We start from the raw sequence: 72,089 nt of genomic DNA on the forward strand, positions 1-72,089 counted from the left end.
CCAGTTCATTCTGGCTTTCATTGCCCAAATCTCCTCCTCCAACTGAAGGATTTGATTATATTCCTCAGACAGATAGTTCTGAAGGTCAATTAGGAAGGGGTTGGGTCTGTTGGTTATGGCTTTTTATGCACCCAAAAGTCTAGCCATAATCTTTCTTTTCTTTGCAAAAACATTGCCAACGACCTCTTTATTCCATTTCTTAGCTTTTAAGGTGAACCCTGATATGGCTCCAGCCAGGTTGTCATGTTGACCTGTCCAGGCTTCCCTCACCACAATTGTGAACTCCGTATGACTTAGCCACACTAATTGGAATCTAAAAGGCCTATTAGATGAGGCACCAATGTTAGGACATAAGTTCAGGAGCAGGGGGTAGTGGTCCAAGTTAATTCTTGCAAGATGGGTGACGTTAGCCTCACTGAAGAATTATTTCTAATCTAGGTTGGCCCAACACCTGGATTAAGCTCCCAAATTCTCTTTTGTTGGACCAAGTAAACTTTGATCCAAAGAATCCAAGATCTAGCGCATGTGGCAGACATTCATACAATCATGAATTGCCCTTACTCTTCTCTGACTAACAAAGTTTCCCCCAGATTTCTCTTGCTCAATCAAAACTCCATTAAAGTCTCCCATGAGAGCCCAAGGTAGATTATGTAGAGAAGCTAACATTTTCAAATTTTCCCAAAGGGTACATCTTTTAAGGAACTCAAGACTAGCATATATAGCACTAAATAACCAGCTAAAAGATTGAGATCTTACCCAAATAAGAGCATGGATTTCTTGCTCTGTTGATGCTAGGACATCCACCTGCACCAAGTCTGATTACCATAGCAACCAAATGCCTCCAGCGAAACCAATTGTGTTCGCCACAGCAGCACCATCAAAAGGAAGTCGTTCTATGATTTCCTCTGCCCTGGCCCCACTTAGTCTCGTTTCAGTGATTACCATCAAGAGTGGAGAATGCCACTCCACCAAGTCCATGACTGTTTTCCTGAACAGGAGTTTCATGGCTCCCCTACAATTCCAAACTAGAATATTTATGATCCTATAGGGGATGGTTGAGGAATCAAAGTGGTTCAGGGAGGAGCAGTCTTCAGTTTCCCTCCACTTTCATGCTTCCATCAGCTCTGTCTTCAACTCCATCCTCCCTTGGAACAGAGTTGTCGAGTGATTGATTATCCCTATCAACTCCTAGGATGCTCTGATGAGAATAGTCTCGTTGATCTCCGGTTCTGCAAATTGAAGGAGCTTCACCCGATGAAGGTTTCCCATCATCATACACTCCATAGGTGCGTCTTGGAGTATCTTCCTCATTGTGATCACTGTTTGGGTCCATTCTTGTTCTGCATCTGTTAGGTAATTTTTCGAAGGTTGCACCCTTGATTCTGGTGCTAACAATTCGGAGTTATTCGTCAAAAGGGCTGGCATTGCTGGTCTATCTGTTTAGAATCTCCACCATGGATTTGGGGTCATCCTTCAAGCTTTGTCCTCCATTGATAGGAACCCCACCTACTTACTTATCTCCATCAAAGGGAACATATTCTTCCAAGCTAACATTAGTTCTATGTCGAACCACCCCCATATTTATGTCAGGTCTTTGCCTTATCCACCTTTTTGTGTCATCTCCTATCGGAATGGTTTTCCCTTTGTAGAATATCGCCCAGTTATTCGCTCTCTCCATTATCGCTACCCAATTGCTTGGTGATATTTGAAGCCTTATTTACAACAGCGTGTTTAAGGCTTGGGTTAGCTAGGCTAGAGAAACAAAATGGGGCTTGATCAGGCCCCTCTTTGTTTAACAGTCCCGACCCATTTCCAAAGGTAAACAGTCCTCCTGTCTTGTTAAGGCCCGCTCTTTCTAGTTGGTTTTTAACTAGACTCTTGTCTTTCTGGTTCGGTTTCCCATTGTGTCCAGAGCCTCTAGAGTCCCTACCAACTCTTATCAACCCGTGATAGGACATAGCGGTCTTCTTAGCCTCTTTGGGATGCACTCTAGATTGTAGGTGACTAGCTTTTTGTTTCCCTTCTTTCTTTTCTTGGTTCACTGCTCTAGGCTGGTGGGTTGCATCAGCCTTTTGTACTAACTCAGGCAAGTCACTTCCCTCCTAGACCGTAGGCCTAGCTATAGCCTTATTGAAAGGTCTGCATCTGGTAACCACCATCCACTCCCTATACTCCTCCTGCAACTCCTCCGTCTTGCTCCACCCGGTTTAGTGATCGACAGGGGCATTTGTGTTAGCGCATGCATTCTGATCCTTATTAACTTCCTTGGTAGGTTCATTCATGAGATAAGGGCATGACTCTTTCTTATGCCAAATTCTCCCACACGAAAAATAGAGGGAGCTAATGCCTTTGTATTGTATACTTTGCGCTATTTTCCCTATGTAAATAGTTCTTATTAAAGGCTTGTCCAGGTTGACCTGAATGCAGAGGCGAGCAAATCTACCTCGAGCCCCATTAATTATATGTGAGTTAATGCGTAGAACTGGTCCGATGGATTTACCAATCTTAAGGAGTGATGCTGGTTTGTAGATTTCAATACGTAGCTCTGGTAGTCTCACCCATACTGCAACTGAAGAGAAAGTTTCCATGGAAGCCTTAAATCCTGGCTTTGTCCAGGTTGACCTGAATGCAGAGGCGAGCAAATCTACCTCGAGCCCCATTAATTATATGTGAGTTAATGCGTAGAACTGGTCCGATGGATTTATCAATCTTAAGGAGTGATGCTAGTTTGTAGAATTCAATAGGTAGCTCTGGTAGTCTCACCCATACTGCAACTGAAGAGAAAGTTGCCATGGAAGCCTTGAATCCTGGCTCCCATTGCCTGATAGCTAGGAAGTGATAACCAATGAATGACAGACCTCATTTGAGAATGTTATCCATGTCTTTTGCTAGTTCAAATTTAACTAGGAAGTAATCCTACCCCAAGTCAATGCAGTCCATTTGTCCTACAAGGTTCCACATGCTGTGAATCTTTGAGTCTAGGTAAAGGAATCTCACTTTCCTACCAAAGGGTTTGATGATGAGTGCATGTTGCCACGGGGCTCTTATGCGTGCCTTTTCCTCTTTTGAGAAGCAGACCTTAGTACATCCTTCGCGAATGTTTTCCTCTTCCGTCTCTGATTCCAGGTCCTCTTGCATTGCGCTTTCAAATCCAAAAGCTTGTTCAAAAGCTCCAGGGATCGTTCCTAACAATTTGTCCCTATAACTACTTTGTGTTGCTGTTCAAGTCTGACCATTACTCCCTACAACATGATGATATTCTTTGAATTTCTTGGTGCTTCTTCTCAGCATGTCCTCCTCCTCTTTAGAGCGTTTCAACCTCTCTCTCCATGACACCAATTTGTTTTACATATGGCCAAAGGAAGATATTGCTTAAACATATGAAAAAAAATAAAAAATAGAACAATAAGTTTATTCATGTTAGTAGAAAGGGGCATATTGTATCTCATTCACTAGCTAGAAGAACAAAATTAATTTTTGATTATTTAGCTTGGATGAAGGAAGTATCTTTGATGTAAAACAGATAGCAGATACTTTTCTTGAGCAAAGAGACCACCAGAAGTCAGCGCACGAGAAATTCAAGAAAGAGAAAAATACTAATAGAAATCCTTGTTGACAACGATAGAATTGCGTGAAATTTAGTGATATGAAGGGAAACAACTTTTGAGGTTGGCAAGTTCCATGACTTATAATTTTGATTAAATTTGTATTGAGTTATCGTTTGTGCAAGATCAATTGTGCAAGAAGCAACACAAATGAAGAAGAAATTTGTAATTTAGATAAAGTCTCAATTGAACTTCGATTGCACTTGACACACTTGATTTATTAAGACTTGGGGACCTTGTTTTATACAAATTTTTTTTTATCATATTTCAAAATTTTTTAATCATACACTTTTCAGAGGTGAAGAGTGGCAGAAACTCAAAGGAAATTGAGAGAAGAATATAGCCTCCATCTCAATGAATCCAAAAATACAAAAAGAGATATTCCTATCTAGTGCACATTAATTTGTGTAATCAAATCTTGAAGTGAATCAACCTAGTGTGACATTGTGGTATTTAAATGTGTCAAAATTTATTAATTCCTCTTAAAATCAATTGAGTCAAAATTGTGTGTATATATATACCATGGTATTTTTGAGGTGTATTTAAACAATAATGATATTTCGACTAATACAAGAAAAAAAAAAGAGAAAGAAAAATGTGATATTTTTCTTTTTGGGGGAAACAAGAAAAATGGGATATAAAACATTTTATTTAGTTAATAACTTAATATATTGAGCTTATAAATATACAGCTTTTAATAATGTTTATAAACATATACATAAAGGGAACGGCTTATGTCCAATGGCCAGTTCCATTGAACACGTTAAGATACGAACGCGTGTCTAAATTTGGACACATGTCTGCATTACAACGTGTCCAATGGAACTGGCCACTGGATACAAGTGCCACCCATACATAAATATAGATGTATTTATAAACATAAGGATAATGTGTATACTGATATTAATTAATTAGTACTAAAATATTTTATTTCTCTATCTCAATACAATTTTACAATTTTAGATTTCAAATATCATTTTGACAACTTTGAAATTTATACTTAGAATATGTGAACTTTAAAAATCAGAGTTCTCAAAACTCAAAAGTATAGGGGAAATTTATTATTATTATTATTATTATTATTATTATTATTATTCAACAAATTCAAAACAAAAGCACATGTCCTAGCTAAGATTATCTTACTTTATGTATTACTGTATGGGAATAAGATGCCCATAAATTTGCAAATTATGCATAGTCCAAAAGAAAAAGAAAAAGAAAAAGCACCAATGTATTATATGTTTTTTTTTTGTTGCTAATACTCGTAAGTTTTTAAATTAAGTAAGGTAGAATCTTCTGCATTAGGATTTGCATAGTTCCATGCACTAGGCCCAAACAGAAGAGCTAAGTCCGCTTTAGATACGATGATGATGAGTACATATTAAAGTTAGAGCCCACTTTATATCTGCAATTGTACATAAGCACTCTGTCCTCTGAAGAAAAATGATCAATAAAACCAAACTATATGCGTAGGCATTCACACTGTTGTGTTTCTAATATCAGAAATCAGATTGCAGAGCATTTAGGACACTATATGACATGGAATGTCGCAGCCCTTAATGAATGCAATCTACTATATCTATCAATATGAAAGAATAACAAAGAAAAATTGTTCCAATTAAGTCAACAAATGATTGACATGGAATAATATACTTGACGTAACATGAACCCCAATATGTTTGCTATTAAGATTTTGAAATTATAGCTATGTACCTGTCAGTTTGACAAATTATCCCTTAGTTAAATTATTGTGAACAAACGCAAAATGGTGTAAGCCATGGCATTCTAAATGAAATTGACGTATGTATAATGTATGGAGCCCACAACACGTTTTGATGGAACAAGATGAAGGAATCTCATAAAGGACGACTGATATTGTCATCCACACAAATAAATACAAAATCATAAAGTTTGATTGTATGACTAACGTTTCCTACACCCCATGTTTTTCTACACATGATTAGATACACTCCAAGGAGTTGCCTATTTGATGATAGATCTTTTTCCATTTCCAGATTTCCTAAGATCCACAACAGTGAATCATGTTTCAATGAAACTGTTGCTGTTGAGCTCGATGCAGCACAGGAAAGTCACTCAGTTTGCATTAGAGGAAGCTAAATATGAAACATATAATGTCAAAAAGAGTTAGTAGAACGGTTGGCATTTAATCGTAAGTGCATGGTTTGAATTTTGAGTCAAAATGTTTTCACCAAGAAAAAAAAATCTTACTCTCCATTAAGCATAAACAAGCTAGCCTTATTGATTGAGCAAAGATTTCTATGTTCAGAATATAGAATTCAATGATATAATAAAACCAATAATTGAAGATGCTGACTGCTGTCAAACTCTACTTGGATTTTGTTCCAGATATGTGGATGTGGGTTCATTCAGAATTTCAATCCTGTAAAGCCTGAACAAGGACAGAGCCAATAACATATCCTTGTATAAAATCCTCTACCTCATGTATAGTAGTACAAAAGAGAATTATAAACAAAACAAAATATAAGTTGAATACATCCAATATGTGTACTACAAAATTATATTTACCAAATTTGACAAATTGTGTAAATATTGACAAAAAAAACATGATATTTTTAACAACAATCATTCATTTAGGTACTATACAAGTGCAGAAATACCCCAAAAAAAAAAAAAAACTAAGCATCTTTTATTTAAGTACTAGTCATAAAGTGTAAAGACTAAAATTCTTATTTGCTTTCCTTTATTGTTAGAGAATATTTTAAAGATAACTATGTATTCACAATAATTTTATGAATATACAATCAATTTATAAATTGGTATATAATTATAAACCAAGAATACAACAGTTCAGTGACACTGCATTTTCTTCTTCATGAGAAGAAATGGGGTTCAAATCACTCCAATTGTTATAAATATCAAATTCTAGAAAAAAAAAAAATCTTAATTATCACTAATGAAATTGTGGCTCTATTTAAATGATTATAGATAGCTGTATACTTTTATATAAAAATTATAATTGAAAAATAATTTTATTTATAGATTTATAAAAATTTTAATTAGGATTTAAGGTGTAATAAGTCGAAGTGTCTAACTATCTTTATATTCTTCGTCTCAAAAAAAGAGTTTGAAATGTCTAACTACTTTACTTTTTCATTTATATAAGCGTGTATATGTGATTGATTAAGATACTTTTTTAATATGCACCTATATATTTTTGGATTTTTTTAAAGTGTCTTAAGATATTTTTTTAATATACCCTAGCTTTAATTACCTAACTCTCTTATTATTATTTTTTAATGAATTTAGTTACCTATCATTGGTTTACCTAACTCTTATTCTTAGCGAGAGACATGCTTAAGTCACTGGTTTTTCTATCCATCAATCTTAATCATGGCACCACTAATTTTATTATTTTATAAAAAAAAGTTTGGTTATTTAATCTCCTCATACTCTGCCGTGGAGGCTTGGTTGAGACATTTAATATAAATAATACAAGCAGCAACGGGGACATGGTTTTTACTTTTTAGTACTTATCCACTATATCTATAGTTTTAATAAGTCCATAAAGGCACTCTCATTGTTCTACACAAGCATCCAAAGTACCTATCGTTATCTTACTTACAAAAAGTCTTAAGCTGTAATTAAGGGGAAAGTTTGTGCATTGGAGTCGATAAAATGCTACACATAGCAATTTTTGAATATATGATAGCATTCTATCGGATTCAGTATACATGACACTGGACCTAAGTTGAACCCATAATTAAGTACCCTTACCAATATCATTTACTTTCCAAACAAAGAATATCGACACACTATGGCTCATTTTATGTGTGTAATATAAAGAACTAAGACGCAGTCAAGTAGTAATTAATACTGAGAGCATCAAAATTATCAAGAATTTGTTGAGAATCCCCTATCGATGCAAGAAGTCATATATGATAAATTATTGAACAAATACTTTATTTACTGCAAAACGAAGAGATACAATTCAAATTGGGCCTATGGCCATCTTGATCCAAAGCCTAAATAATCAAAGGCGACGGATTAGAGATAGTAAGGCAGCCCATCTGGTACTAGCATCTCTCTCTCTCTCTCTGAGAAAAAGCTTGTCTTGAATCTCTTGATACGAATAACTAATGAATTTCACCATTTAACTATTCTAACAATAAGAAATAGTTAAATTGAGATATTATCGTGAAAAAGTAAGAAAGTTATTGTAAGAATTGATATTGATCTAAACGTATATGTTTCCATTCTCAATGTAATGATGGCTTTTGTCTACTGATGTAAACATGTCATATTTTGTTCTTCTTGCACAGCAGTCAGCATAGTGTTAAAAAAAAATGATTTTTAAGTTGAGGTCACTTTCACTTCTTTTATCCCCCCAATATTAATATATTGTGTTTGTGTTGCTTTTTCATATTCTAATTTTGATTTTTAATGTCACTTTCGAAAATCCAGTGTCAATTGACAAAGATAGTTGGATTCATCTTTAACCTTCAACCAAGCCTCTAAACTTGTATTTCTGACACCCAAAAATCAACCGACCTCATAAAAATAATACACAACATCAAACGAGCTTCATCAAAAAAATATTTATCATTAAAGTTACACTGAAATAAGTTACTTTTACCATAACCTTAATCACCAATTAAAATTAAAATTAAAAAGTAAAATAAAATGGTAAAAACTAAAAAGATCACCCAAAAAAAAAAATAAAGGCCCGTTTGAAAATAATTTATTTAGTTGAAACTGAAAACATTTTACTGAAAGTGTAAAAAAATAAATAAATAAATAAATAAGCTAAATGGCACAATGAAACCCTTAAATAGTATTAAAAAGTGCGTGAAACTTATAAATAGTACTATAATAATAAAATAAGCTAAAATTAAATATAAGCTGAAAATTTCAGTCCATTCCAAAAAATTACGAAGTAGATGTATTAATCTAAGCAGGCTTTTTAAATGGGCCTTCTGTATTGAACAGTTCCAAACTTTAAGGCCTCTCAGGCCTAATAAAAAATTGCTATTACCCTAATATTTCATCTGGGCCCAACCCAAATAGTAAATATTACTTATTTATTTATTTATAATTTATGATTTTTTTATATGATATAATTTATGAATTGTTTTTAATAAAAATCCCCAAATAGCAAATATATATATATATTCAATCCAAACGGATTGGATTAGCTTACCCTTTAAGTTTGGAAAAACAGTCCTATCAGAACTCTTTCTCTCTTCGTCAAAACTTCACACACATATATTTATTAGGGTTTTTGGAAAATTTACAGTCTTTCAATTTTAGTCTGATCAGAGATTATTCCACAACCATGAACTGCGAAGTTTGCCAACTCAAAGAATTGGTAAGCTTTTTCCACATTCACACAAATTTTTTTTTTAAATATATATTTTAGCTTGATTTTAATCACTATGTTATTGAAAAAAAATATATAAAATTGCTTTGTAGGAAGTGGAGCACTTCGAGATACGAGAAGTTCTACGCTGTAAGATACTATTTTTTTGTTTGTGTTTTGGGTTTTTGACTATAATAAGGTTTTTCTCTTTTTTTTTTTTTTGGGTTATTGATTTGAATAGAGTTTTGAGGTTAAATTTTGTGTGCAGGCATACTACACACAATTGTGTTTCATCGGGCATTAGGTTTAGTGCGACCTAAAGACGTTGATTTGGAACTTTTTGATGTTACCTATGTAAGTCATTTTGAAATTTATTCTCTTTCTTTGATTAAATCAAGTCTTTGTAGTTGCGTATTATGATTATTTGAATTAGTTAAGGTTCAGTGAAGTGAAGAAATGTCCAAAATATAACATTTCATTGGTCATTAGGTGTTTGAGAATGGCTTACAAGGATTAGTTGTTGTGTTGGATGGATGCCTTCGGTTTTGCTTTTATTTTTTTTGGAGCTTATTTGCTTATTTATAGAGTTTTAAAGCCTCATAGATTTACCCACTTTCATGAATCAGCAAATAAGCCAAACCAGAAGTGCGTTTGAATGCGCTTTGCTGATTGTATATTAGCTGCAAGCATTGTAGAAAAAGAGGGGGAATTTTTATTTTTTGGGTGTGGAGCCTGCCAAAATGAGCTGAAAAGGCTGGCTTTTTCTGGGCTCACTAAACAAACTCTCAGAATAATGTTGTGTAGCAAGTTCCCACTGAAATATGCATTCACATTTACTTGCTTGCTTGAAGACTCGGGTTAGTGCCAATTGCAAATCATGTTGTAATCTAACACTAGTAGACATATGCCCACCTGTTTAACGCATAAACAAGTAACAATAAAATTTGTTCATTGTTATTTAACGTTGGCCTAAGATAGCAAAGGGGGCTACCTTTTATGTTGAAGGACCTTCACAAGGTTATCTTATTGCATATATATTTTTTAGATGTGTCTTCCAACTTGCTAGTGTTATTCTATATGGTTCTTTTCATTGGATTGGTTGAAGCGTAAGCCTCCAATTTCATTTCTTGTTAATGCAACCTTTCCTGTTGTATAGGTGCAATGTGGAGATGTGGAACTTGAAAAGAAAATAGATGAGAAGATTGAGCACTTCATTAGTTGGGTAGAAAAACACCCAAACAAGAAAAGTCAGGTCTGTAGTTTGCCCGTGGCTTTTAGTAAGCATATGATATGATTTGTGGGTGGTTTGTAAATATCCTAAAGACCTTTTTTTTCCTTCCCTTAAAGGTGAGTCTGTCAATCTTTAAAGTTGCATTCAGTATATAGCAAATATGTTCTTATTTTTTACTATTATCAGTTTTGAATATTGTGTATCACAGACAGTCATGGATGTGTGATGCTTATCTATTGTTCATTTTAGAGGGAATCCAAAATGTATTCACTTTTCATGATTGAAGTATTTGATTTTTTGTTTCAGAAAATGCCGTTATCACTTTATGTTCCTTCATCGTTATATTTTAATTCTTGCCTTGTGGAGTTGTGGTAGCATATTACAGTTAGCATCTTTGTGGCATGCACATAGATTCTAGAGAGAGAGAAAAAAATGATATAGTGGTTTATAGAGGATTTTGCATCAGACACTTATTTTGTTGCAGAGCTTCAGTTGCGTCATTCTTTCTGATGTAATTGTAGTTTGCACTTTTTTTTGGTCCAATCTCACTAATATACTGCTGTATTATCAAAGCAGATATGCTTATCTTTCTATGAAGTGAAAAACAAACAGCCATATTGGTTCACAAATAAAATTGAACGCCTATATTGGGAACAATGGTATATCAACCTGAATGTGGCCCAACACCTGAAGGCACATTCTAGCAAGTCTCATAATTCCAAAGTGGTAGTTGATCCAGGAGGTACTATTCCTATTGTGCATTGAATCGAAGATTTTCTAGTGCTTCATTCCTCCCAGGTTAGACTGATATCTTCTTTCCTTATGCGTGCAGAGGAGGAAAGAATTGCTCGAAGGGCAGCAGTGGAAGCATCTCTTCGTGAGGTATTGTTTCAAATAATAAAATTTGTGAATGAGAAGAAGGATCATGTTCCTCCTATACCAAATGGTGATGGTGTTGTCTATTTTCCCCATGAAATCACTATCCCTAGGTGAGTTGTCCTTTTATCTCACCTCATCTTACTGGTGTCTATATTAATTTCGTTATATTTAGTTAAGTGTTTAAAAGCCTTCGTTTTTTAACTTCTGTTTTGGAACATTGTCAAGTTTGTTGCTTATTTGATCTTTTACATTCTATGTGGTAGAGTGGCTTTTTATTGGACAAGTCATATGTTATTATGAGGGCAACATTGTGTTTTAGACATGTTCATGAATTTTACATAATGAATTGATTTTGTCAATTATCATTCTCATATTTCTTACAAATTACACCCATTAATTTTGACATGTTTTCATTTTCGTCCCTATTCTCTCTCTCTCTCTCTCTCTCTCTCTCTCTCTCTCTTTTCAGTTCTTTAACTTACATCTATGTCCAATGTGGTCGTTCCGTCTACTTTCGACAAATGGGTTACTGTTAAGCCCTATAAATTTAGTTTTGAATTTTTCAGTTTCTAAATCTTAAATAATTAGAAAAATCACTTCTTTAATATTATTGTTCATAAAACATATAAGAAATTGTTACAAAATTGTTTTTTGTGCTTGTTGATAAAGCGCCAAGCCTATAGCCACATTGACGCCACAAGCCACCACTGTGAACACTTTCCTTACTGGCACAACTAAAAAAAACTTCATGCTAGGGGCTGCACAACCCAACTCAGCAACAACACCAACCTGGTGATACCTTTCATCAATCACCTTCATCGTTCTTGCCCCTATCCCTACTTGCTAAGCCACAGCCAACTTGCTGCCAAACCCAATCACCCAACTGCTACACATTGGCCAAAAATCTCATCATGCCAAAGCACCACATCACCCAAATCCTTCCCCCTCAGTTTGTCACAAACACCACCCAATCAATCCAACCCATCTGCCATCCTTCCACACCATCCTCCGAACACCGTCATCTCCAAATATCGTGCTGTTTGAAGCCACCCAAGGGCAATCACAAACCATGTTGTCAATCCCAAGCTACCAGCTTGGGCTCTTCACCACCCACTCACCAAGAAATGGCACAGAGAGAGAATGAGAAAGAAATAGAGGATGTAAATTGGGAAAGGCTTTGGTTGAGGAGGAAGATAATTTTATTTTTTTTAAAAACATACATGTAGGAATTAGTTGAAATATTTTTATGGGGGGGTTTTTTATTATATATTTTATAGGGAAAATTTTTCAAAACTACATCATTTTGGAGACTTAGTGGCAACCCATTTTATGGAGGTGTATGAAATAGCTACATTGGAAACAGTTGTAAGTTAAAGGGTGGGAATGAAGAAAAATAATGAAACTATATGGATGAAAATGAAAATAGGAAAAACATAGGTGGTCTTGAACCCATGATCTCACCCTCCACCTTGCTCTTAGAAAGGGAGGAGGTACAATTTGAGTTACAGCTCATAGGCCTGGGGCTACAAATATTACATACATATTAAAGTTGATCAAATTTGAGCTAATAAATTTTATTCAGAAACTGAAAGAATATTGAAATGCAAGAAATTCATGCTTTAAATAACTTATAATTGTGCCTTTTGTATATAAAAGAGTTTTTTAGTCTGTACATGCAGGTGGCACCTCTTTTTATGCCGTATGACCTTTTTTTCTTTGTTTAATTCATGTTATTAGTTGTCTAAACTTGTAATTTATTTCAGATAGTTTTATTCCTACAATAAGGAGGATAGGGCTAGGATAGTTTGAGGGGATGAATTGGCGATTTGTGGGTGAAGGTATCATGGAAAGAGGGTGGCTATGGGAAAGAAGTAATTTCATTTACTTTTTGAAGTGGCAGAGATTTTTATTTTTTTTGTAATAATTTTTTTAATGAGATTTGGGTATTCTAAATGGGTGATATAAATGCCAAGGAAATTGATGTAGTCATGAAGGATTAATTTGTTGCTAACTCACAAATTCGTCTATTGAAGTTAAATCGGTGTGATTTTAAATTTCTAATTATTTGTGTTATAGGCTTAAAATTTAATTTGTGGTGTGTTTGGATACTGCTTATTTTGCTGAAACTGAAAAATTATTGTTGAAAGCACTGTTGATAAAGGTAAAAGTTAGTTGCAATAATATAGTGGAGCCCATGAATAGGAGCAAAAATAAGAACGCACACTTGGTTTTTTTTTTTTTTTTACAAGTAATGATTATTTTTATATTTAGGGGCAAAACTGTAATTTCTGCAATCTGTTTTGATTAAGGGTATGTTTGGTACACTGTAATATATACTGTAACCATTCACTTGTTTGGTTAGGCTTTTATTACAAGTAATAGTTATTCCTTATTAATCGCTATTCTTTAAAATGAAAAATATCTATTCCTTCTCAATATGGTCGTAATTTTTATTCCTTAACCTACATAATTAACTATTAAAATAAAGTTCCCAAAATGCACAAAGCTACTGCTGCTATTCTCTTCTCCATTAGACTCTCTCTCTCTCTCTCTCTCTCTCTCTCTCTCTCTCTCATTATTTTTCATAGCTTCATTGATGATTTGTTGAAGTTTTCTCTAGGCTTTTGGTGAGATTTCTTTTACATTTTCTTGGTTGTTTTACCACCACTTGATAATGGATGGTTTTTTTTTTTCTTCTTCCTTTTTCCAAAATGGACGGGATATTTCTTTTAATTCTTCTTTTTAATACCAAAAAATGTATGCAAGCAGAATACCAGTAACGCTCAATTCCCAGCATCGCAAATCTTCATTATCTGGTGGCGGTGGTAGAAGTCTGGCTTCAGATGACAATACTCAATTTTAGTTTAAAAATAGGGAATTCTTTTTAAAAGGGTACTAAATCACCCATTTAATTAATTTTTTTCTGTATCCCTACCGCATCATTTCCTAGCTTTTCAAGAAATGCATTGTTGCTATGTCCCATGTCATGTCGTGTCCTATGTCATGTTTGTGTCTGTGCTACATAGGTTTTTAGTTTACTAGTCAAACTAAGAGTGCTAATACTATTAGTACAACTACAAGAAAGAGTCCTTATATATATATATATATATAGAGAGAGAGAGAGAGCGAGAGAGAGAGAGAGAGAGAGAGAGAGAGAGAGAGAAATGGGTTCAAGTTACACCTAGTATAACTTCGCAAGAGTTGCACTTTTTTTGGACCATTGATTTATAATAGATCTAAGGGTGAAAAAAACACTCAATAGTCGTATTTATTGTTCCTTAGAAATTAGTAACTAAGTTATTAATTCTTCTTATTAAAAATAGAAAAATAAAAAACAGCATTAACTCTCTGCTCTCCATCATCATCTTCATCTTCACTCCTTCTATCACATGGTCTTGTGTTCTATGTACTTTCACCCTCAACAATGGAAATGGCAAGTTCAGGAAACAAGGGAAATTTTTATTATTATTTTATGTCTGGGAGTTTTTGATTGCTTCGTTCATTTGATACCACCTGTGAAGCTGTTCTTTCATGGGGCCATGCTTTCTGTCACAGAGTGTTTGATTGCTTCGTTCATTAATTATTATATTATATCCATTCTTTCCTATATAATTGTAGCTTGTGTACGAAATTTGTGAAGTCTCATTGATTTTAATTAGAAATAAGTTCTTAAAGGTAGTGTATATGCTCTAGCTTTATGGTTGACACGATGATTGATCTACTAAATAAAACAAATTCATTGAACCTGATACCTTTTTGGAGAGTTCTACTACTTTATATGCAGTTTATGTAAAGATACTTGGGGTAGCCAGACAACTTTGTGTTTCTTGTTCTAGAGCATTTTGCCTTAGATCTTAGTTGGGTATACAATTTAACAATTGTATAATTAAAGGTTGCCTAAAAGTACATAGAACACAAAGACCGCATGAAATTAATGCTGTTTTTTATTTTTCTATTTTTAATAAGAAGAGTTAATGACCTAATTACTAATTTCTAGGGAATAATAATGACATGACCATGAGTTTTTTTTCACCCTTAGATTTAATACAAATCAATGGTCCAAAAAAGGTGTAACTCTTATGAAGTTACATCAGGTGTAACTTGAATCCATCTCATATATATATATATATATATATATATATATATATTTGTGCTCAATAAACTCAAAAGAATATATGAAGTCAATAAATTGGAGTATTTTAAGCATCAAGGCATGTAGGCTTTCATGTGTTATTTTCTTCCTCTCTTCTTTCTTTCTTGTGCTATTGTTCATGGGTACTTGTCATACGGACCCTGAACAACATAAATTTCTCTCCTATCCTCTCTCTTTACAACTCCAAGTCAAGCCCTTTTACATATCAAAACTTTAAAACCTCAAATATTTTATCAAATAGCCATTTAAAAAAATGGGATCATCAAACTTTCTAGCCAATTTTAAGCCCAACCCTTTCTTCTAAGGCTCTAAATCCTAGATACACAAATCCTCCTAAACCTTAACCCGCCACAAGCACACGTATACCCCCAAATTGTTCTACATCAATTGTGTTCACATGATTGATAGTTGTCAATACTACTCTGTAACATTAGTATATAGTCATGGAGCCAGGTAGGTCAGCTTGAAGAATTGGTCATGGAGCCAGATAGGTTCTGGTTACAGTTGTAGTTGCGTGACATTTACTTACATACTAGAGGAAGGCCACTGCGATTTCCTTTCATGCATAGTATCTCTGGGGCATTTTTTTTTTCTATGCACAAGCATATATTGATGGCTATTTCTGGTCTCTGTTGGCTAATAATTGCTCCTGTTGGTCATGCCTACAATTTTAGTTGACAAAATTATAGGATGGTTAATCTTAGGATATATATAACCAAAAAGTAAAAAATCTACAATAGAAATATAAATGTTGCCATCTTAAACAAAGGCCAAAACAATGTGTGGACTGTATTTAGTGAAGGTTGCCATCTTCTGCCTATTCTACCTATGGAAAACATACATGCTTCAGTACCATCAGGTTGGCTCTTGGCAAGTTATTCTTTAGTTGATAACAAGGTCAAGCTTAGGTCTATGTTGCTGATACTCTGTTACTTTTCTTGTGAACAGACTTGGTTGTAATTTTTAGGAAGCTCTTCATTTAGAGCTTTCTTTTGTTAATAAAATTCTATTACATATAACAAAAACTGTTCTTCTGAACAAATAAGCTGCATCTTTGTGCAACAAATGTATTTAGAATAATGAGCATGGGGTCAGATAAAATTGATTGACTGCCCTTCATGCATTATTCTTGCTTTTGTTAAGAGGGTGTTGTTTCGTCTAAATTCTAATAATTTCTGTTAGGAAGTTTCTCTCAAGCTCATGATTAGAGTGCTGAGTTTATGTTGTGCTGCCATTGGCCAGTTCATCAGATTCTGCATTTGGAATGGACATGATCAAGAGGATGCTCCAAACTGGGCATCCAACCATGCTCAGCTGATTATCAAAGTTGACAAGCTATGCTACTTATTCCCAGTGTGTTCCAGAAGTAAAATGGATTCTTATGTTAATATCTCAGCGTGTATATATCAGGTGGGTGCAGAGAGTTGGTGAACCCAGCAACGGTTCGAAAGTAAATCCTAGGTGCATTTTAAGTTGCTTTATATTTGTAAAAATATTCTTCCTCTATAACCTTCCTTTCTTCCCCTTCTCTATTTCCCCTTTGTCTATGCCTGCTGATGCACATATTGTCTATGTATACAATGAATTGAGACCAGTTTGATCAACCAGGGCCATATAGGTCATTTCATATTATGGGCATGTTACACGTTTGCTTGCTGATTAAAAGTGATGAAGTTGTATATGCAATGGTCTATGGTCTACCAGGGGTCCAGTAGAATTGGCGTCTTTTAAAGGTTCCTTAGCCAAATTTTCTTTGATATTCAACTGATGCAGAGGGCTTTCTTTTTATATTCCATAGTGGGACCCAAACCCTTAATTACAGGTATATGATATTGACACATGCTAAATGTGAAATATATACAATAAAGTCAACTCAGGAAGGATGTACATGTAGTTGACATTTTTGTCATGCAAATGTATCTGCTAATAAATATTAATGTGATGTAATACTTCAAAGTTCAAACCATCAATATTGTATGATTGCAATTTAAATATATATCGATGTACATAGTTATCAGTATTATACGATACGCGATACTTATTGTATCGTGTCTAAAAGTTTTTATACCGTATTAGCGTATTATAAGTACTCATGAATCGTATGATACAGTGTGTGTATCATTTGAATCGTATCGTATCGTATAATACATAGATAAATGTTTTAAAATGAGATTTTTTTATTAAAATTTGTACTTTTATTTGAATCTAACAAGTTGTTAGACTTGTTTTTAACAAAATTATTAAGTTACTTAATTTGGCCTAATAAAATAACACATTCATAAGTTTTTTTTCCCTCTCTCCTATAAAATTTGGACTACACAGTACACACTTGCACTTCACTTTAATATTTGCAAATTTATTTTTCATACTAAGAATGGATTTTAATTTACAATATAATTATTTTTTATTTTTATCATTATTGTTATAAGTCCAAGAAACTATAATGCTAAGAAGAAATCTATATTTTTAATTATTAAAATAAAAAGAACAAGAAGAGATAGTAAATGTTAATGACAATGAAGAAATAAGTTTGCAAAATGATAAACATGATTAGAGTTGTCCAGACAACTCGCAAGACTGACCCACTCGGCCAAACCGACCGGACTTGAACCGTTTGCCGCCCGATCTGACTACTTCGGCAGTCGGCAGCAGATCCTCACTTTACAAAACCGATTTCGGCGGATCGGGTGCGGGTCTCTTCCTCCAATACCCAAGCCACCCGATCCGACCGCGATATAAATGTTTAAAGGTCTGAACTCTTTAGTTCTCACTCTCAGACTCAGTTCTTCGTCTCACGATCTCTACTACCCTTCGTCGATATGACTCGTCGTCGATCTCTGCCTCTCTATCGTCGACCTATGCCTCTCCATCGTCGATCAGCACTCTTCATCGTCGACCTCCGCTCTTCGTCCACAACATCCCAATTCGTTTCATCTCTTAGGTTCGTTTATCTGTGGATTTGTGGATCTGTTCTCTGGGTTTTTGTTCTTTGGATTTGTGGATGTTTTTTGGGTTTTTGTTCTTTGGATTTGTGGATCTATTGTTTAGGTTTGTAGATATTCTCTTTGGGTTGTAAATCTGTTGATTTTGTTCTTCAGGAATCAAACTTTAGTGTTTGATCTGTGTATTTCGGTTGAAATCAAAGCCTACTGTCGCCCGATCCGACCCAACCGGTGGTTGTTCGCGGTTGGCGGCGGGTCTGGAACTTCTCCACCCGATCTGACTGGGTCGGTTGCGGGTTGGGCACAAACCCAACCCGGACCAACTCGTGGACAACCCTAAACATGATGATAGCATTGACTTAGATAGGGTTTGTAAGGGCAAGAAAATCTTAAGGCTCATGGCCCACTTAGAATAGTGATTGAATCAATTCATCTATGGCCCAAAACAAAGAATTTGTAAAGAGGGAACAACACAACAAAGAAACGGCCCAATCTGAGGGTCGAACAAGAAAGAAAAAGTCAAGATACGTATATTAAGTGAACCAATCTCTCCCTACAAGCCTCCCCGAGGAGGTTAAAGCTACAATATCAACATTACTGTTCATTCCTCTTTTCTCATAATGTTCTTCTCGTTTCTCCCTTATTTCTTGATATTTTTTCTGGTCCCTTTCTGCAGTTCCTCTTTTTCGTATATATACTCCTCCGTTCCTCGCATCTCAACCATTCATTTCTCACCTAACCAGTCTCCTCCCTTGACACTTGTCCTTTCCCTCAGTTTGAAGAAGGTGGTGGAAAGAACCTGCTGAACCTGCTTAATTGTGACCTGAACTGTTCAGGTCACTTCTTCATCAATGCAGTTGATAAAGCTGTTGTCCACCATTTAATGTGGCTAGAAGGCCAGGTGCAGGGCATTTAATGCGGAGCTTACAAGCTACCCTAAACCAAAACCTTCCCCCCTTAGCCTTTGGCTCCCACTTGGTAGGTTGTAGAGTGCTCTTAGACTCACGTCTACACCTCCCCGAGCAGTCCTCCTCTTCAAGCCTGTGGCCTTGTCACCCTACACTGCTACCTTTGAGTTTCATCCTCGGTCCTCGGGCCCCTACAACAGCCCCCTAAAACTTGTGCTATTAACTCTGATGTAAAAGTGAAGTTTTAGTTACACGAGCCGGCTATACACGTGCCATGCGCATTCCCACGTGGTAACATCCTTTCAACTGCTTACAGCACACTCCTGACGATTCAGAATCTATGATCTCTCATTTATGGCGTCAGGCGGCTACTTGTCTCCCCACGTTCTACGACTTGATCAAGATTGTACAGTCCTTATTTTCCCTCATTTATGAACGGGAAAATTACCGCGCATTTTTTACCCCTATATAAACAGGATTTGGGGCTGGCTGAAGTTTATTTACACATTCTGGCGATTTGAGTTAAAGTGACCTCCCGAGGAGAACTTTTTCTTATGCTCATACGTGTGTTCATTTCCTAACTTCTACTTCAATGTCCTTGTCAATTTCTTCACACCACAGAACTCCATGGGTAGATATGCTAAGCTAGTGGATACCCCTGAGGCTATGGCTGTTTTTAGAGCACAATATAAAATCCTAGACGGCGTTGAACTCCAACACTGTGAATATGGTGAATGCTTGGTCTTAAACAGACTTCTTGAATCAGTGGTCATTCTTATAATTGCTTTCATTGAAGGCGGGATGGAACTTCCCATGGGAAGGGTCACCAGGGATTTCTTAATAAATTACAGGCTAACTCCCACCCAATACTCCCCAAATGTATTTAGGGTCCTCAGGTGTGTAGACATGTTGAATAGGAAGATGGGACCAACCTAACCTGGCACGACGTAAACTGGGTGTATAAGTGCCAAAAAGGGGAGAAAACAAAATATTATATCAAATGTAAAGTCCCTAAAGTTAGGTTGATCTCCTGCCTACCTAACTTTAGCAAGGGTATGGACGAGGACTACCTAATCGTCTTGGGAGACTAGCACGATGGACTGCATTGTCCCACCTAAGAAGGAGAGCCAGGTCGAATTCTCGAGGACCTTAGGCGTATGTAGGATGTTACCTTACCTCATCAAAGTGAAAAGTTAAACTTATATTTTTATTTTTTTATTTATTATATTTCGTTACTCATGATCCTTATTGTTTTGCATGGCAGACAAATACCATACTGCTCCAACCAAGCACTCGGTGAACTTCAAAGACTTGAACTGGCTCCTCAAGTCAAAGATTTTCCTACATAAGGACGGTCAACTCTGAGCCGCCCATATCTTCCTCGAATACAAGCCTTCCACCAAGTGCTTTCAGAGCCCGAAGAACGTCATCAAAGCCAAGGACACCCGATTGGCTTTTATTGACGTAGCAATCCCAGGGTTCCTGTTGTCTGAACCCCCTCTAGAAGGAACTCAAGATGCTCAGCTCCCTGCTCCACTAGCTGCTAAGCTTTTTTACTCACAAGATCCCCCTATCCCAATAGACGACGAGGCTAAGGAGTCCACACCCGAGCCTGCCCTTTAGGAAGTCACGGAAAAGGACTTCGAGGTCTTCTACCAACAGGAAGACCCCATGAACACTCCCAGCACTTCCCGCAAACACCTACCAACCGCACAGGTTAGCGCCAACTAGGAGGCCACAAACGTCCTAGAAAGCATAGGATATGAAGAGAAGACTCCCGACCTCATAGCCCTTCTCAATGCCCATGTTGAAGGCAACATCCCAGCCGTGGCGGTGGTGCCCCGACCACTTACTCTTGCCGCCACACGTACCTCATCCGTCGATGTTGCAGACAGAAAAAGGAAGAGAGCCCTAGGAGGCAAAGGCACCGAGGGTGCTGAGGAGGGGGAGGTTACTGAATCCTCCCACCAGCCCCCCTCCAAAGATGCCCTGACTGGGAGAGGGCAACAAAAGAGCTCCTCCTCCACAAGGATCTCCAAGGACCTCGGGGTAGACTAGCCCAAGAAGCCTTCCATTTGGAGGCTGGTCTTCACCCTCAGCTTTGGCAACCCAATACTTGATGACACCAATCTAAGGGACCCCTAGAAGGGAATCTCAGGTCTTGTGGCCGAGAGTTTGGAAACGGTCTTATGCTTGCCAGAGGACATGGCAGAGCTGAGGTCCTTTAGGAAGTGCAAGGTCTTCCTATTTTTGAAGCAGGATCTAGCTAAGGTATGTGATCGCTTCCTTCAATTTAATGGGAAAACGTTCAACTCCATACTTACGGGGTTTTTTTTTTTTCCAAGTTGTCTAGGCTGCCTTCATGGCCGAGGAGTGGGTAGACCATTCGTTGGACATAGCTAGGAAAGTTGAGAATAAGCTGGAGGCTACTGAAAAAAACCACTCAAAAGTAGACAAGAAGCTGAAGGACACCCTTGCCTAGCTGTCCGAGGTGGAAAGGGCTCAGAAGAATGCTAAAGCAGCCTTTTCAAGCTATGAAAAGCAAGCAACTGAGGCATTGAAGGCCCAAAGAAAGGCTAAAAATAAAATGGCTCTGGCCGTGGTGGAGCTAAAGCAAACCAGGAAACAGCTTGAGGCTAAAGAGGCAGCAATGTCTTAGGCCGAGCAGGCAGCCTATGATGCGGGCATGACAAAGGCTTCTTAAAGCCTCACTGCCCAACTCAGGGACGTCGCTCTGGCGTTCTGCCTGGAAGTGTGGGGCTAGGCCTTGAATGCTGCTGGGATTGACACCAACTCAGAGCTTAGGGCTCCTGAGAAGGTGTACTACCCCCAACCTTACACTTCCTCAGCCTCAAGCTGATCCTAGCTCCGTTCCCCCCTCTTCCTCGGACTAGCCCACCTTTGCTCCTTCTACCACCCATCCCCAGGACCAAGAGCAAGAGCAGCCCCAAGAGACTCAGGTGGTGGACGTAGAGAAGGAGGAGACAACAGAGGTGGTTCAACAAAAAAAGAAGAAAAAAGATAAAGATCAAGAGAAAAATGGGAAAGGGAAGGAAGTGTCAGCCTAACCCCACCTTGGAGTCATGGGTTAAAATAGCCAATTTTGTGATTAGGTTCTAGTGCCTCTTAGTCTTGGTTCTATTTATTTGTACTCAGTAGTAGTTTTTTTTTATTTTTTTTATTTTTTTTTTAACATTAATGAAAAAGTAGTTAGAATTTACTTCATGTGTCTTTACTATTTGAATGATATCCGTTAGTTTGTGCTTTGTTACCTTGTCCTCTTAATAATATTTTCATTACTTTAACTTATTTACAGTGTATTCTTCATTATTCTATTTAATCTAATGTGACTTGCATAACAAGAAACAAACTGACTTGTAGGATTCAACAAAATTTTAAACTTAAAATTACTTTAAACTAGGCTCGGGATCTCAAGGTAAACTTACTAGCTCTAACATTTAACTCTGAGGCCCTCCCCAAGGCAGTTTTATCCCACACTCAGAACATTCCACCACAATGTTAAGTTGCCTTAGGCTTGTGGCCCTAGTAGTTAGACAAGGTTTAAGTTTTGTTAACACTGAGAGCTTTTCAAACAATGTTAATTTACCCTAGGCTTGTGACCTGAGGAGCCAGACAAGGCCTATGTTCTATTTAACACTTAGAATATTTCACGACAATGTTAATTTACCCTAGGCTTGTAACCCAAAAAGCCAAACAAGGCCTAGGTTCTGTTTAATACTTAGAATATTTCATGACAATGTTAATTTATCCTAGGCTTGTGACTCGAGGAGCCGGACAAAGCCTAGGTTCTATTTAACACTTAGAATATTTCATGACAATGTTAATTTACCATAGACTCGTGACCCGAGGAGCTAGACAAGGCCTAGGTTCTGTTTAACACTTCGAATATTTCATGACAATTTTAATTTACCCTAGGATTGTGATCCGAGGAGTCAGACAAGGCCTAGTTCTTTTTAACACTTAGAATATTTTATGACAATGTCAATTTACCCTAGGCTTGTGACCCGAGAAGCCGGACAAAGCCTAGGCTCTGTTTAACACTTAGAATATTTCATGACACTGTTAATTTACCCTAGGCTTGTGACCCGAGGAGCTAGAAAATACCTAGGTTCTGTTTAACATTTAGAATATTTCATGACAATGTTAATTTACCCTAGGCTTGTGACCCAAGGAGCCAGACAAAGCCTAGGTTCTGTTTAACACTTAGAATATTTCATGACACTACACAGTTAATTTACCCTAGGCTTGTGACCCGAGGAACTAGAAAAGGCCTAAGTTCTGTTTAATACTTAGAATATTTCATGACAATGTTAATTTATCCTAGGCTTATGACCCGAGGAGCCAGACAAGGTCTAGGTTCTATTTAATACTTAGAATATTCCACCAGTTGATTATTTCAATATATATATATATATATATATATGAACAAGAAGAACAGAAGGTAACAAAAATGTATATGGCAAAATAAGTTGTATTATTATTAATAATAATGTCGTAGATTGTTTACATTCCACGGACGAGAAATTACATTTTCATCCAAATCTTCTAGATAATAATCCCCAATTCCAGCGATGGAAGTGATCCTATACGGTCCTTCCTAGTTAGGGCCCAGTTTTCCCCAAGCTGGGTTCTTTGATGTTCCCACTACTTTTCTTAGTACCAGGTCTCCTGGAGCCAATGGCCTCAACTTCACTCTCTTATCATACCCCTGATTAAGTTTTTATTGATAACAAGCCATTTTCACTGTGGCCACCTCTTTTTTCTCCTCGGCAACATCCAGGCTATCGAGGAGTAAATGGTTATTCTCCCCAACATTGAATTGATCAATTCTCAAGATTGGGAATCCTAACTCAAGGGGGATCATAGCTTCTTCTGCATAAGTCATTGAAAAGGGGTCTCCCTTGTTAATCTACGGAGTGTATTATGATAGATCCATAACACATGGGGCAACACATCCACCCATTTTCCTTTAGCATCCTCCAACCTTGACAAATCTTAAGGCCTACGGCCCACTTAGAACAGTGGCTGAATCAATTCATCTATGACCCAAAACAAAGAATTTGTAGAGAGGGAACAACACAACAAAGAAACGGCCCAATCTGAGGGTCAGACAAGAAAGAAAAAGGCAAGATACATATATTAAGTAAACCAATCTCTCCCTACAAGCCTCCCCGAGGAGGTTAAAGCTACAATATCAATAACACTGTTCATTCCCCTTTTCTCATAATGTTGTTCTTCTTGTTTCTCCATTCTTTCTCGATATTTTTTTCTAACCCCTTTTTGCAGTCCCTCTTTTTCGTATGTACACTCCTTCCTTCCTCGTATCTCAACCATCCATTTCTCACCTAACCAGTCTTCTCCTTTGACACTTTTCCCTTCCCTCAGTTTGAAGAAGGTGGTGGAAAGAACCTGCTTAGCTATGACCTACACTGTTCTGGACACTTTCTTATCAATGCAGCTGATAAAGTTGTTGCCCACCATTTAATGCGGCTAGGAGGCTAGGTGCAGGGCATTCAACGCAGAGCTCACAAGCTACCCCAAACCAGAAACTTCCCCCCTTGGCTTTTGGCTCCCACTTGGTAGGCTGTAGAGTGCTCTTGGACTCACCTCTATACCTCCCTGAGCAACCCTCCTCTTGGGCCTGTGGCCCATGGCCTTGTCACCCTACACTGCGACCCTTGAGCTTCATCCTCGGTCCTCTGGCCCCTGCACATTTCGGCTCTTAAACTTCATCCTCGGTCCTTAGGCCCCCACAAGGTTTATTAGGCAATATGATGAAAATAAATTATTATTTTTGGGTCATTTGTAATATATTATCACTTTTAAATTTAAGCAATTTGAATGTGTATGTTATAAACACATGTTAGTTTGATTTATTTAGTTAGCTTGTAAGATATTATTACGTAAGTGATGAATAAATTAGTGATTAGTTGAATATATTTAAAATTTATAATGAATATATCATTTATATATGCATATTTATAAATTTTTATAAATTTTATTAAATGTTTGTGTATCTTGTGATACACGATACGATACGATTCATGTTTTGACAACTATGTCGATATATTCGCCAAGTTTAGTTGGCATCCTGAATCTATTGGTTATTTTTTACGATATTGCAAAATTCAAAATCTATTTGTAAGAGCATAAGGCCTCTTTTTTTTTCTTTTTTTTTATTTTTTATATTACATATTTAATTTTTAAAACACCACACATCACATTATTTATTCTACACTACATTTTATTAAAATATTAAATTTTCTTGATTTTTTTTTAATTATTTATCTTTCTTTACACACAACGATCACCATCCACTTTCTTCCTCATCTTCGAGAAACATAAAGAAAGAATAAACAACTAAATGTAAAATGAGTATTGTCAATGTATATTTACATAATCATACACAAATTGATCTGGGTTATTTTAAGGTAAAATTATGTAAATTTTACACATTTTTTCTATTATACACGAATCGAAGTGAATGGTCTAACTGGGTGGGCATCTTATTGAATGAATGAGCTTAATTCAGCCTTCTTTTATAAGAATGGCTGGACATGGCAAGTTAAATGCGATTTTGTTTAATGTCTTCGGGTTATGGTGTATTTGTACTCAGATTTTCATGGAATGCAATAGAATGTCTTAATCATAAGGAACATGGCTGGCAATAAATTGGTATGTTTGGCTTTGCTTCATAGAATGTACTTACCTTACGGTATTTTCAATGGACACGGTTCACGTTCAGGCCTACCACTATTGAATTAAAATAAATAAATAAATTTTTACTTGATGGGCGTTGTGGAGTATCTCGTTGATCGAAAATGTCAAATCATCCAATTCTAACTTGAATTCTTCCAAAGCACTCCCTAGTTTCCACCGACAATCATAGCACTGTTGAAAAAATTGCGGAAAATGGCAACCTCTTATTTTTGGATTGTTCAAATTAAGCAACTTGGATAGGGAGCGACTCACCTCCCATTTTTATATCTCCTGTTTCCTCCCTTTTAAGACAGATGAATGACACCTGGAAGCAAACTGATCCAACGATTAAAAAAAAGAAAAGAAAAGAAAAGCCAACTTGGAAAAATACAACGGTGACCTAACTGCCTCTTCCTTTTCGCTCACTCTGCAATTGTGCAGCATCACCACGCTAATCACTCTGCAATTGTGCAGCATCCCAACGCCAAACTGAAAATGTGGAGCATAAATGGAAAGCCCAAAACCGACCATATTAGTCAAACTAAAATCCCAAACCATCTGTGAAAAGTTAAAATCTCACCATTGACGACCCTATCATGTGCTTGCAAGAAAATCAATTGTTTTCCATTTTCGATTTTCAAATCAAGTTCGAAATCAGTGAGCTTTTTCGTCGTTGAGGTTTCAAATCTCAGATGCTTTTCATTAAAAGCTTACCCACAAATTTTTTTTTCTTCCAGATTTCGCATCTCCCTCTCTGTCGAAATCTATCATCGTTGAAGTTTTTCAGATTTTTGCATGTGTTTTTTCTTTTCTTTTTTTGCTTTTCAGATAGTGAAAATCCAATGATTTTTACTCCTTCTTGTTGCGTTTATTTCTATAGTTTTAAAATGATGTTCAACTTGAGGAATTGAGAGGTTTGTGAATTTTGAAAACCCCTTCAATCTTTAAATCTTCAACCCTGTAGGAGCATAAATAAAAATCTGAATAAAGTTTTTTAAGAGAAAGAGAAAGGGAAAATGGGAGAAGGAAGATTGAGGTGGGCTAGCCCAGAAAGCTCCATAGAAGGATGGGTAGCTGTAGAAAAAGATTGAAAAAGAAAAGAGAAAGCAACGCACAAATTGAGAGAGAAACGTGGGCTCTTTCCTACCTTTGGATGGTTGGTGTGCCAGATGTCATTCATCTATCTACAAACGGAGGAAACAGGAGAGATAACTGTGCGAGAAATTGGCTTTAGAGGATGGGGTGGTGGTCCCAGGTCCTCAGGCATCAATTTGGTCACTGGGTTTGTCACTATGTGAGAAATTGGCTTTAGAGGATGGACTACAGCTTGCAAATTCCATAGCGATTTGGAATTTGGAAATTGAATTGAATTTGCCTGTAGTTGTAAACTTGTAATAGTTTTTAATCAAAACAGACAACGTTGACCCCATTTTAGAATCCCATGTTGATGATTGTGGATTTCTCCTCCAAAGAATTTATTGTAAGAAGGTTGTATTTATGTGAAGATTTGACTTTATTTAGAGGATGAATATGGACTACAACTTGCAAATTCCATAGCGTTTTTTTAATTTGGAAATTGAATTGAATGTGCTTGTAAGCCGACAAAGCATGACTATAGAAGAAAACAAGAGTGTAGATGCATTATTTACTAGTAGTGTGTAACTCGTGCGCACAAGATGAATTGTAGTGATATTATTGACATTAGTTTAGGTTATTATATATATAGGACATTAGTTCGACCAGAATATTTAGAGGTACTAAAATAATTTTTCCTTACAATTTTAATGATATTGGTTGCGTCATAATTTTGAAAATCACTTTTGGACACTACATATACAATATCAATTGACTATCACTATCTATGAAATTATACTAAATACAACACAAAATAAAAGAATAAATTGGTTTAATAGTATCTCTTAAATTGATTGGATAAGAGCATAGGATCATTTAGCTCAATTACAATTTGTTACATCCAAGATCTTCACATACAAAATATCTAAATAGAAATAATATAAAAAAATATATTCATTAGTTCAAAAAAAAAAAAAAATAACAGCAAAAATCTGAATAATCTAATTTGTAGGAAAAGCTAACAAAGGCAAAATCTAATTTTGATTCTAATAAAATTTTATCTAAGATTTGGTTTTATATATAAATAAATAGATATATAAATACATACATATACACATATATATATATATATATATATATATATATTACTTAGGTTTATTTATATTGAACTCCTTGTTTTCTACATTAAATTAACTCACTTAGCACAAAATTTTAAAAAATTTAGATTAAATGGGACACATGGCGCAAAATTAAATTTTAATTGAAATTCAATTTTTACACTAAGTTAACTCTCTTGGCACAAAAATTTAAAATAGATGAGACATATGACATAAAATTATACTCTAATTGAATTACAATTTGAAATCTAATTGGATTTTCTCTTAACTTTACTTATTAATATATATATATATATATAGAGAGAGAGAGAGAGAGAGAGAGAGAGAGAGAGAGAGAGAGAGAGAGATGGGTTCAAGTTACACTTGGTGTAAATCTAAAGAGTTATACATTTTTTAAACCATTGGATTTAAATAGATCCAATGGTTAAAAAAAGACTATAATTATTACAAATATTTTGATTAGAATCTAATTAATTATTTTTATTTATTACCTTTTAAACCTATCTCTAAACCCAAAAAAAAGTTTAATTTTTGACTTTCTCTCTCATTTAGGTTGTAAGGTTGAAATTTATCAACCATTGTATTGGCTTTATTCCGTGGCAATTTGCTTGTAATTCAGCACTTAGAAACCTTGTATTTAAGTGGGATTCATGTAAGGGTAGTGTGTGAGAGAGTGTGAAGAATTGCTCAAGAATGTGCAGTGAAGCAGGGTCTCGCGGCTGGATCTTGTGGGTGGCTTGCGGCTAGCAAGCCGCCAGATGATGCACACGAGCGAAGCGTGTTGAAAAGTTGAACAGTCATGCCAGCTGGAGCACTACAGGACAAAAAGTTCAATCTGGCCATTCTGTTTGCTCGCGGCTGGAACTCGCGACTCAGTCAAGTCGCAAGTCCAAGTCGCCAGCCAGCCCTGTTTGGGAAAATATGACTCTTCGCATTCCTTTCTCACCCTAGTATAAATACTCCTTATACCCACAAAATGTAGAGAGCTTCCAGAGAGAATTTTGAAAGAAAAACCCTTGAAAAAAACAAGATTGACTCATCCACAATCTTCACTTAGAGACTCTTCAAATTCCTCGACTCTCTTTCTCTCCATTGTTTTATCCTTGAGAGGTATATTACCAAAACTTTTTCTCACCATACCCACATTTGTGAGAAGGCTGTTTGGTGCTTTGGGAAGCAGTTAAGAAGGGACCAATTTCATATTGGTTGATGCTATGGGCTGTAGCGGAATCCGGTAAGCTAAAGAAGAAATAGGTTTGGTGTAACCTCGTTGGAGTAGGAGCTTGGAGGGCTTAGGTACACTAGGTAGATTAGGCTTGGAGGGTTTTCTGTTATCCATGTATCCCAACTACATTCTTTAGTGGATTATTGATCACTTGGAGGGCGGCAGAGAGGTTTTACGCCGAGGGATTCGGTTTCCTCTTCGATAACACATCGCTGTGTTGTCTTTGTGTTTACATTTCTCTTTCCTTAATCTTTACCATTTAATTTCTGCTGTGGATGTGATTTTATTTTATTTAGATTATGTTATCAATTCTGTTTTAGCTTATTTACATTTTCCGCACGTACATTGTTTGTCTATAAGCTTAAAATTGGTAATTTGTAATTTGAGGGTCTAAACGTTCAAAGTTGTTTTACATGCTTTTTGAACTTTCATAGGTTTCTCTCTCTCTTTCTCCTCCACCACCTCCACAAGTTGCCGGCAAAGAAAAAGAAAAAGAAAAACCCAAAATGGCGTACAAAGATTATAAAGCATACAAGTAGCAATTGAAGAAGGTTCGCACATGTTACTCCGTTGTAGAGCCCGTGGATATTTTCATAAAAGACAAGTATAGCATCATACAAACGTAAGAAAACGTTTGATGAGAATCATAAAAAAATTAGAGCAAGTTGTTGGTGACAGTGTCATCTCTCATGCCTCTCTACTGACAAGTAAATGTCTCAAGCAATGCATCACCTTCATCAGGTACATTGTTGTGGCAAAATTCCAACCATTCCAAATTAATATACAATTGTTGACCATAGAATTAGTTTACAATGAAATGTGGGAAATTCAAGTAGAAAAAAAAAAATGAAAGGGCATCGGAGTAGAAATTGAATTAGTGTTGTGCCTGTGCCCTTGTGCGTCATGTTGCATATATTAAAAAATAAAAATATCCTCACCCTTCTGATTATGATCATTTTTTTTTGAGAGAGTTCTGATTATGATCAATGATGAATCATTTTTTTGTTGAGAATCAGCATTTGGTTCACTAATCCATTAAAATATAGCAAAACATCGGATAACAAGTTAAAATATGCAGCCTAGGCCCTAAAGTTCTTTGATAGATCATGTTCCTATAAAATAATTGGCAGGATTACAATTGAGTATTGATACCCTGGATCATCCAATAGAGTAATTATAAAAATAAAATAAAAAAACAAAAAAATTCTCTCTGAATATATGTCAACCCGGTCTAGCATTTGTTTGTGAAGAAATAAGGCTTTTCTTCCTCAACATCTAATCTATATAGATGTATTGTAGTTTTAAATGGTAAATTATATTCTTCTTTTTTTTTAAAGTAAATGTTTCATTTTGGTTTTTTTTTTTTTTTTTTTGCCGGAAACCTGTGGGGGTGGTGGAGGAGAAAGAGAGAAAGTCAGAAGTCAAACTTTTTTTGAGTTTAAAGATAGATTTAGAAAGTAATAAATGAGAGTAATTAAATAGATTCTAATCAGAATATTTTTTTAACCATTAGATCTACTCAAATCCAATGGTTTAAAAACTGTGTAATTTGAATCCATCACACACACACACACACATATATATATATATTAGGATCATGAACAATTTATTTTGTCCTCAATGCCTCCTTTGGAGGTTCAGAGTTTTGTTTATTTCATTTATCTTTTTTTTTTTTTTTTTTTTTTTTTTAGAAACAAACACACACAAGGGAGAAGGAAATGAGTTCTAACCTTTTTATCAACCCAAAGATATACAAAAAAGAAAAAGGAACATCACTAATTATTTTATTTTTAAAAAAATCCTCTAAATCAATGTCTTAAGTGTACCCATAAATTTATTATGGAGATCAAAATTGTCAAAAATGGATGAACTTAAGTATCGTATACACACAAATAGCCAAAAGATCAAGCTCATTTTCTATTAGCTAATAGCTAAGGGGCCTGTTTTATAGTTACTGTTATATACGTATGCACACTTGAATTAGAATTTTTAGTAGTTCGTTTATGAGTCCACCATTAAGGCATTAACATTACTTTTTTTTTTTTAATCTATTATTACTAGTTTTGAAATATTTATGACTTTGGCCATGTATTTCTAAAATTTTCCAGTACCTTAAGACAGTATTGCAAAGAAATCAATAGTGGAGGCCCAAAAGTACATATTGCAAAAAGAAAGATGTGAGAGAGGAAAGAGATGAGGAGGAGGAGGAGGAGAATAAACGTTAACGCTTTTTTTTTTTTTTTCTTTTCTTTACGAAGAAGAGTTAATGCTTAATTGAGTAATTTCTAGAAAACAACAATTCTATTACCATGAGTGTTTTTTGACCCATAGATCTAATAGTAATCAATAGTCTAAAAAAGATGTAACTCTTGTGAATTTACAAGTATAATTTAAACCCATATGTGTGTGTGTGTGTGGGTGGGGGGGTAGATTCAAGTTATATCTGGTGTAATTCTAAGGATATGTTTGGTAGATTATAATAAGTACTGTAATGTAATAGTTATTCCTATAATTTTGCTATTCTTTAGTTTTGTTATTTTTTTATTATAAGGAATAGTCATTCCTTATGAATAACTATTCTTTAAAATGAGGAATGAATATTCTTCTTTAAAAAGGTTGTATTAGTTATTCCTTAGTAAGTGTAATAATTTCAAAACTTAATATATTTCCAAATAAACAAATTTTACATATATATCTAACAATTATAAAAATAAAAAATCATAAAAAATAACACATATTGCTCTTAAATTTAAAAAATAACAAATTTTAAGGATATATAATTGTATGAGAAGATATTTCCTAAAATAAATCTTAAACTTTATTCTAATGTTATGACTCACTCTTAAGTTTTATTCTAATGTTATAACTCACAACCAAACTTACGAATAAGTTTAGTTTTTACATTATAAGACATTTTATTTTTAGTAATAAAGATTATAATTCACATCGTAATTTTCATTCACTGTACCAAACGTAATCTAAGTAATATTATACTGCTCAATAACTTATTATTAAATTCATATTTTGAAAATCCAACCGTTGAATTACATGTACTATATGTTCTTAACATGCATGCTAATTTTCATACCAATCAGATATAATTTACCATTTGATCCATAACCTCATATTTTATGCATTATTTTAAACTATAAAAACTTGAATTTAAACAATTGATTGATGACATGGTTATTAATCTTTGATCATTTTTAAATTTTATAAGTATAGAGAATATACAAAAATAATATAATCTAGCAGTGAATTTATTAAAATTTACATTTAATTAAAAAAAAATTGTGTGGTTAAACTTGTTTAAGAATGCTCTTACACGGTTACACCATTGCATAGGGATGCTCCGTGTGATGAAGTTTCAATTTTTAAACCCATAAATAAAAATATTATGATTTTTAATTTTTATTATATCGTTGGTGTAACATCAATGAAATTCACATTCATGGCTACCTTAGTTTGTAAACTATTTGTAGTAACAATTATTTGTAACAAAATAGACGGCATGTTTAGTAATTTTTCCTTCTTGAAAATTGGCTGTGGTGTTTGAAATATTTTAGGAAAAATTAAAAAACTTACGTGAACCAACCAAATTCTCAGTTTTATTTATTTATTTTTTATATAAAATATTTTAGGAAAGACCAAACTATTATTGTCCAAAAAAAAAGGTCCAACCTTTGGTAAAACCGTTGCATGTTTTTTTAGATGCGTTATGTTTATAATATTTTCATATCATTTTTACAACAAATCATTTTTTTTAAAAAAAAAATTTGAGAAACACACTATCATATATATATATATATAATAGAAGAGAGATGAGATAAGGGAATACACTCACACGTTAACACTAAAACTGCATGCGGCAGTTAGTATTGCGGAGTAAGTGATAAACCCCTTCTCAATATCACATCTTACCGATGTGGGATGACTCGACAATACTGAGTTTTTTTTTTATTTGAGAAACACACACACACAATCATAATTGGTAAGTTGTCATTGGTTCTAATTTAAATATATAATTTCTTCCTAAAAAAAATATCTATAGCTTAAATTACTTTGTTGCCCATCCATAACAACCAATGACAATTTTTTTTTTTTTTTTAGAGAGTTTCAAGTTATGGCGTCCGCTCTTGATAATAACTCTTTATTATCAGACCAAGATACCAATTAATTTTTGGTGTAGGCAGAAATTGAACTCCAGATCTCTTATACAACTATCAAAGACTAAACTAACTGAGCTAACTGAACTCCACAATCAATGAAAACTTATACTTAAAATTTATTGTAAAAATATTCTGAAAATATCGTATATATAGTAGTTCTTTTTTTTTCTTTTGTTTTTTATATGAATACCATCACATGTTTTTTAGACCTTATATTCTATTATATTTTATTTCCCATATGGCTTCAAATCCATATATATATAAAGTATAGACCCAGATAAAAAGTCAGCCCCAACTAAGAAAAAAAACCTAGGAAAACGACAATGGGAGATGATGTGAAGCACTTTGTTTTAGTACATGGAGTTTGCCATGGGTCTTGGTGCTGGTACAGGCTTATCGCTCTGCTCAAACAAGCTGGTCACCGTGTCACTGCTTTGGACCTTGGTGCTTGTGGGATCAACCCCAAACAGCTAAATGAGATCACTTCTATTTGGGACTACGTGCGCCCGTTGATGGAGTTCATGGCCTCTCTCCCTCAAGGTGAGTCTGTGATTTTGGTTGGTCATAGCTATGCCGGCCTTTGTATCTCTCTAGCCATGGAAAGCTTCCCAGAAAAAGTTTCACTAGGAGTTTTTGTCACAGCCTATATGCCAGACTTCAAATCTCCACCACTAACTCTCATCCAAGAAGTAAAAAGTTTCTTTCCCAATTCCTATTATTTCATTTGATTGCCTTATAGAACTGCTATTTTGTTTACTCACTTCATTATCGTTTGCTTTGGTGTTGGGTACCACAAACCAGTATTTCAAAAGGACCCCAAAAGAATCCACAATGGATTGCCAATTATCTTTAGATTCGGTATTATTTGGCCCGGATTATATGAGAACCAAGGTGTACGCCCACTGTCGATCAGAGGTAAGCTTTACAAGCAAATTCATACCTTTCTCTTTTCTTTTTTTTTTTGATGAAAAAATTCATACCTTTCTCAAGTGCTTAATACTTGATGAAAAAAATTATAGGCTAGATTACATCCTCTGAAGTTTAAAATTCAGCTATTTTAAGTTTCATTTTAGAGTGTTTTTTTACTTTCCAAACGAAGTTGTTTTGGTGAACTTGATTGTGTGAATTGGATGAAAAGATTACATTGAAAATGAATAAAGTAAAAAAGATAAATTGACCCTTAAATGAAGTACAAACATGTTAAAGTCAGAGAGAGAGAGAGAGAGAGAGGTATTTGGAATCGGCCAAAATATTGTACTAAATTATTCGTACTATTTATATGGTTTTGACTTGCATACAGGATTTGGAATTGGCTGAAGTGTTGATAAGGCCAAATGGATTGTTCATGGAAGACTTTTCTAAGGAGGGTATGCTAACAGAAGAGAAGTATGGGTCAATTGATCGGGTTTTTATAGTTTGCGAAGAAGATGAAGTGATGAAAGAGGAATTCCAACGCTTGATAATCGAGGACAGCCCCCCAAAAGAAGTGATTTTAATTAGGGAAGCTGGGCATATGGTGATGCTCTCAAAACCCAGTGAACTTTGCCAAAGGTTAGTGGAAGTTGCTGGCAGATATCATCGTCTTTATTAGGCCAACCATTATTGCTTTGCAAAGTAAAAATGTTGGGCGAAGTTGGAGTGTTGGACATGCAGATGGTCCTTGACTGATGAGTAAATTTATTCAGCAAAAAAAAAAATTGTAATAAAGGTCAAGGAATCTCAATTATGGTCAATTGCTATGTTGTTAAAAAGATAACCTTCTAGCTTCTTTTTCTTTTCTTTTTTTCTTTTTTCGTTTGCTTTTAATCGGATCATTGTATGTGACCCTTTCTTATTTTTATGAGAAAGATTATAGACATAAACCACTTATGTGGTAGATTGTTGATGATGAATAACAAAAATTATGGTAATAGTAAGTTTAAGTAAGACTAGTAAAAGGCTCTTACTAGTCTAGGAATTTTTTTTTTCAGGGTAGTTATAAAAAACTTAAATTAAAAAAGAACTTGAATGTATATAGTTATCGACATAAGGAAAAATTTAAAAAGATAACCCTCTAGGTTTTCTTTCTTTTTCTTTTTTTTTTTTTCATTTGCTTTTAATCATGGATCATTGTATGTGAGCCTTTCTTATTTTTATGAGAAAGATTATAGACATAAACCACTTATGCGGTAGATTGTTAATGATGAATAAAAAAATTATGGTAATAGTAAGTTTAAGTAAGACTAGTAAAAGGCTCTTACTAGTCTAGGAATTTTTTTTTCCAGGGTAGTTATAAAAAACGTAAATTAAAAATAATTAATTAAAAAAGAACTTGAATATATAGAGTTATTGACATAAGGAAAAATTTAAAAAGATAACCTTCTAGCTTTTTAACAAATTGACCATAAGGAATCTCAATTATGGTCAATTGCTATGTTGTTAAAAAGATAACCTTCTAGCTTCTTCTTCTTTTTCTTTTTTCGTTTGCTTTTAATCATGGATCATTGTATGTGACCCTTTCTTATTTTTATGAGAAAGATTATAGACATAAACCACTTATGTGGTAGATTGTTAATGATGAATAAAAAAATTATGGTAATAGTAAGTTTAAGTAAGACTAGTAAAAGGCTCTTACTAGTCTAGGAATTTTTTTAGGGTATTTATAAAAAACTTAAATTAAAAAAAAATTAATTGAAAAAGAACTTAAATATATAGAGTTATCGATGTGCGGAGTAAAAGGACCCTGATGGAGATATGGGCCTTTGGGCCGTGCTAAAGAAGACCGACCTGCTCTTGAGTTTAGAACTTGTTAGTATTACGGGTCGGCCCATACGCCGAGGATCCGAGGATCCATCCGAGGGTGAATTTCTCTTCGGACGGACGCCAGAGAACCTGGAACTTCATGATAAACGTTAGGCAATGACATGGTTAAAACCAGTGGATAAAAGGGATAAACCCTTGAATGTCCTGGAAGCATCGATGTAATAGAAACACCAAGGATAAAGGCTGTCACCTCCACATTAAAGACCCTGCACCTACCACCCTGGCCGCATTAATGGGAAAATGACACCTGAACAGTGGAAGGGAAACTTCTGGTTACTATTCAAAGGCACTGAGAAAAGAAATATCTAGGCTAAGGGGGAGTAGGGGCAACACAGGTACAAAGTATCAAAAAGAGGAGTATTTAAGGAGGAACTTAGAACATAAATGGGGATCCCTTCTTTGTAACCTAAAAGGAAAGAGAAAAAGAGAGAGAGAAATAATATAAGAACAGTTCTCGGCTTACGTCCGAGCAGGTTGACTTACAGTATTCCTTGTTGTTTTCAAGTATTTATAGTCTTTGGCTTGTCATTTAATCCTCAAACACTTCTAACCTGGGTTTCAAGCCCACACTCTACAAATTACATTGTTTAAGGCTCATTGGGCCTGAGCCCGTAACTGTTCTTAGGGCCAGGTGCAATTGTGCACTTACAATCGACATAAGAAAAAATTTTAAAAACAAACACGTAAATAAATAAAATTTTACAATTTTCTTTTACTAATTTTTATAATCAGGTTGTGTGTGTGTGTGTGTATATATATATATGTGTGTGTGTGTGTGTGTGTGTGTGTGTGTGTGAGAGAGAGAGAGAGAGAGAGAGAGAGAGAGAGAGAGAGAGAGAGAGAGAAAACTCGTAGACAAAAATGTCAAATCATCCGATCTGACTTGAATTCTTCCAAAGCACTCCCTAGCTAGTTTCCACCGACCATCATAGGACTGTTGAAAAAATTGTTGTAAATGGCAAACTCTTATTTATTAGGATATTGCACCTAATAAAATTATTATCGATAGTTGAGATTGATAGTTGCAAAAGGTAACTTTCAATCTCAACCATTGATTAAAAATTGTTATGAAAAAAAATTAAAAAAAGTAAAAAGTAAAAGTTTAAAAAGTGAAATGTGAAAAACTTTTGTGAGAGAGAGGAGGGTGAATTGCACCTAGTGCAATACCCTAGGTATTGCAATGGATCCTAATCCATTTATTTGGATGGTTCAAATTAAATACAAATTGTTCTTTAGGCAACTTGGGTATGACGGGGGTGGTGGTCTTATTAGACATCAATTTGAATTTTGGTCACTTGGGTTTGTCTCTATGAGAGAAATTGGCTTTAGAGGATGGATTACAGCTTGCAAATTCCATAGCCTTTTGCAATTTGGAAATTGAATTGAATTTGCTTGTAGTAGTAATAGTTTTTAGGGAAATGCTAACGAATGCCCCTAGGGCATTAGTTAATAATTCATTTAAAGAAACTTTTTTTGAGAAAAAAAAAACAATTAATGTTTTGACAGTTTTTTTACATTTCTCATAAAATTAGTGTAAAAAATTTTCTGAAATGGATTGTTAACCAATACCTTAAAAACACTCGTTAGCATGAACCTAATTTTTAATCAAAATGGACAACATTGACCTCATTTTAGAATCCCATGTTGATAGTTGCAGATTTTTGCTCCAAAGAATTTATTGTAAGCAGGTTGTATTTTTGTGAAAATTTGGATTTATTTGAGGATGAATCATGGACTTCATCTTGCAAATTCCATAGCGTTTTTTAATTTGGAAATTTAATTGAATTTGTTTGTAGTAGCTATAGTTTTAATCAAAACAGACAACATTAATCTCATTTTTAGAAATCCCATGTTGATAATTGTGGATTTCTCCTCCAAGAAATAGCAAACAAATCATGCCTTTATAGAAGAAAACAAGAGTGTAGATGCATTGACTAAGTTTCCGTTTAGCAAAAATTATTTTTACCAACTTCTTTTACTATTTAGCTTATTTTTGCTACTATTCATGGGTCATACTGCATTTTTTGGTACTATTCATGGTTCCACTATACTATTTCAGCTAATTTTTAATTTATCTACAGTACTTTCAGCAAAAGGTTTTTAGTTTCAGCAAAATAAGTGGATCTCAAACAGACCTTAATAAGAATCATAAACAATTTGTTTCGTACTCAATAGCCTCCTTTGGAGGTTCAAAGTTTTGTTGATTTGATTTATCTAGTTGTGTTAGGCTATTAGTCTCGTAACCTTTTTATCAACCCAAAAATAACCAAAAAAAAAAAAATCTTTTAATTTTTTTTAAATCCTCCAAATTGATGTGTTAAGCGGTAGGGATAGCCATGGACTGGATTTGGGTCGGATATCCCAAACCGAATTTGAAAATTTTACCTGTGGATATACGATTAGTGCCCATACCAATTGTTACTCAAATTTTTTATCCATGAATATCCATACCTAACTTGAACCTAGTTTTTAAAGCTTTTTTTTTTTTTTTCATTGATGGAATTTTAAATTGACACTTATTTTAATAGTAATCTTTACTCTTTCCTGAAACTATTCATAAATAAATCTTCCATTTTTACATTATTTTTTCTTAATTGTATTTTAGGGTCAATTTTACAATAACCCATTAGCAACTCCTGTGTGAGGCAAATATTGTCCAAATATGCTTCCTTGTTTGTTTAAAAAATTGACTAACCATTTATTTTGCATTGAAATTAGTCATTAATTATATATATTTTAAATTTAATTCAAATCTTATTTATTACTTGGTATCCAATTACTATTATTAGTCTATTACTTTTTTTGACGAAAGAAGATAAAATATTGTTAAAGACAAAGTTTAGCTACAAAATTGGTTGTAACCTAAGGTTACAACCTTATTCAATATCTTTTTATTGAAAGTGAATTTTGACAAATCCATCATTGGATTACATCTTTTTCTTATATTCTTCGTGCTTGTAAAATTTCTAAAAAATTAGAGATCAATAGCTATGTCATTAATAAATTGTTTAAATCATAAGTTTTTGTAGTTTAAAATTATGCATAAAATATGAGCTTATAGATCATATAATAAATAATATCCAGTTGACACAAAATTTGATATGTGTATTAAAAGCGTAAAGAATATGCAATTCAACTGCTAATAATTTGTATTGATATAAAAACAGAGCATGAGAAAGAGTACGTTCCTGGGGAAGACCAAACCAACACAGTGATCATAGGTTCATGAAAATACAAACACGAATGCTTGTTAGTTAGCAAACTACAACAGCACAAAAGAGTAATGGTCACAACATCAAATGCTAATGTATATTAAGGCCAGCCACGAGGTGTGGGTAATCTTCGACTTCGAGTAAGGTGGTCTATTACTTAATGTGTCAAAAATACATGTTTATTTATTTATTTATTTTCATATAAAACATTCAAAGCCATAAACAGAAATTCTAATTAAAGTGTCAAACAAACTAATTTAAACCTTCTAAATATATACAAATAATCAAATAATTTAAGAAAATAAAAAGACATGACTGACATAATCTTGCAAAATACTTCAATATGCATCTTATAGGAAGGTTGACATGCACAAACAAAATCAATTAGTAATTAATAGGAAGATTGATGTAATAATTTCATATTCCTTTATATTTTCTTAAGAAAATTTTGTGAGCAAATTATGTCAATCTAGTATTTTATGGAAAGTAATTATACTAATGACATCAATGATTTCCATACAAGTGAAAGTCAAAATCATAATATAAAATATTTTACTTTACAAAGAAGGAATAAGTAGCAATAATACTTTCCATACAAATGAAAGTCAAATTCATGTTTTAAAATTGACAAAACTACATTATTAGTCTCTGAAGTTTACTCTATGTGCGTAATTGGTCCCTCAAGTTTGAAGCGAGCACAATTAATCCCTTCTACAATTATCACGTTTTAAAAAAAAAAAAAAATTAAGCATTGGCTGGCCTCTTCTACATCAGTACCTAGTAAAGAGCTTCCATCTCCTAATAGGTTCAAAGAGCAATACAGCCCGATCACAACAGATGTGATATTTAGCATCAACAAGTATGAATATGTTTTTAAACAATATGGATCAATTAGCGAGAAGTTAATGACTGTCTGGACTCCAAAATTTTTAGAATTCTTAAATAAATAAATAATGGTTTTATATATGGTCAATCAAAAAATTAAATATTTTTTTAACTATATATAACATCACAAGCTGGAAGGGAGATCTTAATAAAAGTAGTTGTCCAAGTTATTCCAACCTACACTATGAGCTGCTTTAAACTTCCATCAGGGCTTTGCTCAGAAATCGAGAGCTTGATAAGAAGATTTTGGTGGGGTTAGAAAGGTGATCAGAGAAAAATTCATTGGGTGAAGTGGGATACACTCTGTCTCCCAAAGAAGGAAGGTGGTATGGGCTTCAAGGATCTAGCCAACTTAATGATGCTCTCTTGGCCAAACAAGCTAAGAGATTACTTCATAATAAGGATTCCCTCTTTTATAGAGTCTTTAAAATGAAGTTTTTTCCAAATTGTAGTATTTGGGAGGCTCAAGAATCTAGCTTTGGCTCACATGCTTGGCATAGTATTCTAAAGGGAAGAGATGTGCTATTGAAGGGGGCAAGATGGAGGGTTGGGTGTGGAGAGGCAATCAGTATTTGGAATGATGTGTGGCTGCCATCACAGGATCATCCACAAGTCCTCTCTGACATGGTACAAGGTTTTAAAGATGGAAGGGTTTCTGACCTCATCAACCCGATCACAAGAACTTGGGACTTAGATTTAGTGCATGGATTATTGTCACCCGATGAAGCTGCCTTGGTCCTCAACATCCCTTTAAGCCGCACCCCAGTGGAGGACAAGATCATTTGGCCCTTCACCCCATCAGGTATTTACACTATAAATTCGGGCTCAAAATTTCATATAAAACTAACTTCTATGCAGGTTCCTTCAATCAATACTCAACAGCATAATGAAGTGTGGAATAAGATTTGGGGGCTAAATGTCCCCAACAAGGTGCGGAACTTTATGTTGTGAGCGTGCAAAGAAGCCATACCAACGAAGCAAAACTTAATGAAGAGGAAGATCTTATTAGAAGACAAGTGTGAGCAATGTGGGGTTGAGGTTGAAACGGTACTCCATGCTTTGTGGGAGTGTGCCATGCTAGATGATATTTGGGACGGTGTTTCAGATTTTGAAGACCGAAGACAACTTGGCATCTCAAATATTAGAGACCTGATCATACTGGTCCGTGAGAAAAGAAAAAATATAGACCTCATGGCCATGGTGATGTGGACGATATGGCATAGGCGAAACCAAATCCGAGTGAGCACAAATGACTTTCCGAAAGCCCAGGTTCTCCAACAAGCATCTTAGATCCTTACCACGTTTCAATAGAGCCAATACTCCCTTGGTCAATCTTCAGCAATCATTCAACCCCAGCCCCGTGCTCAATGGAGTCCACCTTCGGTGAATTGTCTAAAACTGAATTTTGATGGGGCAGTTTTTTTGAAGCTGGGCAAGGCGGGTCTGGGAGTGGTAATTCACGATTGTCAAGGAAAGGCTATAGCTTCGCTGTCAGAGCAAGCCCCTCTGCCATTTTCGCCGGTCATAGTGGAAGCCATGGCAGCAGCAAGGGTGATGTCCTTCACACAAGAACTTGGTATTTCAGAGTTCATGCTTGAAGGTGATTCGGAAGTGGTAATAAATTCTCTTCGAAGTAAAGAACCCTCTCTATCTTCTTTTGGCCATATTCTGGAGTCTGCTAAATCCTCATTAGTTACCAGTAAATGTATTGCTTTCTCTCATGTTCGTAGAACTGGTAATAAAGTTGCACACAACCTAGCTAGACATGCTAGACATGTTAGAGGTTTGTCGGTGTGGGTGGAGGATGTTCCACCACTCCTCTATGATGTACTATTTGCTGATCCCGTTTGATTTTCAATACAAGTAGCAATCTTCATTCTCAAAAAAAAAAAAAAAAAAGTCTTAACAAGTGTAGCTTGTTCAGTTTTTTAAAAAAAAAAAAATATATAATATGGGTCGTATTTGGGTAATACCCGAACCCGACCTGATAATTTTGGGTAACACCCAAATCCATACCCACTTCCCTTTATCCATTATATTTTAGGTAATACCCGAAATTTTCAGATCAGGTTGGGTAGGGTATCCATTTCCCATTAATTGGATTTGGCCATCCCTACAATAGCATATTGTCACAAATGGATCACTTAAGTATCGTATACACACAAATACCATATAGGTCAAGCTCATATTCTATTAGCTAATAACTAAGACCATTCTAAAAAAAAAAAAAAAAAGCTAATAACTAAGAGGATTGTTTTATACTTACTTTTATATATATATGATTAGTAGTAATACAAAATATACATATTTGAATTAGTATGTTTTGGTCAGATAACAAAGAAAGTTCATCAAAAGCAGACTTCATAAGTTGAAATTCTCTATTAAAAAAATACATTTTTATTAGTTCATATATGTGTCTACCACTAAGGAATTAACATCACTTTTTCATCTATCATTACTAGTTTTGAAATCTTTTATGATTCTTTTTGTGAGTTTATTTATTGACTTATTGTTTATGAGACTTATTTATATTCATGTTGTACTCTAACTATTATTAAAATGTATGGAACTCCATTTTTAGTGGCTGTTCAACGCCATTGCTTACAGATATGTTATTAAGTTTTTCTTTGTTCTTAATATATATTCAAGTTTTGTTATTATATATACACACACTAGTTTAAGTTCCACGCGTTGCACAATTTTGAGCATAAACTTACAAAATATATAGTTTTATTAAAAATAATAGCTAAATGAATGATTATTACATGATTGAAAGTAAAAATCATGCTACATGTTTGTGTGTGTGTATATACATAACAAAATTAAATTCAATATTTAGAAAGAATCCATAAAACAATTGAAAGCAAGGTTAAGGGTAAACCTCAATTTAATAATTAAAAACAATTAGTCTAAATTAAAATTGCTCCATAATTTCTAAATATTAAGTTTTTTTAATCTTAAAATATTAAAGAGAATAAAAGAGTCAATGTATTTAAAAAAGTATTAATAAAAATTTAATAGTATATAAAATGTCTTTTTTCAAATATAAATATAAAAATTGTAGTGATGTTGTAAAATTATAGAAATAGATAAAATAAAGTAAGAAGAAAACAAGAAATATATATTGATAAACTCTTATATTCAAGTGGTCATCCACAATTCTTGTGATCTCTCTCGGATGTGTGTACAATAACAGTAAAGTAATCCCACATATTTATAAGACCTTAGAATGCTTGTAGAGTTTATGGGATAAGGTTGTAATAATGAGTACACTTATGGATATACATCTCCCCTATAGGCTTAATACATTTCACCCTTTACACATCCTAAGTAACCTTTTCATTTCCCAAAGTTTACACATTCCAATCAGAATTTATTTCTAACAAGTGAGTTTTTATAGTGTCGTCTTACTAACTTCACTCTTATCACATGTAATCCCAAAATTTGAATTCCGTTGGATCTAACATTTAAGAAGCTCATCAGATGGCAAGAGTCTTATAGCTCAACTGATTCAAAATTTTGGTATTTTTCAAAATATCTAAGGTTAAAATCTCCACCTTCATTATAACTATCAAATACTTTTCAATCAAAATGTCTCAATAAGGACTTGAATATTTTAGACAAAATAAATAACAAATACTGTTGAATGTCTAAAGAACAATTAAATAATTATAATTGCATATAAATATAATCACACCAAAAACGCTGTCCATTAAAAGTGATTAAAATAGTATTATTTAAATGATTCAGATCCTCTAGATTTTCTATAATACTCTACAAATAGATTTTCTTAAATCTTAACTATTTTTTTATGATTTAAGAGTTTAGATTCTGCTATATCAGCATTCCACTAACAATACTAGAGACAGACCCAGGTGTGGGCCTAAGGGGACCTGGGCCCCCCTGGGACCAAAAAAAATTTAGTAGGTAAAATTTTCAAAAAAAAAAAGACTTGGGCCTCCCTTATCAAAATGACTTGGGCCCCCCTTATTTTCATGAACCATCCTATCCCAGCTAGCCGGCCCAATCAAGATCCCACGTAAATCTAAAAAAAATGTAGAAAAGAAAAAAGAAAACAGGAAACCTAGTAGTCCAAAACCAAACGGAACAAGCGAAAAACAAAGGAAAAAGAAAAGAAAAGAGAGAGGTGAGACAAAGACAGTGAGAGGCGAGACTTAGAGAGTACTCACGCCACCACTCACGTTGCCACCACACGAGAGAGACCCATCTCATTGCCCACATCGCCACCCATCTTGCAGAGTTACACACCCATCCCTGTCAACTATCGACATCGCATACCCAAATGGGAAACGGCCACACCAACGCCGCCACGAGAGACCCATCTTGCTGCCAGTTGCTCGATCTGCCCATCCTAACTTCATTGCTTCAGCCTTCATAGTTCACAAGTATTTAATCTATCATTTCCTTCAAAACCTAATATAATATTTGTGAATCTCATAATCTAACAATTTGTGCTTGTGGACCTGTGATGTTTGTGTTTTTACTGATGAGTGATTAATTTTGTTAAATTTATATAACATTTTTATTTTTATGAAGTTTTCATTATCCATTTGTCATTGTTCTTACAAAAATATTATAAACTAAATGACAAAACTCAACCCACAAGCACTATATTAATTAGTGATCCACACAACCACACTCATTCATACATAAATAATACTCTAAAGGTTTACTTAACCAATCAAATACTTGAACAATCATTAACTTTACTACTTTTTTTTCTTGAATCAATGACTTTATAATATGGTAACAATACACACACATGTATCAAACTCTATGTATTTCCTAGTTGTTAAATTATATAAAGTTATATTATATTTATACTATACATGCACACATTCGTACACATTACAATCCACACACATAACATTATAACAAACAAAAAAATAATGGACACAATCAATATCAGACATATAGTTATACACATAAAATAAATATATGAGAGAGAGAGAGAGAGAGAGAGAGAGAGAGAGAGAGAGAGAGAGAGAGAGATTTATCTGTGATTTGTGTTATTGTTTTTTTTGTTTTTGTTTTTGGATTGACTGATCTGTGTTATTGTTTGGTTTTGGACTAGGCTAATATGTGATCTAGGCATGCAAGATTTTAAACTAGGGTGTGCAAAAATATTTTTAAAGATAAATTAAATTAATAAAAAAATTAAATTAGCCCAAAATTAAACTAAAATATGTTTCAGTTCTTAGCTATGACTGGGTTTACCTTTTTTTCTTCAGAGAAAAAAAATTGTGTTAGGCTCATACAATGGCTAGCCTAACATCAAACTAAAAATTCTTACACACAAAAATTAGCCCAAAATTAAACTAGAGAATGATAGCTCCGCACAAAAGCTAACCCATATATTTATCTCTTCAATTCTTAAACGAGTGTAATATCTATAGAGGACTTATAGCGTTCTACTTCATTTTTCCAATGTAAGACTTAAATTCTTTTTCACAAAAAAAGAAAAAAGAAAAAAGAAAAGTCTTACGTTGAAAAAATAGAATGATATTAAGAATGACTTTACTTACAAATGAGTCATCTTTCTTTATCCTTCATTCTCAATAGCAAATGTCCCATGTTGATAATTTACATGATAAAGAGACGTAAGTTGTTAAAAATCTCTGTTCTATGTTCAAAATTAAGAAGTAACTATCAAAAATATTTGGGGGGCATTCCAAGATAAAATATAAAAGGACAAAGTTTGATTACAAACTTGATTGTAACCTATGACTACAATTCTTACTAAAAAAAATTAATATAACTACATATTTTGAAAATCTAATCGTTGGATTGTGTGTTCTTTATGTTCTTAACATACATGACAAAATTTCATGCAAATCAAAGGGTGTTTACTATTTGATCCATAAATATTTTTTTATGCATAATTTTAAATTACAAAAAACTTAAAATTTAAACATTTAATTGATGATGTAAGTGCACAATTGCACCTGGACCCAAAGATTATTATGAACTCAGGCCCAATGAGCCTTAAACAATTAAATTTGTAGAGTGTGGGCTTGAAATCTAGATTAAAGATACTGAGAACTTGATAACGGGCTATAGGGTGCAAACACTTGTAAACAATGAATGATAATTGCAGGTGGACCTCCTCGGACGTGAGCCGATGATTATTTCTGTATTATTTCTCTTTCTTTCTTAAAGATTACAATTCTTAATTTCTTTATTACTTACAGACCGCCCCCTTTTCTTTGGCCTTCACCCCCCCTTAAATACTTCCTTTCCTGATACTTTATCCACGTGTTGCTCAAACCCCCTCCCCTAGATATTTTTTCCCTTAGTGCCTTTGAATAGTGACCAAAAGTTTCAGCTCTACTGTTCAGGGGTCACTTCCCCATTAATGCGGTCAGGGAGGTAGGTGCAGAGTCTTTAATGTGGAGGTGGCATCCTTGGCTCATGATACTTTTCTAACATCGGTGTATTTAGAAGGTTCAGGGTTTTCCCCTCTTAACCAACAGTCTTTCCAGAGTTCTGTCCCGAACTTCATACTGAATCTACGAGCTTTCTTGGGTCTGTCCGAGGAGGAACTCACCCTCGGATGTGTTCTCGGACCCTCGGCGTATGGGCCGATCCGCGGTACTAACAAATTCTTAGCCCAAGAACAGATCAGCCCTCCTTGCTAAAGCCCAAGGGCCCAAATGCCCGCTTGGGTCCTTTTACTCCCCACAGATGACATAATATAAATTTTTGATCTTCTGAAAATTTTACAACCATGAAGAATATAAAAAATATGTAATACAATGATAAATTTGTCAAAATTCATACTCAATAAAAAGATATTAAGTGGAATTGTAATATTTTTTTTGTTTTTTATATTTTAGAAACGAGTGGAATTGTAACCTTAAGTTACAATCAAGTTTGTTGCCAAACTTTTTCTAATATAAACTCCATATAAATTTATGTTATTATTTATATTATTAAATTCATTATTAATTAAATCTTTTATGACATTATTGCATGTAGGCGTGATTAGTGTTATATTTTGTTCATAGTTGTGAAGTTATAGTTTTTACATAATATTTATGTTGGTTTTATTCCATTACAAAAAGTATTGTAATTTCATTAATTTATTTACTTATATTTTGTGGGATTTAATTGTAATGAGTTTAGTCATAAGGAGTGAAAAAGTTGATCAAGACAGTTGAAGGTTATATGAGGAGCACATGTCAAGAGTCAGTGTATCTTGCGAGTAATGTCGCGACTTGGCCAACTCGCGAGATGACCCACAAGATGCATTGATAGCTAGGAATTTAAGTGTGGCTCTTATACTATTCACCTATACTATATATACCCGCGTTACCCACAAAATTGTAAAGAAGCTATTTAGAAGAAAACCCTAGAGAGGTTTCTATAACACCCACATTTTAGAGAGAGCTACTCATTCTCAAGAGAAAATTCCTTTGTAATCTTTTTTCCTTCCCTCTCCCATTGTTATACATTGAGAGGAGATTTTACCCAAACACAACCTATATCCATTCAGAATGTAGAGAGTATTTTGGAGTTTGAGAAGTATTGAGTCTTTGCCAAAATAAGTCGGTGAGACTTGACTATGCAATCGAGTGGTGTTGCGGGATCCGAGAAGCTAGTGAAGACAAAGTTCAGTGAAGTTCGTTGGTAGCTGGAGCTTGGAGGGCTCAACTAATAAGGGTAGATTAGGCTTGAAGGGTCATTTTGATAACCTTATACTCCAACTTATTCATTAGTGGATCATTTGGCTTGGATGACTGCAGAGAGATTATGCTGAGTTCTTCAGTTTTTCTCTTCGATAGCACATCGTCGTGTTATCTTGGGTTTGAGTTTCTTTTCCTTACTACCTTTTATATATTTGCGTCGCTCTTATATGTTCATCCATGCAATTGTTGAGTGCTTTGATTAATTAATTTGCTAATCATCTATATTCTACATTAAGTGTGTTTAGATTAAAATTAATTAAGCCGTAATCAAAATTTTGGGTCTAAACAAGTTATATTAGTTTTACTATTGAGCTTTCAATAGTAAATCTCTTCTCCTAAAAAGAGAATTGTTCCGGTAGGTTGATGTTCAATATAAAATTCAGTCACTTTGTTATGGATGGATCTATTGCATACACATGTTAGGAGATCCCTTACTAGCTGTGTGTTGCATCAAAATTTAAAACATGTGATCAACCATAGTTAGTCTATTAGGAAAATATAGTCATCCCAAAATTTTTAGAACTAAGACATTTTGTTGTATTTACCAATCAGATCATTAGTCAGGCAGAAAAACTGTAAAATTACTCCCTTTTTCAATCGTTTGTTTTGGTCCGAATTTTAAAACAAGGAATATTCATTTCAAAAACAACAAAAATACCGAAGAACTTGATTGTTTAATAGTTTAACCTAAGTATTTCCCCAAATCTACCACTTGTTTTATGTTAAGAATACCATATAGCTGACTTTTAAAAAAAAAAAAAAAAAAAAAAAACCACATAGTTGTATTCTTTAAGAACTAAACACATTTACTTGCGAAAACAACCTGAAACTTCAGCAAAAACTGACTCTCTGCCTGTTAGGGACATTTTTTTTGTCAATAGACTAACGAAGCCTAGAGCCCAATAACCCATTCACAAAACAAAGTTCACAAAATATCAAAGCCTATAACCCATACTGATGCTCGAAACAAGCCCCAGATATTGAACTAGTTTAGATTTGGGTCATGAAATTAATTGGGCCAATACTCAAGTAAAGAGGGCCACAAGTGTTTTGGTTTATCCTATGAGCAGCCCAAAGGGAAGGAAAATAGAAAAAAGATATGAACTCAAAGTGTTTTGGTTTGTTTTTTAATGCGTTGATGATGGTGTTTTGTTTATTAGAGTAGATATCTATATCTATACTACTATTTAAGGGACTTTTGCTATTTGGATTGTATTTTTTTTTGTTTCAAAATATCCTTATACCTAGACAAAATTAGAGGACAATCAAGCAGGGACGGGGCTAGAACTTTGAGTTAGGGGGGCAACTTTACTATTGGTTGTGTGCAGTGATTTTAACCTTTAATTTTCTCAACTTTGCCTTTTTTTGTAGTTAAGAACAAAATTATTTTTGTTTAGAAATTTTTTTAAAGGGTAGGGTTATTTACTTAGGATAAAATTAGTTAATTAAGCTTAATTTTGTTTTTAGTTTTACTGTTAATTTTTGTTGTTGAACTAATTTTTTTTTTGGCTTGTATATTTTGTTTTAGATTTTACATCTATAAATTTTTTTATGGTCACTAAAATGATGAAAATACTAGAGCTGCAAGTTTTTTTAATTTATATAAATTACTTACGTAATAAGTGGTTACTAGTAAGTAAAAAAATGATGTAAATAGTCTGTCCACATGCTAATCAATAAAAATTTGCTACCAAAAAGGTTTATAAAAATGTTATAAAAAAATTTGTGAGTATAACATTATTCTTAAAAGAACCAATAATATTGTTAAAGGGAAATAAAATGTAATTTGTAAAACAAAATTACTAAAATTAATACTCATATATATAATAATATTTTTTTTAAAAAAAATTTAGAGGGGCCGCGGCCCCCCTTGGTCCAGGCGTAATTCCGCCCCTGCAATCAAGTAAAATTATATTTCTAACTTTTCAACAACCACACTACAAAAATAACTTCACATCCACTAAACCACTACCAAAATTCAAATTTGCTACAAACACTCTTATTAAAATACAGCAACCAACTATCCTCTTCTTCTTTCTTTTTTTTCTTTTTTTTTTTTTTGTTGAAAATATCTCTTTTGCAAGATCTCTTTTTTTCCCTCTCCTACATGTTAAGTTGGTTTTTTTTAAAAACCTTCTTTTTATGGGAAAAAGTACTTATTCTTATCCCTTTTTTATAATTATTATCCTTATCCCATCATTATAAAAAAAAAAAAAATTCTTTTTTGCAAGATCTTGTTTTTTTTTTTTCCCTCTCCTTCACGTTAAATTGGTTTTAAAAAAATAAATAAAAACTCTTACTTTTTTTTTTCCTTATCCTTATCCAAAAAAAAAAAAAAAAACTCCATCAGGAAAACTCTCCACGTGCAAAACCAAATCGCAATAACTTCCTACTAAATATTACTAATAGCCCTGTAACAATGGTTACTAACCACAACAAACTTCTCCTAAACTCAAGCACTGAATTTTGCTAAGGAAATTTTAATAAAAAAAATATATTCAAGCGTGGTATTTTTGTTTTTCAAAATGAATTCCAACTCTTTTTTTTTTTTTTTTTTCATTCCAACTTCTCATCATCTATACTACTATTTAAGAGGCTGCCTTTGTTTGGACCAGATTTTTTTTGTTCCAAAATACCCTTATGTCCCTAAGTTTAAGTAGAGACAGAATTAAAGGACAACAAAGTAAAAATACATCTTTAACTCCCACTAAAACATTGCCCACAAAATATGATTTTTTTTTTTGGTTCCAAAATACCCCTACACCCCTAGGTTTAAGTAGAGACAAAACTAAAGGCTAATCTGGTAAAAATACATGTCTAACTTGCACTAAAACATTGCCCACAAAATAGGAACACTCTTCCACTGACCCACTTCTTCAAAGTAACTATATGTTTATTGTTTTTTTTTTTAAAAAAAAGAAAAATAAGTTAACTCCCTAATACAAGTTCTCATCTACACACTCCATACCCTCCATTCAGTTTTTCAATTTTTCATTTCCACCTCTTTTCCTGTTCCTTTCCGTGCACGCTCATTTCTCTTTCAATTGCAAAACTGCACACTTCAAACTTCTCTCTCCAAAAGTTAACTGATGGTTGTAGTGTGGAATCTGTTATGCGATTTAAGTTTGCGAAGTCCAAACCTTAGAATCATGGATTACCTCATCTAAAAGGTATGATGTGTTTACTGGGATTTTTTTTTTTTTTTTTTTGTGGTAAACTACTAGTATTTTATGAATGCTAATTTAGTGTGCCATTTGTTTATTTGTTTTTATTTTTTATTGAGTTTATAATATAGGGTTTTGCTTTGATGGAATTTTTTTTTGGATTTTCACATTGACCTTCGTTCAACAATCAGCATGTAAATTTTGAATTTTTTTTTTTCTTTCAAGTTTTACTCATTTTCTTACAAATCTGAGATTTACAGAGAGAACGAGAGCTTTTTAGTTCTAAGCCAGAGATTCAAATTGATGAGGAATGAAGAAAAATTAAATTACTCCAGATTGTCCATGGTCATCCACACTAGCAGCCGTCTAGAAGAAAGCACCAAGACGAGGCTAACGCACATGGTCGTCCATAGACGAAAACACACCCGCAGCACTCGTCCTAGGAAAGCTATCATCCCCGTCCTAAAGGGGTTCGTCCACAAGAGGACCCCTGGACGAGACATTTACACTTGGGAATTACTGAGTACATTTCACCACTCCGCAACATACGCATAACTTCCGGTGACCGTTGTATATGAAAATATAACTCCTAAACGGTTGTGGAAGTTATCCTTGAACCCTCACACCTCCTCAAATCTAGGGGAGGTTACAATCCCAATAAATGTTCATAGGACACTCTATAAATACCCATTCAGACCAGAAAAAGGTACGCTTGATATTTCTCAAAACAATGGAACTCCGAAAATATATAGAGAGAAGACTAACTTTGCCATCGGAGGGTTCTTGGTCGGCAATCCCGGTCACCTTTGATAACTTTTCTTTCTTTTCCAGGCCATCGAAGGAGCAAGCAGTCTTGTCAAGTCCAAAGCATCCAGCCTACTGATTTTCTTTGCATAATCACAAATTATTAACATTTATAAAATAAAAAATTAAAAATTAAAAGGACAATCCAGTAAAAATACAATCCTAACTTCCACTAAAACATTGCCTAAAATATAGGATCACTCTACTGTTGATTTTCAAATTTATTTATCCACTTATAAATTAGATTCTCAAAATAAAAATTATATATATAATAAAAAACATAGTTTTTTTTTTTTTTTGCTACTACCACTAAAAAAAAAAATGCCTCATCGCGCGCGCAAAGCCGCGTGTAATGAGGCTAGTATTATTTTATTGTGTTAAATACTAAAATAAAACTACTTATATTAGGTGTTTTGTAAAGTAAGATGTCAAAATATATAAAGTAGTCTTTGTGGTATCAAATTAGTAAAGTTGGTGTTATGGATCCATTGAAAGTCTAGCAAGATGGCATGGATCACTTTTTTTTTTTCTTTTTTTTTCTTTTTTTGGGAATCTGATGGCATGGCGTGGATCACTTGGGGACCAATGGCTACTTATTGATACCTAGTGTAGTTAAAGAACTCATGAAAATAGAGCACTATCTGCTATGCAACAAAAACCCACCTTATCCAAAAAAAACTACCTTACCCATCCCTTTCTTTCGTTAAGTCATCTGTCACCTATTTAAGGGCTCTGGAGCTTTTGGCTCTAGCAAATTGTTTAAAACCCTTTTTGCCAAAGCTGATCTCGAAGACTCAGAGTACCTTTCTATCAGAGCGACTCATTATAGATAATGTCCTTATTGCTCACGAGACGCTGCATTACCTAAAAGAAAAGAGATCAGGAAAAATGGGTTACATGGCTTTAAAGCTTGATATGCAGAAGGTGTATCACCGCGTTGAATGGGTTTATTTGGAGAGGATTATGGAAAAAATGGGGTTTAGTCCAAGGTGGATTAATCTGATTGTTGCTTGTATTCACATTGTTACTTATTCAGTTATGCTTAATGGCCAACCAAATGGTTGGATTACCCCAACTCGGGGGCTGCGTCAGGGTGATCCATTATCACCTTATCTATTCTTATTGGTGACGGAGGGTTTGCATGTTCTTTTTGAACAAGCCGAGGGGGTTGGAGACATTAGGGGAGTATCTTTATGTCCTGCTGGTCCAAGAGTATTCCATCTTTTGTTTGCTGATGACAGCTTGGTATTTTGTAGAGCTACGGTTGCTGAGTGTGTGAAGATCCAATCATTGCTTTACCAGTACGAGAATGCTTCGGGTTAGGCCATAAATAGGGGAAAGACTAACATTTTTTTTCAACTCAAATACTCTCCCTCAGACTAAATAGGCTATCTCTACCTTCTTGGGTGTCCCAATTACCCAAAGCTACGAGCACTACTTGGGTCTACCCTCGTTGGTGGGACTTGCAAAAAAGAAGTCGTTTAGTATTATCAAGGAGAGAATATGGAAGAAATTGAAGGGATGGAAGGAAAAACTCTTATCACAAGCAAGTCATGAAATCCTTGTGAAGGCGGTTATCCAAGCCATTCCCACTTATACTGTGTCTTGCTTTAAGTTGCCTAAAGGTCTCATCAATGATATTGAGACACTTATTAGGAAGTTTTGGTGGGGATATCACGGTGAGCAAAGGAAGATTCACTGGGTTAATTGGGATAAAATGTGCCGGCCTAAGAAAGAGGGGGGTATGGGCTTCAAAGAATTAAGTAAGTTTAATGATTCGATTCTTGCTAAGCAAATCTGGCGTTTGGACAAAAAGGAGGATTCTTTGTTCCATAAAGTGTTCAAGGCTAAATTCTTCCCAAATTGTTCTATTATGGAATGCAAGTGCTGGAACAAAGGGTCTTTTGCTTGGAAAAGTATCATTCAAGCAAAGCATGTTATTGATCTGGGAATGATTTGGAGAGTTAGAAATGGCGAATCCATTCAGATCCGAGGTGATAAATGGCCGCCCCAAGTTTCGGGTTCTAGTGTTTTCTCCTCATTACCAGGTATGGCTTTGAATTCAAGGGTCTGTGAGCTTATAGACCATGCTTCACATACATGGAAGTCTAATCTAATTGACCAAAACTTCCTCCCGTATGAAGCAAAGAGGATAAAAGGTATTCCTCTGAGTATGTATGATATTGATGATTAGGAAGTGTGGCTGCCTACTTCGCATGGGGAGTACACTACTCGATCAGGTTACCATCTCCTAGCTCAGGAAGCGAGAAACTTGCTTCCAAGTACTTCCTCGGGTGGTGGCAGTAGGCACGTCTAGAAGAGTATCTGGGATTTGTAAGTGCCTTATAAGGTGCATCACTTGATTTGGAGAGCAGCTAGCGAAGCTTTACCTACTCTTCACAATCTGTTACGCCGTAATGTGGTTAAATTTGCTCACTGTCCAATGTGTAAGTTTAATGGTAAGGATATGATACACGCTCTATGGAGTTGCAAAAGGTTGATGGTTGAGTGGGAAATTGATGAAGAAATCATGAAACTCACCAGCCATAAATACTCCGTGTTTGCTGATCTCTGGGCTGTTTTGCTTTTGAAGATGGATAGGATGGATGCTGAATTGATGGCTGTGATTTTTTGGTTCGTGTGGAATAGAAGAAATGCAACACGAACAGGGGATCCTGTTCTGGGCTACCATCAGATTCGGTCTAGTGCTGTCTCGTACCTGTTGGAGTTTCAGTCCGTCAAAGTGTGTGAAAGGAAGGCCGTAGCAGCAGGTAATATCTTGGTTAAATGGCGGCCTCCTAGCTCCAATTTCTACAAAATCAACTTTGATGGTGCTGTTTTTTCTAAGGTAGAAGCAGCGGGTTTAGGGGTGGTTATTCGAGACTCCTCAGGCTGTGTGATTGGATCTTTGACTGAGCGTGTTCCTCTTCCTTCTTCAGCTGCTACGGTGGAAGCTCTTGCCTGCAGAAGGGCCTTGTTGTTTGCTAAGGAGCTGTGTATTTCCGAGGTAGTGATTGAAGGGGATGTAGAGCTCATTATTAAGGCTCTGCAGGGCAGGGAGGCGTGCCACCCGGAGTATGGTCATGTAATTCAGGATTGTCTTGTATTAGCTGCTGAGTTTCGTTTTTGTAAGTTTGAACATATTTGGCGTATTGGCAACTCGGTTGCCCATTTCCTGGCTAGACGGTCCAAGTCTAGCAGTGAGTTACAAGTATGGCTTGAGTCCATACCTGATGACTTAGTCCCCCTTGTATTGAGGGATATTTTGTAATCCTTGTTTCTGGCTATTTATTGGATCTGGATTCTCAAAAAAAAAAAAAAAAAAATTCTGATGAGAATCTTTGCGACATGGACCTTCAGACAAAATGGTAGTGGTAAGAGCATTCATAGCAAGAAACTTAAAAAAAATATATAGTTTTTAGTAACTTAAAAAGTAAATTTAATTATTTTAACATCTCACTTTATAAGAGCATTTGCAGCAGTGAAGTTAAATAATTAAATAGTTATTTTAGCTTCACCAAAACACAAAAATATATGCTATAGTAGTGGAGCCATACCTAATTTTTTTTTAGCTTCTTGCTACAGTGCACCTCTATACGTAGATGTGCACTGTAGCAAGAAACTAAAAAAAAAAAATGATTACACTTCTCATTAAAATAATATTTCTTTTCTCTTCCCGTTTCACAGCTCATCTCTCTCTCTCTCTCTTTCACGTTACTTCCCTCTTTGCTCTCTCAAACCAAAGCTCCTCTCTCTTATCTCATAGATCAGGTGTTTGGTTATGGGTTTGGTCATCGAGCTCTCTATGAAGCTTTCTTCGCGAAGCTCTTTGGTCTTTCTTAAAGCACTCGTCGAACGCCGATGAGCACGATGTGCCTCTACTCTCGTCGCTCGACCTTGCTGTCAGCGAGGGACCATGGCGATGATTTCGAGGATGCGAGGGATCCGAACACCTTTTCGACTCGGGCTTGAAAGCTATCGTCTACGGATTCTGAGGACGCCGTTGAGATTGAAGGAGAAGGAGATTTTTTGAGGTTTTAGTTCACTCCTTTCTATGGGAGTTTTTCTGGGTTCAAGGAATTCTTCTGGTTTTGGATTGTTGGGTGTGTGATCGAAACTCTGTGAGTTTTATTTTTGTAGTTGTGGGTTGATTTTCTTGGGTAGTTGTGGCATGATTTTGGTGGTTGTGGTGGCGGTAAGAGTAGACTGTGGGCAGGGTGGTGGTGGTGGTGGTGGTGGGCTGTATGAAGTGGTAATGGCGGTGGTGGGATGTATTATTTTATTTTAGTAGATATATTATTTTATTGTATTGAAAACTAAAATAGATCCACTGTTATTGGATGTTTTGGAAAATGTGTAGATAAAATAGATAAAATAGTTTTTTTTTTTGTGCCAAATAGCTAAAACTATAGTCCCACTGCTTTGGATGCTTACCATTTTGACATCAATTTATGAGAAACGTAACATAAATATCCCAAATATGAATGTCCGTTATGTTGTGAGATTTGGTCAAGCTTGTCATTGACAAGAGATCTTTAGAAATGAGCATCATTATAGAGTGAATATTTTTAATGTTGGAATAGATTCTTAATTGCAGGAATTGAATCATTGTTCAATGAGCATGTCATGAAGTTATTTATGTGTTATGAAATTTTAAAGTATTCGTAAGTGAACGAACCATACCGAAGTATAGTTTGACAAGAACGAGATCAAATTCACATAGACTTGTATAAACGTAGGAAAATTAGTCAAATCTTAACCAAATTAATACTAATCTAGTTTAATAAAAATTGGTTATTTTGAAATTAAAATAAACTAAAAAAATAATTAAACAAAACAAAGATGTGATATAAAGTAGTAAAAAGATGTAAACAAACAAAAGAAATGAATTAAGGTTTTGGAATTTGTCTTGTAAGTCATATCGGCATATATTTATGATCATTAATTTTTCCCAACTCACTGCATGATAATCTAGAAATCAATCTTGCTATCATGGAAAATATTCTCATTAAAATCTCTATTTATAATCTAAAGTATGCTTTTCTTCGCTTCTTAGATATAAAATCAAATCATCAATTGTATCAGTAGCTAAACAAATCACAAAAAATATCCAATTTTAAAATCAAACAATTATAAAACCAATCATTCAATTAATTAAGATAAATCTAAAATCATGAGAAAAACATGATTGAACTCATATTAAGAATCCTATCTTAGTTAATTGTAATGAAGTAAGAACAATTTAAATCATTAAAAAACAATTATTGTAGGAAAAATCAAATCACATAAATAATACTGTCAATCCTTAATAAGGTTTCATCCTCAAGCTTAATTAAAAATTTAGTTACTTGTAGTAATTGACAAAAAAACACAAAAGCAAAATACTAAGCATTAAACTTAACAAATAAAACAAAGCTAGAGTGAAAGAGATAAGTCACAGTGCTAGAGAAAAACAAGAAGCCGCATGCGACATTGCCTCTTGCTCTTATTCCCTCTTTTTTGCTCCAGCCCTCGCCGTCCTCCCTTTATTTTTCTGATTTGCTCTTATTTATATCCCACATGAAAGCCAACCTGAAGCACTTAAAAAAGAGAAGCTGAAGTAGCCTCTACAGACTACAGCTTGCTTATTAGTTTTTTGGTGAAGGCCCACTCACAAGTATGCTACAAGACTTTCAAATATACTGCCGTTCAAAGCCATTGGCCCATTGCATTACTAGCCATCTTAACAGATCCATGTTAAATACTTAGTGGGCTTCTTATATTCTTTCTTTATGCCCCACACCTTTTTTTGCTTTATTCTTCCTTTAATTCACACATGGCTGGATTTAAGTTGGCTTGAGTCAATTGCCCAGTCTGAGCATTCAACTTTATTGCAAATTGTTCTAGCATGGCCACGTCAATAACTCTTTTCTTTTCTCTGTTCCACTTCTGATTAGGCTTTATTCACATCTTGTAGATCTTCAAGTTTGATTTGGGTTCAGCCCACCTGAATTAGAATCTTTCATTTTGTCTCGAGTAAAGCCCACTAGCATGTAAAACCTCTATAACCTATAAAACAAAAATAGATTATAATCAGTCTCAAATTAACATAAAAATGAGGCTATATATGCAAATAAGAGAGTAGTTTATTGTATAAACGTTGTTACACATCATTATGCTTAACTCAACTCTAGACCCTTGAGAGGCATTTGAATCTTTTCAAATAAGTGATATTTGTTCATTGGTAAATAAGTTTTACTAAATGGATTTCACAAATGATGAAAAAAAGATTAGAAAATGGAACCTAATCTTTATGAGCATGATGTAGTTTAACATCTAGGGTTCAAGAATTTGAAAATTATTTCTAAATTGTGCCAACGAATATTGAGAACTAGAAAAATCAAAATATTACTTGCTTATTGATAGAGTGATCATACTTATGTTTACTCTTCTAGTTTCTACTGCAATAATGCAATTATGAAACAAACAATTTTAACTATGAATGTCATCAAAACTAACTTTCGCAATAAAATAGACGATGAGTTTTTGCGAAAGCTATGATGTTATTCATTGAAAAGAACATCACTCAACAATTAGTACAGATTCAATCATAGATGATTTTGAGGATTTAAAAAAACGTTGAGTTTCTTTTACATAAATGATTGCATTGTAATGTATTAAGAAATAATGATTTTGTGTCTTTTTCTTTATTAATAGCTTGTTAATACTAAACAAATGCTTATTTGAAATTTCATAATGATTATTATTTTTTGTTTATACTTCAACCCCTTAACTCTAAGTCCTAACACCTTCCCTAATTATAGCTATGCCGGCCTCTGTATCTCTCTAGCCAAGGAAACCTTCCCCCAGTAAACTTCACTAGTAGCAGTTTTTGTCATGGGCTTACGCTAACCTCTAAGTCTCCACCAGGAAATCTCATCAAAGAAGAGCAAAGTTCTTGCCCAACTCCTAATCCTTCATTACTCTGCTTTGGTGTTGGAAACTAGTACTTCAAAAGGATCCCAACAGAATCCATAATGAGTTGCCTTGCCATTATCTTTTTATTCAATTGTATTTGTCCCAGTAAGCAAGTTAGACCCTAAGCTAAGATAAAAATCGGCTGAGTTAAAAAGAGAACATGACAACAGCAATTTTGTAGTTACAAGGTGGAGATGTCATAAATCTAATAAAACATATATATATAGTTGAGAAGAGAATTTGAACCTTGACCATTTCCATTAAAAATATCAAATGTAAATTGAGTTATAAGGCTCTTAACATGAGTTATATAAGTCTAATGAAATTTTCCTCTCTCTTCAGCGCATAAGTGAGAAGAGACTACATCCTAGAATGGAGTGTCAACAGTAAGGTTTCTCCTATAAAAATGGTGCAAAGATGATTATGCGGGAAGAATCAACTTGCTTATGACAAGGGCAGTGAACGTGCATAATTGTGTAGCCTGGTTTTAGTTTTTATTGGGAAGCTTGATTTTCATTTTTCATGACACAGTTTGTTGATCATTATTTTAGTTATATCCAAAAATAAATGCATAGTTTGCCTCAACTTTCTTTATTTTTAATTTTTTTTATTATAAGTAAAATTAGTTAATAATAATAATAAAATAATAAATTTTTTTTCAAACGCAAAGTTTAAACAATTTTTGCAAAGAAACCACAATCATTAATAAGATCAATCATAAATTTTATTTTTATGAAAATAATTGGAGAGAGAGAGAGAGATACGTGGGGGCAAGAACCTTTCTCCTAAGAGAGAGAGAGACGTGGGGGCAAGAACCTTTCTCCTAAGTCCTAACTGATACTGTAGGTATAATTGACGACCTTGAGATAACACTGGTTGGTGCACGAGTTGACAGCACTAAGAGGGAGTTAAGTGTAAATTTTGGAAATTCAAGGACAAATTTAGCAATATATAGTTATATACAAAAAAAAAAAAAAAAAAAAAAAATGAGGGGTTGGGCCCCTACCCTTTGTTTTCATACTTTCATCCCTAGGTGCAAGTAAAAGTGATTTGATTATATGTCTTAACTTGTTATTTTTAATTTTATTTACTAGTTTATTTGATTCATGTACAATTTTTTTTTTAGATTTTACTTTTTTTATAAATATAATTATACTTTTTTCCAATATATTTAAGTCCAATAAATTAATGAAAATAAAGTCTCCTGAATTAACTTCACAAACAATGTTAAAAACAGATTAAAGATAAAAGTGAAATCCATAAATAACTCTGCCTTCAATAAAGATTCCCTACTTACAGTGTTTTTTTATGCAGATATTGGCGATTCTATGAAGATTTCCCACTTGCAATAAATTCTATGAAGTTTTGATAGCTACCAGTTAACAAATTTTTTTACGGAAAAAGCATATAAAAATGCAATACAGTAATGTTTTCTTTTCTGTCTATTATATGAAAACTTTGTTAATAGAAGCCCTGATTGGTGTATGCCAAAGTGTGGAGCTGGAGCTTGAAAGGAAGGTGGCAACCAGCGGAGGAGATCTTTTGACAACAAGGATTACAGTCATTAATTTTATTTATTTATTCTGTGTCAACACAATGTGTTTGTGTGTTAGGTGGCAAAAGCTTTGCTTCCTCTGTGGTAGTTGGCACGAGTTCAGCTTAAGGTCATAGTTCATACGAAATTCAAGATTGGAATTAGGAGACAAAAATCACAAAAGTTTTAAAAATAATACTTGTAGTTAACGAAAAAAAAAAAACTGTTGAAAGTAATGACTAATATTAACCAATATAAGCAATAAAATAAATTAACAATTATAAATTAAATTTATATAAAATCAGAATAATGTAAAACTGAACTGTATTTGATGAGATGGAAATGAATTATATATATACTAGCCTCTAAGCACGCGCTCACGCACGTGCTTAGAGGCTCTTTTATTTTTTTGGAGTAAAGATTAAAAATTTGTATCTATTATAATTTAGAAATTTATTTATTTTTTTACTTTTCAAACAAATAAAAAAAGATAAACTTTAGAAGTAAACAGTAATTGTGATTTCTTTTTTAAACGTGAAGGGAAAAATATCCTAAATTTTAGGAATTCTTTTTTTGAATTCAAAATGAAATTTGTTATTTGACATTTATGACCCTATTTCTAAATGAAGTTACTATTCTTTAATGAGGGTATTTTTGAACTATATAAAAATCCAGTTGAAAGAGGAGAATCTTCTTATAATATATCTATATTACTATTTAAGAGACTTCTCCTGTTTGGATTCCTATTTTTTTAGTTCAAAAATGCCCCTACAGTCCTATGTTTAAATAGAGACAAAACTAAAGGACAATCCGGTAAAAACTCATTTTTTTAGTTCAAAGATGCCCCTACCGTCTTATGTTTAAGTAGAGACAAAACTAAAGGACAATCCGGTAAAAATGCAACTCCAACTCCCACTAAAATATTGCCTTAAAAATAGGACCACTCTCCTATTAATTTTTAAATTGATTTATTCACTTATAAATTAGATTTTTAAAATAAAAATCATATATATATATATAAAATAATTAAATACAATTTTTTTCTATAAAATAGGACCACTAAAAAAAAAAGTCTCATCGCACGCGCGAAGCACGTGTGATGAGACTAGTATATATAAAATCCTTTCTTAACAAAGGATTTATACGAAGATTCAAAAAATCCCACTTTCATAAAAACTTTATATAGGCTTTTATTGGGACTCAATATAATAATCATATTATGCTCATGTTCATGCGTAATGAGGTAATATTATTAAAATTTTGTTTTATGAAATTTGGTTTTTTTTTTAATGACAAATTGTATCTAAGGGATACTAACGCCCTGTTTGTTTTGCTGGAAACTTTCTGTAACGATAGTTTTTCATATTTTTCAGTATTTGGTAGCACAAAAAAAACTGGTCAACGGAAAACTATCTTTAGTCAATGAAAAATCCTAATAAAAATAAAGCTTGTTTTTTATAGGTTGTTTTCCAAAACTTTTTTTTGGAAAACAATCTCTCTCTCACAGTACGCTCTCTCACTCTTTCTCTCTTCTCTTTTCTTTTTCTTTCCTCACACCCTCACAGTCACTAACTCTGGTCTCTTCTCTTCCATAGATCTCTCTCCCTCACTCTCTCTCCATATTTCTCTTCCCCTTTATAACACAGTTCTTTGAGTAGATTTTTTTCCCTCATTGCTCAATAATTATTTTATTCCTCTCTACTAACTTGCAAAAAAGAACATATTTGCAGTGGTAAATATTTCGTTCCTCTCTACCAAAATTCCAATTCTTTATTTTGAATTTTAAACTTGATTTTTTTTTCTCTAAGAAATTTTTGGTTTGATGGATTCTAGGTAGAAGTTTTTTTTGCACATAAAAGTGCTAAAAAAAATAAAAAAATAAAAAATAAAAAAGAAGAAAGAATGAATGAATGAAGTAAAAGACAAAAATTTTAAACACAATGCCTATATGGCTCTAAATTGCTTTTACATAGGATAATCATTTTCGTTGATAGATACATTATGCAGATACTATGTAGTGATAATATATTATGTAGATACATTATATGAATACATAATTTTGAGTAATATTAAAGGCTTGTGGTTGATCATAGTAGACAATTAGTATACTAGCAAAAAGAGTAGACAATTAAAAGTTATTGTTATTTGTATTTATTAAAGATGTATTCCCTTGTCAATTTTATGTATATAGACAAATGGTTGATATATATATATATATATATATATATATATATATATATATATATATGTATGTATGTATGTATGTGTGTGTGTGTGTGTGTGTGTGTGTGTGTGTGTGTGGACTTTTCTGTCTATATATATGAGCAAGATGAGTGGTAGAGATCATGAAAATTTGACAACTAATTTTGATTGTATCTATTGTTAGAATTTTTGTATGAAAATCAAATTCATTCTTGACTTTTTTATAATTTATATTAATTACATTAGTTGATTTACATAATTCACATGTTTTAAATTACACAAGAAATATAAAAAATAAAAATAAAAATTTGCATACCAAACACTAGAAAACATTCTCAAGCTCATTTTTAAGGTCGTTACCAAACATTGGAAAATGATATAGTTTTCCAGAAAATGTTCTTTGGAAAATGAACCATTTTTCAGAAAACGTTGATGCTGAAACAAACAAAGCGTAAGAGTAAACTAAAAAAATAAATCAATGTAAAAATGATAAGTATAATCTTTAAATCAAAATCCAATCTAAAAGGAATGTTGACCTACTAAGGGAATTGTTTTGGGTGGGGTGGGGGGAGGGAGGGGACACATAAATTTTGGCATTTTATTTTGAACATGGATACACAAAATTTTAGGATTAAACATTTGTTGTTTTATTGAAAGCACAACATTTAATTTTATATATATATATATATATATATATATATATATATATATATATATATATATTACTACAAATAGGGATGAAATTTTTAGGAAAATAAAAAATGAAGTTGGAATATTCAGGTCAACCTGTGGGACATACTTGGAAGAATGCATGGAAGTTTCAATTTCAAAGACGTTGAGAACTCTATAAAAAAAGAAATATTCAAAAGATTCAAAAGGGCCAAAGCAATAGTATTTATAAGGCAAACAATAATTCAAAAGAAATTTATACCTAACTCATATATATCCAAAAAAAAATGCAGGAGCAACTCTGTCATATCTTACACCACCAAAGCCTACTAAGCTTCCCCAAATAATGACATTGTCAAAAAATGTAATATAATGACATATGTGAGGTAAGTTTATTGGGGTTTAATTAAGCTTAATAATAAAAAGGGCTTGAGAGTTAAGTTACGTTATGCTAGACTAGGGGTGGCAAAATAAGCCCAAACCCATTTGCCCGCCCAAACCCACCCACTCTAATTGAATCCAAATCTACCCAATTATTAGTTAAGGTTAAATGGGTATCAACCCAATTAGACTCAGTAATTATTGGGTTTTAACTAAAAAGTCAATGAGACCCATTTAACCCAAAAACAATTTACCCAAATTCAACCCAGCCCTTCTCATAAAAAAAAAAAAAAAAAAAAGAACTCAGATGTTTCAGTGTTTTAGGGTTTTCATTTTCCTTCATTTTCTCAACCTCCAAACACTTCTCTCTCTCTCTCTCTCTGATCTTTCATTATTCTTCTCTACACAACCTCATCAAGTCGGTTTCTATTCTCTAATCTTTTGAACCTGTTTCATTCGTTCTAGAAGATTTTGTAACTTAGAACTTGTTTCTAAGATTTTCTTTTCCTTGTTTGTTTCTCGGGAAAATTTCAGACACAAATGAAGAACGATGCGTCTCCTCCATCAACCACCAGCACGACCACCGTGACATCAATTCCACCGTGTGAAGAAACTGTCAAAATCACCATTACCAACCACCACCACCACTCGATCTCCCTCATGAGCAGCCCATCCACGTGTTCCTCCTCCATCAACAACGTCATTTCGTCCACTCAGAACTACCTCAACCAAGCTCGATTGATCCTCCAGTACCAAGAACTCAACGACCACTATGATCTCTGCCGAGCTCGCCTCATCAATCTTCTCTCTGAGGTCGAGTCTCTCCGCCACGAGAACGCTGAGCTCTGCCTCACTAACGCCGAGCTTCTCAAGCTTCTCTCATCCCAAGCCTCATTCCACAATCTCCTCCTCTCTTCTTCTTATCCAACTGAGGCCATTGTAAAGAAACGTTTTTTCTTTTTCCCGAGAAAGTTTTGAGCTTGAAATGAAATTTCTTTGTATTTGTTGTACTGTTTGATTGCCAAGAAAGTGAGAGAAAATAGAAAAGAAAAGAAAATATTTTTTTTATTTGGATTTTTAATATAATTGCTGATGTGAAATTTTTTAATCCTAAGAATAGAGACTAAAGAGAGTGGAAAAGGAAATCCAATAAAGTGTTGGTGTTGGGTTGGATTTGGGTTAGAAGCAATTAGTTAAATGAGTTTTAATGGGTAAATGAGGTTTATATACCCAACCCAATTATGTCCTACCCAAACCCACCTATTTGATACCTCTATGCTAGACATGGAGATCCCAGGATTATCCACAAAATGACATAGCGGTGGCGTTCGATCCTGATGAGTAGTCAAATAGCACTGGTTTTTGAGTAACTACTATGACTTTTTAGTGCCATGGAAGAGTTTTTCTCTTTTCAAAACGACCACGCAACATGAGGTGCGCACCTGTTGCGGGGATGCAGCATGAGTTTGCATGCAAGTTGATGCCGCAAACTGGACTTTTCTAGCAGTATTATAATAAAATACAATTAATGGCTGTCCTAAGAAATTTTCTTACAAAAATTTTGTTCTTTCCGTACAAACTGGGAACCGATCAACATCTCTGTTCCGTGGGGTTTCTTCTTAAGTCTGTTTTGAATTTTGGACATGTATTGCCAAAAGTTCTACCGTTTTCTTTTCTTGCTTGTGGTACGGTTGGACTTTCACTAGCAGTGACGGTTTTAGAAATTTTTTTTCAGAATGTTCTTTAAAAAGTATAAATTACATAATTTAATAAAAAAAATTTTATATATTGATAACAACAATAAAAACAATAAAAAACACGCAAATACATAAAATTTTACTTAATTAACTAAAAATTGATATTATATAAAAATTAAGTAACTTTTTAAGTTTATTCACTTAATTAACTAAAATTACTATTTTTTTAATCAAAATTATCGAAAAAAGAAAAAAAGAAAAGTAGTTGTATAATAGAAAAAAGCTAAATTTACGTGACTTTAACTAATTAGTTGTATAATATATATTATAATGTTTTTGACGAAAAGTAGTTACACAATGATAGTGTGTCAGGTAAAACAAAAACTAAAAGTAAAGCAGTAGTATAGTCTTAAAAGAATATAAAAGCATGTGATTTTTTTTTTCTTAAAAAGACTAATGTATGGTTTTTTCTTTTAAAGATAAATGGTAAAAAACTTTATTGATAAAAGAAGAAAAAAATCAGAATACCAAAAAAAAAAAAAAAAGACATCATGACACCTTGGACTAAAAGCCACCACCAACAAATGTAGTGGTCCCAAGTAGACATTCATAAAGACATCTAACTCAGACCAAATTCTAAGCTATCATAAGCTGTTATTAAGTTATTTAAATTATGGACTAAAATTTGATTTTATTAGCATAAAAAAATTTAAAGTATTCTTAAATTTTTTTTAAAGGTAAATAAATATATAATTTTAAATTATTATATATAATTTTTTTTTGTAGGCCATCAGGTGGTGCCGCCCCTGTTCTCTAGTCTGTTTTGAATTTCGCAGTCGCAGTAGTATTGCTAAAAGTTATACCTTTTTTTGTTTTCTTGCTTGCGGGATAGCGTGTGCAGGGCCCGGTGGCACTAGCTGACGACGTTACATGGCTACATTGCTGTCATGTGAAGAATGAGATGATATCTGGTAATCGAATCAATCATTAAGTTTGTAACCACACCCATATCAGTTTTGGCAAGTGTAAGGTCGACTTAAAATAAAAATGCTTGAAGAAGGGTATATGTATATAGAATTGTCTTTCACCAAAAAAAAAAAAAAATATATATATATATATATATATATATAGAAGTTGAAGTTGTTTTGCTGCCTTTAAGAATGCCTATATGATTCTGTTTGGTTGTGATCATGGACAAATAAGTGGATGAAAAATGTTAAGAGGAAAGAAAGTGGCAAAATGTAAAAAAAAATATATATATATATATATATATATATATATTTATATCATTAGTATTTCGTGTAGATGATAAAAAATGAGAATAATGAAAAATAAATGAATTTTTGCTTTGTTTGATCAAAAGAAAAGGTGAGAGAGAAATTATAATTTTTGTAAATTACTAATATCTTTTATCAAATGTATACCCTGTATAATATAAATTTTCATTACTAAATTAATATTAGATGCCTAAATATTATATTATATTACATATCTTAGTTTTTTATAATACCCAAAACCAAAAAATAATTGGCAAAAGTTATATTTTTAGTGGTGTTGTCATCTGAAATTATATTTCAGTCGACCATTACTTGAATTAAAATACAATGCATGCATGTAGCCAGGGACGAAGCCAGAACTTAGAGCTAGGGGGGCTGTTGGTTGTGTGTAATGACTTCGGCCTTCGACTTTATTGCTACTTAGTCGCTTAGTTACTAGTTGTTTTAAATTTTTTAAAGGGTCAGATTTTTTGTTTTAAATGAAATTGATTGATTAGGCTTAATTTTTTATTTTTTTTAGTTTTACTATTGATAATTTTTGTTGCTGTACTAATTTTTTTGGGCATGTATATTTCTTTTTTAGATTTAGACATATAAATATTTTTTAATGGTTTTTAAAAAGTGGAAAATGTTTGAACTACAAACCTTTTTACAAATTGCTAATAATGTAAGTGGTGGGCCCAAATGTGAACTAATAAGAATTTGTTACCTTAACCGTCTGTAAAAATGTTATAGAAAAATTTGTGACTATAACAATACTCTTGAAAGAACCAATGATATTTTTAAGGGAGCCAAAGTGTAATTTTCTAAAACAAAATTGCTAAAATTGATACCTAATATATATAATAATAATATTTATATTTTTAAAAAGGGGGCCGTTGCGCCCCAGTCCAAACATGGCTCCGTCCATGCATGTAGCCCATTAGCATCATCTCTATCCTCTATTGTAAGCACCATAACCATAGATGTCAGTTATCGTTTTATTTTGTTTTTAATTGATAATAAAGTACTATATCATAGATTTGTATCAAACATGCTCATAAATCATACAATACTCAAATGTGTATTGTATGAATCATAAAAATATACACATCATACAATCGATACATAAATACGTGGGTTTAAAATGAGTTTTTAGTTAAAATATTATGTAACGTTACATAAAATTATTGAATTATTAGATTGAGACCAATAAAATAACATGTCTATAATTTTTTTTCTCCTACAACATTAACATTTAGATTGCACACTTAACACTTTCATTTTATATTTGCAAATTTCTTATTTATACTATGAATAAGGTATTAAATGGCAATATAATTATTTTTTATTTTTGCTATTGTTGTTATATATAAGCCTAAGAAGCTAAAATGTCAAGAAACGATTTTTTTTTTTTTGTTCCTTAAAAAAGAACAAGAAGAGATGGTAAATGTTGATAATAAGAAATGTCAATGGAGAAACAATTTTGCAAAATGATGTACAAGATGAAAACATTGACTTAGATGGAATTGATTAGGCAAAATGTTGAATATATTAAGAAAGACATTATTATTTTGGCTCACTAGTAGAATACGTTCCAAATTTATAATGAGTATAAACCTTTATATGTATACCTATAATTATTTTTAGGCGACATTACGTGTAAAAAGATAACTTTGTACAGGCACCAAATTATGAAGCCCAAAAACTAACTACACAGTGGAGAAAATGGATGAATTCAAATTGATAAAAACCACATTAGTCACATCAGGACTAGCACAGCAATACCCTGTAAAACACAATACCCTGTTGTATAGTATTGTTGTAAGGCTGTATGTGTGCTAAAAATGAATTCATCCAATTAACTACGTGGTTTATTTGTGGGTTGGCAGAATTCTGTTCTCTTTTTCGATCGGTCCATCTTCTTTGGTATACTTTCATGATAAATTCACGATAAGATTTATCGTTTTGACAACTATGTTAAGCACCACCATATCCAACTATTCAAGCAAAACAGAAACTTCAGCTATAGCGCAATTTGACCAAAATAGCGGAAGTAGAGAAAAATCGGTACTTCATAGATTGAAGAAGTCGCTGGAAAGAAAGTTCAAGAAAGCGACAAAAAAAAATTAAGAAGAAGAAGGAAGAATTGATCCTGATTTAGTGTAAATAGAAAACAATTTAATACTCTCTTATATTGTTTCTCATGCCGACTCATGGGTGTCAAACATCGTGTAAATAGAAGCTTGTTTCTCATGCCGACTCATGGGTGTCAAACATAGTGTAAATAGAAGAAAATTAAAGCATAAAACTTAAGTACAGTAACTTAGGTGCTGTACCTTAAATTTTATTCTTAAAATTTAGCCATGTGACTACTTAACTAAAAAATACACTTTATTTCCATAAGAAAAAATTTACATAATAGAATCTTAAAAGAGAAACTTAAAAAATAGTACCTAATTAAGTACTGTATTTAAGTCTTATTCCAATTTTAAACACTTTTATCTTGTTTTTCATGGGTGTCTAGAAAGATTCTAAAAAAGATAAATCCTATAAAACGTGTGAAGTTCAAGTCTTAAAAAAAAAAAAACATTTTCCTTAATTAGAGCATATTACACTATAGAAATACCAAAACTTATTTTGCAATATGACACACAATGCCTCAATTATTCTCAGTCAAGCTCCTCCGCACACATAAAACACCACCATCAAGTTCATTCTCCTTATGGTTGTGCATCAAACCCGCCAATTTGACCCAATCCAACTAGATGCCTTGGGTTGGTAATATTGGGTTGGTGAGTTAGGTTGGAATTTTATTTTCAGTCTCGGATTAAGTTGAGTTCAGGTTGACAGTTTTTCAACCCGCTTGACTCAACCCAACCTACCATATATATATAATTTATTTTACTATACTTATTTTATTTCATTTGTTCAATTTATTTTAGTATTTTTTTGAAAAAAATTATGAATTTGAAATTTTAGAACATAATTTAGGCACAATATGAATTATAATAATTTATTTGGAAAAAAAAATTAAGTAGTTGTTGAAAGTTCAATTTTTTACAAAGTATGAAATATGTAAGTACAACCCACTAATCCTACCCAATCCATGTTGGTTGGTTTTTACATATGTAATGGGTTAGATTAGGTTAGAAAATTTATAACCCGACAATGTTGAACTAGGTAAAAAAATCCTTTGAATTGTACTCAACCCAACTATGCACATCCCTAATTCCACCCATTATCAGCCCTCTTCACTTATTACAATCTCCAATAATATACGCTCTTCTTTAAAATAAAATTATAAATAAATATAGACTTTCAACCTGAAAATCGCATCACTTGTTCAAGTAATTAGCCACTGTTTATTACAAAAAAGAAAAAGTAATTAGCCACCACTTCTATTGTTGCTACCCTTAAAAGTTCCACCAATTAGCCTTACCATGTCATGACTCAAACATTTAAACCAAATATACAAGAGAGGAGAGAGCAAAGCTAACACTATGTCGTGACCCATGACTACACAGCAATTGCCCACCATTGTCGCAAGCCATATCTCTTTTCCCCCACTGTCATGAGAAAATAAACCAAACAAAACTTAGCTCTAAATCAATTTGGAGTTAATTTCTTCCAACACAATGGGATGATTATTAGACTATTTATGTGTATTATTTAAACAAGTCATGTGAAATTGACAAAAATATGTCCTCTTTTCGACCTTCACCTTCCCATTGTACATGTATCTAGTTCAATATTCACTCTAATATATTTCAACCACTTAATCACCACACTTAAAAACAATAAAAAAGTCTTTCATTTTCAATGTGAGGTTAAACATTTTACTAATTTTTTATCTTCCATATTAACTCTTACATCTTTATATTTAAGTTGTCATATTTATCCATTTCAATTACATAATATTAAAATGCCACAACAAAAGAAAACAACATATTATGCATCTTTAATTTAGTTTGGAGTTTTAACTCTTTCTAATTAATAGAATAAGTTTAGTTATAACCTAAAATTATAACATTACTCAACAAAATAAACATTATTACATATTTTGAAAATCTAACTGTTCAATTGCATATTCTTTATACTGTAAATACACATATCAAATTCTACGTCAATTGGATATTATATACTATATGATTTATAAGTTTATATTTTATGCATAATTTTAAATTAAAAAAATTAGTAATTTAAATAATTTATTGATGACATAGATATTGATTTTTAATTTTCTAAAAATTTTGCAAGTATGAAAGATATAAAAAAAAAATGTAATTCAAGAATTTTTGAAATTCACTTTTAATAAAAAAAAACAGTAAAACCTAGTTTAGGTTATAAGTTATAACCGAATAACTTAAACCTGTCCTTTTAAATATCCACCCATTCGGAGGGGGCCATTCTTGCCTAGTGGTGTAAGTTTTCGACAAAAGCGTAAAAGACAAGAATTATAAAAGAACAAGAAATCCCACTTGCATGTGAAAGTAATAACAATCCTGAATACAATAACATATCTTCAAAATTCAATTCAAATGGCCCCACCCCCACCAATACTTCTTTATTCTAAATTATCTATGAATTATCTAATGGATCTGATTAACTTAAAGCATTTGTAAACCAATCATTTAAAAAAAAAGTTTGTTCTTACTTTCAGTGAAATATAAAATGCGTTCAAAAAATCAATTTTTTTTTTTTTTTTAAATTTTCTAGGAAAAGTTTTCTAAAGCAATAATTAACAAATGCCCCTAAAAGGTGCCCGGCAATTACGCCAATTTCATTTCATCACTTCTGCGTGTGCAAAACTGCAAATACGGACTAGCTGCGTCCCATGACACAATAATATGGCCCGCGTTAAATCATCCACGTGCTTTACCTGCCAATTCCCAAATAGACCAATTAACCAACCCAAAAAACACCAACCCAAGTGAGTCTTGGGTTAAATCATTTTTTTAAAGAAAGAAAAATATTGTAAATTTTATTATTAAAAAGTTGCGTCATGCTAACTGTAAGTGCACAAATGCACCTGGCCCCAAGAACAGTTATGGGCTCAGGCCCAATGAGCCTTAAACAATATGAATTTGTAGAGGGTGGGCTTGAAACCCAGGTTAGAAGTGTGTGGGGATTAAATGACAAATTAAAGATTGCAAATACTTAGAAACAACAAGTGATATTGTAAATCGGCCTCCTCGGACTTAAGCCGAGAGCTGTTCTTCTATTATATCTTTCTTCTTATCTTTTTTCTTCTTTAGATTACAAAAAGTCCCCCATTTCTCTTCCAGGTTCCCCCTTAAATACTCCTCTTTTTAATACTTTGTACACGTGTTGCCCCAACTCCTCCCTTAGCCTAGATATTTCTTTTCTTAGTGCCTTTGAACAAGGTAATCTAGAGTTTCCCTTCCACTTTGTTCAGTGTCACTTCCCCATAAATGCGGCCGGGGTGGTAGGT

At 33.7% G+C, this 72,089-nt stretch overlaps 3 protein-coding genes across 5 annotated transcripts; all 3 read left to right on the forward strand.

Annotated features, from left to right (window-relative positions):
* Positions 1-8,749: 8,749 nt before the first annotated feature.
* Positions 8,750-16,838, forward strand: LOC142624746 (autophagy-related protein 101). Of its 3 annotated transcripts, none has more exons than XM_075798483.1 (7): positions 8,750-8,952; positions 9,057-9,093; positions 9,212-9,297; positions 10,100-10,195; positions 10,751-10,916; positions 11,007-11,163; positions 16,449-16,838. In XM_075798483.1, exons 1-7 carry the CDS (start codon positions 8,920-8,922, stop codon positions 16,522-16,524), a joined length of 651 nt encoding a protein of 216 aa, XP_075654598.1. In that variant the 5' UTR covers positions 8,750-8,919; the 3' UTR covers positions 16,525-16,838. The 3 variants fall into 3 exon arrangements, with proteins under 3 accessions (XP_075654598.1, XP_075654596.1, XP_075654597.1); XM_075798481.1 differs by having other exon boundaries at positions 8,751-8,952; positions 16,389-16,838; XM_075798482.1 differs by having other exon boundaries at positions 8,751-8,952; positions 16,393-16,526.
* A 16,766-nt stretch (positions 16,839-33,604) lies between these two features.
* On the forward strand, positions 33,605-35,293 carry LOC142623709 (methylesterase 10-like). The gene is made up of 3 exons (XM_075797160.1): positions 33,605-34,051; positions 34,164-34,277; positions 34,663-35,293. Exons 1-3 carry the CDS (start codon positions 33,686-33,688, stop codon positions 34,951-34,953), a joined length of 771 nt encoding a protein of 256 aa, XP_075653275.1. The 5' UTR covers positions 33,605-33,685; the 3' UTR covers positions 34,954-35,293.
* A 5,955-nt stretch (positions 35,294-41,248) lies between these two features.
* Positions 41,249-42,112, forward strand: LOC142625412 (uncharacterized). Its single transcript, XM_075799076.1, has 2 exons — positions 41,249-41,530; positions 41,690-42,112. Exons 1-2 carry the CDS (start codon positions 41,249-41,251, stop codon positions 42,110-42,112), a joined length of 705 nt encoding a protein of 234 aa, XP_075655191.1.
* The last annotated feature ends 29,977 nt before the right edge of the window (positions 42,113-72,089 follow it).

This window comes from Castanea sativa, chromosome 2, assembly GCF_040712315.1.
Source record: "Castanea sativa cultivar Marrone di Chiusa Pesio chromosome 2, ASM4071231v1".
Lineage (NCBI taxonomy): Eukaryota > Viridiplantae > Streptophyta > Magnoliopsida > Fagales > Fagaceae > Castanea > Castanea sativa.

Coding starts and splice junctions, on each gene's coding strand:
- LOC142623709 (XM_075797160.1), top strand. CDS start 33,686: ATGGGAGATGATGTGAAGCACTTTGTTTTAGTACATGGAGTTTGCCAT. Junction 34,052..34,163: donor CACTAACTCTCATCCAAGAA/GTAAAAAGTTTC, acceptor ACCACAAACCAG/TATTTCAAAAGGACCCCAAA. Junction 34,278..34,662: donor ACGCCCACTGTCGATCAGAG/GTAAGCTTTACA, acceptor ACTTGCATACAG/GATTTGGAATTGGCTGAAGT.
- LOC142625412 (XM_075799076.1), top strand. CDS start 41,249: ATGAAGAGGAAGATCTTATTAGAAGACAAGTGTGAGCAATGTGGGGTT. Junction 41,531..41,689: donor ATGACTTTCCGAAAGCCCAG/GTTCTCCAACAA, acceptor GTTTTTTTGAAG/CTGGGCAAGGCGGGTCTGGG.
- LOC142624746 (XM_075798483.1), top strand. CDS start 8,920: ATGAACTGCGAAGTTTGCCAACTCAAAGAATTG. Junction 8,953..9,056: donor TTTGCCAACTCAAAGAATTG/GTAAGCTTTTTC, acceptor ATTGCTTTGTAG/GAAGTGGAGCACTTCGAGAT. Junction 11,164..16,448: donor CATGAAATCACTATCCCTAG/GTGAGTTGTCCT, acceptor GCCATTGGCCAG/TTCATCAGATTCTGCATTTG.